General features: G+C 35.8%; 7 protein-coding genes and 2 non-coding genes across 10 annotated transcripts; 4 read left to right on the top strand and 5 right to left on the bottom strand.

Annotated features, from left to right (window-relative positions):
* Nucleotides 1–10,536: 10,536 nt before the first annotated feature.
* On the top strand, nucleotides 10,537–17,250 carry LOC113726957 (glucomannan 4-beta-mannosyltransferase 2-like). The gene is made up of 9 exons (XM_072076287.1): nucleotides 10,537–11,342; nucleotides 11,495–11,593; nucleotides 12,286–12,538; nucleotides 14,713–14,823; nucleotides 15,383–15,519; nucleotides 15,601–15,714; nucleotides 15,823–16,022; nucleotides 16,144–16,344; nucleotides 16,493–17,250. Exons 1-9 carry the CDS (start codon nucleotides 11,007–11,009, stop codon nucleotides 16,653–16,655), a joined length of 1,614 nt encoding a protein of 537 aa, XP_071932388.1. The 5' UTR covers nucleotides 10,537–11,006; the 3' UTR covers nucleotides 16,656–17,250.
* Nucleotides 17,251–23,669: 6,419 nt separating this feature from the next.
* On the top strand, nucleotides 23,670–23,741 carry TRNAG-UCC (transfer RNA glycine (anticodon UCC)). The gene has a single exon. It is a non-coding gene; the product is annotated as a tRNA-Gly (tRNA).
* A 59-nt stretch (nucleotides 23,742–23,800) lies between these two features.
* Nucleotides 23,801–23,883, bottom strand: TRNAL-UAA (transfer RNA leucine (anticodon UAA)). Its single transcript has one exon. It is a non-coding gene; the product is annotated as a tRNA-Leu (tRNA).
* Nucleotides 23,884–23,937: 54 nt separating this feature from the next.
* On the top strand, nucleotides 23,938–27,873 carry LOC113726947 (splicing factor U2af small subunit A-like). Of its 2 annotated transcripts, none has more exons than XM_072076283.1 (6): nucleotides 23,938–24,386; nucleotides 25,408–25,494; nucleotides 25,596–25,677; nucleotides 25,813–25,939; nucleotides 26,025–26,458; nucleotides 27,558–27,873. In XM_072076283.1, exons 1-5 carry the CDS (start codon nucleotides 24,150–24,152, stop codon nucleotides 26,446–26,448), a joined length of 957 nt encoding a protein of 318 aa, XP_071932384.1. In that variant the 5' UTR covers nucleotides 23,938–24,149; the 3' UTR covers nucleotides 26,449–26,458; nucleotides 27,558–27,873. The 2 variants fall into 2 exon arrangements, with proteins under 2 accessions (XP_071932384.1, XP_071932379.1); XM_072076278.1 differs by lacking the exon at nucleotides 27,558–27,873 and adding an exon at nucleotides 26,575–26,816.
* Nucleotides 27,874–29,178: 1,305 nt separating this feature from the next.
* Nucleotides 29,179–31,049, top strand: LOC113726938 (hyoscyamine 6-dioxygenase-like). Its single transcript, XM_027250862.2, has 4 exons — nucleotides 29,179–29,495; nucleotides 29,600–29,862; nucleotides 30,109–30,427; nucleotides 30,552–31,049. Exons 1-4 carry the CDS (start codon nucleotides 29,292–29,294, stop codon nucleotides 30,798–30,800), a joined length of 1,035 nt encoding a protein of 344 aa, XP_027106663.1. The 5' UTR covers nucleotides 29,179–29,291; the 3' UTR covers nucleotides 30,801–31,049.
* A 530-nt stretch (nucleotides 31,050–31,579) lies between these two features.
* On the bottom strand, nucleotides 31,580–35,253 carry LOC113726927 (histone deacetylase HDT2-like). The gene is made up of 10 exons (XM_072076273.1): nucleotides 35,110–35,253; nucleotides 34,569–34,639; nucleotides 34,223–34,442; nucleotides 34,016–34,030; nucleotides 33,865–33,927; nucleotides 33,511–33,731; nucleotides 32,861–32,908; nucleotides 32,683–32,779; nucleotides 32,044–32,107; nucleotides 31,580–31,961 (listed from the first exon to the last, which is right to left on the bottom strand). Exons 1-10 carry the CDS (start codon nucleotides 35,120–35,122, stop codon nucleotides 31,901–31,903), a joined length of 873 nt encoding a protein of 290 aa, XP_071932374.1. The 5' UTR covers nucleotides 35,123–35,253; the 3' UTR covers nucleotides 31,580–31,900.
* Nucleotides 35,254–39,437: 4,184 nt separating this feature from the next.
* LOC113726911 (uncharacterized) lies at nucleotides 39,438–40,753 on the bottom strand. The gene is made up of 2 exons (XM_027250832.2): nucleotides 40,045–40,753; nucleotides 39,438–39,888 (listed from the first exon to the last, which is right to left on the bottom strand). The coding sequence occupies exons 1-2, from the start codon at nucleotides 40,463–40,465 to the stop codon at nucleotides 39,701–39,703; spliced, it is 609 nt and encodes a 202-aa protein (XP_027106633.1). The 5' UTR covers nucleotides 40,466–40,753; the 3' UTR covers nucleotides 39,438–39,700.
* A 14,157-nt stretch (nucleotides 40,754–54,910) lies between these two features.
* LOC113742107 (protein TIC 100-like) lies at nucleotides 54,911–61,869 on the bottom strand. Its single transcript, XM_072076254.1, has 11 exons — nucleotides 61,199–61,869; nucleotides 59,939–60,010; nucleotides 59,722–59,811; nucleotides 59,430–59,603; nucleotides 59,152–59,242; nucleotides 58,724–58,786; nucleotides 58,573–58,639; nucleotides 58,090–58,193; nucleotides 57,881–58,007; nucleotides 55,893–56,635; nucleotides 54,911–55,439 (listed from the first exon to the last, which is right to left on the bottom strand). Exons 1-11 carry the CDS (start codon nucleotides 61,810–61,812, stop codon nucleotides 55,122–55,124), a joined length of 2,463 nt encoding a protein of 820 aa, XP_071932355.1. The 5' UTR covers nucleotides 61,813–61,869; the 3' UTR covers nucleotides 54,911–55,121.
* A 3,436-nt stretch (nucleotides 61,870–65,305) lies between these two features.
* LOC140005928 (protein RETICULATA, chloroplastic-like) lies at nucleotides 65,306–67,927 on the bottom strand. Its single transcript, XM_072047262.1, has 6 exons — nucleotides 67,689–67,927; nucleotides 67,452–67,547; nucleotides 67,038–67,107; nucleotides 66,693–66,772; nucleotides 66,096–66,160; nucleotides 65,306–65,701 (listed from the first exon to the last, which is right to left on the bottom strand). The coding sequence occupies exons 1-6, from the start codon at nucleotides 67,925–67,927 to the stop codon at nucleotides 65,496–65,498; spliced, it is 756 nt and encodes a 251-aa protein (XP_071903363.1). The 3' UTR covers nucleotides 65,306–65,495.
* Between the last annotated feature and the right edge of the window lie 977 nt (nucleotides 67,928–68,904).

Below are 68,904 nucleotides of genomic sequence, written 5' to 3'. Positions count from 1 at the left end.
TCATTGGTCATCTTGAATTATTTTTTTTTTCCTTTGATTAGCAAAAGAAGGAATGATATATAGTTGTGCTTGCTTCTTAATCAACGTGGTCCGATCCAAAGTTGGATGCAGCAGCAAGAAGTTTCAATTCAATGCTCTGAGTGAAACCATGAATTCTTACAGCTTCTGGGACCTGATCAACATGCACAAAACCAGGGTTCATGGCGCATTAGAAATTTAAAGTTTGTATCTCAATATTACTTTTTATAAATAATGGTTGTTTTGTATACTAGTAATGTAAGGTCGTGTTTGGATTGCATTAATTTTTTGTAGAAAAATTACCGTAACAATTTGATATATGTGATTGAAAAATGTGTTTACGAAAAACGAAACAATTTTTCTTCCAATTCTATACATAATTTACTAATAAAATGAGCCAGGTAACATAAAATTCCAACAAAAGTTAGTACTAGTGTATATATGCATCGTATGCCGTTATGTAAAGAGGGTTTTGTTAATCCAAAAGAAGAGAGAAATTGAGATGAGCAAATGGCTGAAGAAAATTCATATGACTTGCGCACTGTGGGTTTCTCTGAACTTGGGCACTGTTTGAAATTTACAATCGGTTACCATTTCTGAACCCCAAAAGTTGATGTTTAACCTTTTCCTTTTTCGAAAAGTTAATCATGGGGAGCCAAATGTGATCTGATTGATTGACATCGGATGGAGCGATAGGGAAATTAGTGAGTGAGAATAAGGTAAAGTAAATCAGCTACAGCCTACACCCTGAGCAAATCAATGCAACATGGTGTCGGCAGCGTGGAAATTTTATGCTGCCAGTTCTCGTTGACCAAAACTTGTAGCTCTGTTGTTATGATTCTCCATTACTGTGCAGTGTCTTTGGCTTTGAACAATACCACGTAGAAATTACCATAAATTGCATGATAACATCATGTATTAAAAAAATTTTATGTTTTCTGCGTGCATATTTTTTTAATTACTTTTTATTTTATATATATATATATATATATCAAATTTTTATAATATATTATTATTTTTTAAAATTTTTATAAAAAAATATATTATAATGATTTGATATGTATGAAATGAAAAATTTGCTCGTAGGAGGAGAACAAAAATGACAATCCAGGGTTCCAAAAAAGAAGGTTAGCTAAGTTGGACATCATGCATTAGAAATTCAGAACACTATGAACATTTTCTAATTGACTTAATCATAACTGGCCTGCGTCAACAAGAATTGCACTTAGACGTGACATCCTTATATGCGAATGACTTAATAAGTATAAGCGAAATTAGAAAAATTACTTCAAGGGCTAAACTTTGATAAATACCCCCTCTAAAACTTAAGTATACAATATATAATATTTTTAAGTGTTTGTGGGACGAAAGCGGAAATTTATTATTTTTTAAAAAAGAATCTTCTTGAAAATCTTTAATTCTCTAAGAAAGAAAAACTTATTAATTTTTTAGAACTTGAGGGTCCCAGCCTTCACACCTAACAAGCTTGCAATTTCAAATTAGATACAACCTAGCTATGACTGCAATAGGATATATTTAGTCAAGATTACTAGAATATGGGTTATTGTGAATGTGAAGATTTCTTTTATAATTCTCGATTTGAAAAAGAAATTCTAATTAAGGCGCTTATTTCCTGGCTTCAGTTTGCACTGCTAATCAAAAGTGAGCCACGGAAGTGAGACAAAAGGCAGCTGTGGTTTTCTTTGTAGAAATATTCCGCTGAAGAACTAACAAGATTTTGGTGCTACGACGTTAAATATGATTCTCGTTCGATTATCAACATAGAATAGCGATAAGATAAACTTGTTCGAAAAATTAAAGATTAATTGTTATCATGCTTGGCTCTATTGCAACCTTGCTTGATAACCCAATTTAGTACTTAAATTTAATGGACTCAGATCTTAGCGTATTCAGACGCGCTTGATGACCAAAAATTAAACATTTGAATTAATTAAGTGACACTAAATTTTGTAGATAAAACTTGCACCCAAAATTAAATGATAAGTGAGTTATTCACTTATCAATGAATGTGATATGCACTCAAATGTATTAGATTTAATACTTAATAATTCAATAATTTAATAAATTTAGATTTCATATTTCAAATTTATCGAACGCAGCTTAGTCTCCAATTATGCTCAAATGGAGAAGACAAATTTCTCTCTTGCTCTCATCATGAGTTCATGATATGTGACACGTGCAATGCGTTAGTACTTCCTTTTCACCATGCACACCGACATTTGACATGTGGTTAAAACAAAAAAAAAAAAAACCCTTTTTTTGGGGGGTAAATCTGTATTTTACAATTAAAAGAATAGTGAAAATGCTTTACAACCGTAAATTCTACTAAATAACGGTTTAGGACTGTGACTTGGAGAAGCTATGCTGGAAGATTCACACAGCAACTGACAGAGAAAAGAATACAATTATCCAAAAAAAAAAAAAAAAACTATATAATAAGGCACTTACTTCCAAAGTTGGGCGATTTATGTTGATTTGCGTTAACTAAAAGAACGTCACGGAAGATACAAGGAGAACAACAGAATCCGGTGATGGGAACCTTAGCCGTCCAAGAAAAAAGACGTGTACTTATCAGCTACTTGGGAAGTTTGACAATATCAACGACTGATCCTTCCAATGGCAATGGTTGAGGCCGCCTTGAAAAGGGTACTTTCGATTTGAATATGTTTGAATAGAAGATTATTCAAAATTTTTTACAACAATAATATAGCACTTGATAGTATATGTGAGATTAAAAGATATGGTCAAAAAGAAAAAGAAATAACTGAGAAACAAGAAATTTTCAAAAAAAAAAAATTCACCATCCAAACAATTTATATTTCCTCTTTTTCTATGTTTACTCCATTTAATTTTTTTTTTTTTTTAGCATTGTTAGGTTCATGATTGGTAAAGAAAAGTGACGGTTGTGAGTTGATCACAAGGAAAGAGTAAGCAACGATTGCAAATAATTGCAAGGTGGTACATATATATACAAACACGCACAAGAAACACCACTGTAAAGTGTTCTATGTTGTGCATAGGTATGTCAATGTGTCGGATGTTATTCAGATCTAATTCAGACTCATTACACTTGAGTAGAATTTGAGTTTAATTTTTTTAATTCACACCCTCTCAGGACCCAAATCCTATAAGAGAGTTATGGATTCGAGTAAAGTCTGATTTTTTTATGATTTGTACCTAAATCCAGATCCAAATCGTACCCGACCCAAACTCGTGTACAGATAATATATATACAAACACATACATATATATTTGAAAAATAATCCAACATTCTATTGCCTATTAATCCAACTTCATGACTGCTAGATTGAAGGATGCGCTTTTAGCCTTAGAAAAAAAATCACCTCTTGAATGTTAATTTTATTATTTCAAAACAAAAATTGAATGGTATTTATGTTACTTTTGAATTCTATGTATTTTTAAAATATTTTTACCTCAATTCTTCACTATATGTTCAAAAAAAAATAAATCCATGAATACCACTTAAATACCCAAACCCATAAGAGTTCGGATCTAGATTTACTATTTCAGACCCATAAGGCTTGGGTCTAACTAAATTTAATGCATTTGGATCTGGATCAAATGAATTCAATTCAGATCCTACCATTGACATGCTTATTTTTGCATGTGAAAAATGATTGTACTTTTCAAATAAAAATATGTGAAAATCTGTATTCACGAAATGAGTCATCCAAGAGCGACGGTCTTGATTTTGAGTCTCACAAGTGTTGGTTTAGGATTGGAGGCAAGAAAACTATGGGGATGTGGGAGGATAATATATATATATATATATAACAAACTTTATGTTACTCCCTCCGTCCCACTTTGATAGTCCTGTTTTTTTTTCACACAATTTAAGAAAAAGTAGTTAACTTTGTTGGAAAAGTAAATTTAGATTGCTATTTTTCTAAAATACCCTCACATTAAATAGAGTACAACTTTACGGGAACTTGAATTGATGGTAAAAAAAGAATCAACTCTCATTAAATGGGGTAGGTTTATAGCAACAACAACTTGTATTGAATAAGGGTATTTTAGGAAAATGAAAATACAACTACATTCTTCAATTGGAAAGTGGACTGCAATTTGGGACAGACAAAAAAGGAAAACAGGACTATCAAAGTGGGACGGAGGGAGTAGTATTTATCTCACCAAGACTGAGTTAGTCATAATTAACAATGAGTTATAAGTTGTTAGATTCATTCTCATTGTAGATTACATGTAATTTTATTTTAAAGCAAAAAAAAAAAAAAGGAAAAAGCAAATGAGTCAGAAATCATTTGGAACAGTTGCCTCCCGACACCCTACTTAGGCCAGGCATAAGCATGACATTTACCAGTTTGTACTTTATTAGACTGGGTATTGTGCATTACAATCAGGGGCAAAAAAGAAAAAAAGAGTAAAGGCAAAACAGATAAAGTAAAGCCACAACTCATAAAAGATAAAAACAATTACGAGAAGAACTCTAGTGGCCAGCATAGTGTTTGGATAGAGAGGTGAGAGGAGAACGTAGAAATCTCATTCAGCTTAACTTTCATTAACTCCCCCAAGCCTAGGTATTAGATCGTAGTTTCTTAGCCCACCCGACCAAAAGCCAAAAGGGGCTTGCCTCATTATTTCTCAAGCCTCATAATGAAGCGGCAGCAGAGTAATGGAACCAGGATCTTTGTCGAAGTTGATTTACTACCAAATGGGATAAAAAAAAAATTGACTGCCTTTGTCTGTTAAGGTTTAACCTTTGTAAACAACTTGAAACATCACTGGATCGGAAAGGACTCTCGAAAGCCGACATGTTGTCCTAATGAAGGGCAGTGTTACTTAAACACGCAATATTTATTTTGTGTTAATCTGGCATTTGCATTAGATCATGTTAAACTTTTCGACACAATTTTTTACTTTTGACAAAAGATCGCCTGATCATTTGTTAAATTAGATTAAACCATTGTCTCTATAGTGCTCAACATCCTAATTTGGTTGATAAAGATTGCTTGATCTAGTTTGTTTGGATAGCACATTGTTTGCAAAAAATTAGTTACTTCCATCATTAACACGTTTTTCAATCGACCACCTTATCTTTCTAATCACATTTGTATCTCACATGTATCACATGAAAATAATATCTCAAATAATTTCCTATCCAAACACACTTTTGATTTAAATATTTTAAACAGGTGATATAGATCTTTTTTAAAGTAATTGGGCTAACTCTAGTGCCGTTAATCGAGTCGAGTATTGGATTTTCAAACTTAACTCGTGCCTTTATCGAGTCAGCATTGAGGTGTGCTCAAGATCGGCTCGACGAATGCGACTTGTGACTCGAGTTCGACTCGTTTATCGCATACGAGCTCGAGTTCGAGATCGAAATCTCAAACAGTTTTTATTATCAATTTTGGTGATATTTATACAAATGCCATAATTCAATCACACAAGTTTTATGAAATAACATATATGTCCTTTCTTATCGAGTTCAAGCAAGTTGCTCGAATAATAAGTAATTCGAGCTGACTTGGCTCGTTAATTAATGGAACATGTTTCTAGCTCGAGGTCGACTCGTTTACCGAAATTAACGAACCGAGTTCAAGCCTTATCGAGCTAGGCCCATTCGAGCTACTTGTTTCGTTTAACGGCACCAGCTAGCTCTCATGGGCAGAAAACTTCTTCTGATTTGTTGGCAGTCATGAGCTTCCAATTTTACTTCCACTGCAAGAGGCAGAACAATTTAAATACTTCCGTTTTAATTTGTTATGCACAAACATGCATGGTGTAATTGAAATTTGAAATATCACCATGTTTATGATGAATGATTCCAATGGAAGATAAAAAAGGTTTACTACAGCATCATGTCTAGGAAATAGAAATACTACTAACATGGAACAATCTCTTTAGTGGTGGTTGTGGTGACGAATGGGCTCTTCTTATCGTCTTGGGACTGTGGAGTTTCTAAACTCAGAAACATTCTTGCAATAATCCCTCCACAAATTACACCAACAATTAAGGCAGTAATTCCGAAAATCCCTCATCCTTGAATTTCTTGTCTCTTGTCGAGCGTCGACAGAAAATGACTGCAGCAGAAGAAACGGAAAACGGGAGGCAGCAAATCTCGCATTGTTATGCGGCTTCTATACACTTTGAACTTTTTGACTAGGAAATTTTCGGTTGGTCTTCTTTTGTTCCTTTCATTTTTCAAGTAAAATACAAAAATTAGGAGGACGTTTTAGACGAACTTATAGTGATTCTTACAGATTATATGTAACAGCATTTCGAGTTCAATGTGTGCTATCCGTAACTGTGAGACTTTAGCAGAGTTACAAGAAAAGTTTTCGCTGAAACTGAGTGCTTTCAACCATAAGGCTACAACACCATGTTAGCATGTTAGAAGACTATGAAAAGAGAAAAAGAAATAATATAATTCTTTCCCAAAAATCTACCGAACATTTATCTTTGTCTAATAAGTCTAACATTGATCAACTAAATAAAAGATGCTTGACTTGACTGAACGTATATAAAAACAAAATCGAAACAAAAAAAAAAAAAGAGGAATGATGGAGATATGTGTTGAAAGAAATGCTGTTTTAATTAACTTTTTTTTTTGTATATCAATCTAATGCGAGAAAATGGAGGAGGAAGGATCCCATGAGTTGACTTGTTTTAAACTATATTTGTCTTTGTCCTCTTTTCTTGGTTACCTAAATCTTCAACGCTGATTATACTCATTAAGTTAGAACTCCAGTTGGAGCAGATTGAACCCCAAAACCGCTCTAACGAATCATTCCTGTCATGCTTAAGAGTTAGTATTATGTCAGATCTAATTAATTAATCAATCGCTTGTAAAAAGAAAATGAAAAGGAAATCTCAACTTAATTGGATGAATTTTTTCTTTTCTGGATGGAAGATTGGAGTAGATGGGAATGATTTTAAGCCATAAAGGCATAAACATGATGGGTTACCCAATACTTGACTTTCTGACAATTCTGTCACCCTTGCTTTTCGATCTTAATCCAAGATTAAGGGCTTACTATATATGAACGACGTATGAGGCAACGTTTGAGAAACTTACACGTTAACATGACCATTAACAGTTACTCCCTCCGTCCCACTTTGATAGTTCTGATTTTTTTTCACACACAGTTTAAAAAAAAGTAGTTAACTTTGTTTGGAACAATCAATTTAGGTAGTTAATTTCCTAAAATACCCTCATGTTAATTAGAGTACAACTTTACGGGAACTTGAATTGATGGTAAAAAAAGAATCAACTCTCATTAAATGGGGTAGATTTACAGTAACAACAACTTACATTGAATAAGGATATTTTAGGAAAATTAAAATACAACTATATTTTTCAATTGAAAAGTGGACAGTAATTTGGGACAGACGAAAAAAGAAAAACAGGATTATCAAAGTGGGGAGGAGGGAGTATATCATAGTAGTAACTAATTTCTTGTTAGATGATTAATTAGTTCATAAAGCAGTTAAAGCAATTCCACATTTTCTTTTTCCCTTTTTATCCTGTTTTGCTCTCCTTTCCTTGTCGTGGTCGTCGGTGCGTTTGCATTTCCTACGCCGCATTAGCCTGCACAAAGCTCCACGCTTAAAATATGGCCAAAATTCATTAAATCTGGTAAACAGATTCTGAGACAATAAAGTTGACCCAACTTCTTTTAGCACTCCTCATTCTATATGGCTTTGTTCTCAATTGCTTTAGATTTTGTAAAATGTGATTATAAAAATTGATTATATAGAATAATCAGAATTAGTAAAAGGTACTCTTTAGATGATTATGTATTTTAACTGTTTTTTTATCATTTAAAAAAAAAATCTATAATCAGAATACAAAAACAATTGAGAATATCACAATCAGTTAAAATAATTAAGCAAGAACTAGCGCTATAATTTTTTTTATCACTTTATTTATGTATTGTTTTTGAGAAAACAAAAAACCTACATATTTGCTGCAGGGAGGCTATGATCTAGCAATCTTGTCACAGTGCATTATATAGTTGTATCATCACTCACATTCTTGAGATGGTGGACCCTTGGTTGTTATGTTTGATCATAAGCTCTTAAGTATTAATTATAAACAGTTTCCCTTTGGCCTTTAATCGATGGTGTCTGATTCTGAGTTTTGACGATCAAGTTTGTAAGTTTTAAGAGGTATGGATTGATTTATGGCTGGTGTGAAAATAAGTAATTTGCAATTTATTCATTATCTTTTTTTTTTTTTTGTAAAAATATTAAGCTCTAGCTAATGAAAAATGTATCAAGCACTTCCTTGCAAAGAGACCATATGTTCAATAACTACAAAGATCACATCAGAAATTAATCCACAACTTCATGAACAATTTCAATTCTCACCCCAAAACTCTTGCTATGCATCCCTCTATATATATAAGAAAAAAGCCAAGTTACTTACTGTTGCAGCACATTTTTTTGACATATGTATTGCACATTTTTTTGACAAGTAGAATCTTGGTCATTTTAACTAAATTTTTCCTTCCCTTTTTGATTCAATTGGGCCACGAGGATTAAAATATTTTTTCTCCGTCAGAAAATCAACTCCGTCTCTTCTTCTTTTTCTTGCGACAATTGTTGTCATCTCTCACCTTTTTCATTTTTTATTTTTTAAAACTAAGCTAACTAAGATTGTTGCCATGTTCTTTTTTTTCGTTGAGATGATGAGCTATTTAACAAAGAGAAGTTTTTATTATTTTTAAATCGTTTTTTATCCCATTTTACATTTTTTTTCTTTCTTTTTTTTTTCTTCATCTCTAATCTCTCATGTTTGCTCTATTCTTCAATCATAATGTTATAGTCAATTGGCATTTGTTTGTTAATTTTATAGGATGACGTTGTTATTTGGTATTTCTTCATGGATAAAAGGTGAAATATTAAAATATGTAAAAACAAGAAAGATGATAAATAATCTACTATTACATTGTCCTCCTAGTCCACTAGTTAATAAATCTAAAATTTCAATTCTCACCCCAAAACTCTTGCTATGCATCCCTCTCTCTCTCTCTCTCTATATATATATATATGTGTGTGTGTGTGTGTGTGTGTGTGTGTGTGACAGGTGTGTGGAATTTATATATCTTAATTAAGTGTTGATTGGGCAACCATGAGGAAAATCCTAAAAAAAAAAAAAAGGAGAATTCCTGGGGCCCAGTAATATTTGTCTCCATCTCTGATATCCCAACACTTGTTTAAGCAATGCGAAATGAAATCATGCTTGAAATCTGGAGTCATGTGCAGTGGCTCGTGCTTAAGGCATCAAGGCTAGGACTCCCTCAATAGATTTCTCTAGTGGCTCAGCCTCACATGAATCTTGATCCTTTGGGACTTTTCTTTAGCTGTACGTTAACTTTTAGGTAATCGAATAAATGCCTTTTTAATTATCTCTGATTTTTGGAAAATATAATTAAATATGCATAACTTTCACTGGGCGGTTACAAAGTATGCAAAATAATTGTTTGGAAATATGGCCAAATACCGGATGTAGTGTGTTTTGGCCATCTAAATAGGTATGCAAATCAGGGAATAATCTAATCAATTCCCACATTTTGTCAAACAAATATTTCCAAACAATTCGATTGTTCTATTCTAAAATTTTACCATGCTTGAGATGTGTAATTTGAATTTTCAAATTTTCTATTCTTCTATCCAATGCTACAACGGCATTCTCCTAACTTACCAAAATGAACAATTACCATAAGCATTTATCAAGGATGCTAGTCTGAAAAACAAGAACTAAATATTTAACCAGTGCTTTAGGACACTCGTTGAGACACGTAATATTTACCTAACTTACCATATATATGCACACTAATAATTATTATTCTCTATTGAAAGACACGTAATATTCACCTAACTTACCATATATATACATACTAATAATTATTATCCTTCATTGAATTTAATCCTACCTATCCTTCCCTTGTATTTATTTACTTTTCCTAATTAATCTTATATTTTCAAAAAATATAACACCTAAAATATGTCTTAACAATTGCCCTGTGAGCACCCGTTAGATAGACTGATATTTCAATATCACATTTAGCAAAGATGCTAGTTTAAATATAACACTTGCTTTATAAACTTTATCTTGGCCCAAAAAAAAAAAAAAAGAAAAATCCAATTGTAGCTGCCGCTGTATTGACAATATGCAACAATTTAGAAGCTCTGCATCTGGTGACATGGCACTTACCATTATTTGTCGGTCGCCGGACCAAAGAGGCTGGCGGCCGGAGAAGGACCAATATGCAATTTTTTTCTGTTTTGCACAAAAAGACAACTTGTTCTAGTAGTTGGAACAGTTAACTAGTTAAGTCCTTCTCTTTTTATATAATTAAAGATTGACTGGGAAATATGACATTTTAGGGAGAATACATGGGACACAAACCATTGGTAAAAAAAATGGCCGGGTAAATACTTTGTAATGCTCATCAATCAATTAGACCAAAACTGACTATAAAATCTCCCTCTTCTCTCTCTGCATTACTTGCTCCACTCCTCAACGCTAGCACTGCTACTGCTGCTAGTTTTGCCTGCTTCTCTCCCACTCCTTCCAAGTCCCCTCATTTTCTCTGCAGAATGCCTCATTACTGCTCTTTCCCTCCTCGATTTTGAGATAACAGGAAGAAACAGCAGTATTGATTGGCTCAACCTGCAAAAGAAAGGGCTCCCAAAACACCCCAAAATACCAAAAACACAAAAACAGCAAAGAAAAGAGCAGAGATCTATATATAAGCTTTTTATCCTTACCCCTTTTTAGCTACAGTTCAACTGCTTCTCTTGATCTTCAACTAACCACATTGCTGATAATTCATCAGTGTGTGACTGTGTGTTTTCTTCCTTTGCGTGTATAAAAAGGGAAGGCAGATCTATTTAGAGTGAGAGTGAGATAAGGCTCCCCTGTTTCAGCTCCCCTGTTTTTCCTCTGTTTTTCTGAGGGAGGGTCGAAAGCTTAGAAAATGCCAGAAATTTCCGCAGCAAATTTGATACCGGAGTCCTTTGACTTTAGGGGGTCAACAGCGGATATTGCAGGGCAAATTGGGCTGATTTGGGAGTTGATTAGAGCACCATTGATTGTCCCATTATTGAGGCTTGCTGTGTATATTTGCTTGGCCATGTCCCTCATGCTTTTCATTGAGAGGCTTTACATGGGAATCGTGATCATTCTCGTGAAGATTTTCTGGAAGAAGCCTGAGAAGAGATACAAATGGGAGCCAATGCGGGATGATTTGGAGATTGGAAATGCAGCTTTTCCAATGGTTCTTGTTCAAATCCCCATGTTCAATGAGAAAGAGGTTTGTCTTGCACGACTAGCAGTATCATATTTCTTTCCATGATTTTTTTGCTGCATTGCTGGTGACTTTGCTCTTTGTTGGTATCTGGGATGCTCTGGAAAAAGCTGGGAATTTTATCGGTTGTTTATGAAAATGGTTTTATTTGGGTACAGGTCTACAAGATCTCCATTGGAGCTGCATGTAACCTTTCCTGGCCGTCCGACCGTATTGTGATTCAAGTTCTTGATGATTCAACTGACCCCATCATTAAGGTAGTCAAAAAATTTAATGACAACTCGGACAACATCCAAATTGGCCTCAAAATTTTGGTTATAATTTGGAAATGTCCGTTAAATCAAGTTTAAATTGCAGCTTGGGATCTTCTCATTGAATCTCCATAATTTCACAAATTCTTCCATTCAAAGTTTTTTTTTTTTAAATCCAATTTAACTTTTGAATATATAATAATCAATCATTTTGTGCCCTTTTAAAAATTCTTGCAATATTTTGTTTAGCTTCTTGAAATTTTGATGCACTGCACTAAGGATAAATAAATCTTCGCGGTCAAAAACAGCATTATTATTATTATTTTTTGGGTCTTCGTGTTATGTAATTCAATATTCCTTAGATCCAGGCTCATTTCCAGTTGTGGTCTCTGTTATTGCACAATCCCATATTACACTTTCTCCCATAAATTCCAAGGACACTACTATCTATCTTTTTGACGTTTTGCCTAGTTTTCATACTCACACACCAATTGGAATGAATGTGGCAAGTTTTTTGTCTTTCTTTTTAGCGACTAGTTCCAAAATCCAGTTAATCTTTCTGTTGGAATTAGTAAAATCTTTCTTGAATTTCCAATTTTGAGGCCTACTACTTTGTGGAACAGAATTATTGCATCTTCCACTACAAATTTCCATAATGTTGTCATTGATGGGCTCCCTACCCTCTATCAATGCCGCAGGATATGGTTGAAAAGGAATGCCAAAGATGGGCTAGCAAAGGCATTCATTGCAGGTACCAAATAAGAGAAACCAGAGGGGGGTACAAGGCCGGAGCTCTTAAAGAAGGGTTAAAGCATGATTATGTCAAAGATTGCGAATACGTGGTCATTTTCGACGCAGATTTCCGGCCGGAACCGGATTTTCTCCGGCGAGCCATCCCTTTTCTCATGCACAACTCTGACATTGCTCTTGTCCAAGCTCGTTGGAGGTTTGGTAAGCTCTCTTTCTTCTTCTTATTATTATTTGTAAACTTTTTGGCATTTTTGGCACATTAGCTAGTAGAAGCATGTTTTTCGAGTATAGTATTTTCTTCGGAATATTAGGTGAGACTCGATGAGTTAGATAGTTTACTCCTGGTATCTATTTGCTGCCCTGCCGACCCGCATTATTCATTAAAACACTTAATTAGGCTTCATTTAGTTGTAATTAATTAAACATATTGACCAAATTAAAGACCTTAATTTTGGAACACAAAAGTGTCGGTGATAGCGTAGCTACGCTACACTTCTGCGATACTAGCGACAACCATACCTTTCGTTCATTCAGTCAAATAGGCTAATGTGTTACGTGTATCCATGCTCCGCCTCCATCAATTCTCTATCTAATAGGGACCCTTCTCTTTTTTCTTTTTTCTTTTCTAGTATTTCTTGATGGATTTGTTTTGTTGTGGACTGCATGGTGTGACGAGGGTCCATGGCAATTCAATTAGTCTCCAGGTGGGACCAGCCAATTGCGAAGATGCGACCGTACATCACGGTGTTAGACCAACTAAATCCACGTCAAACTCATCTCCCATTCCTTTCCCCCAGACTAAACCCACCATTCTTACTTTTATTTTTATTTATATTTATACTCCTCCTCCCTTTATATCCTATTTTTATTGTCTCAACAACTAAATTTACAGAAAAAAAAAGAACTCACTAATAATAATATTCAGAGTCAGCGATACTAAATCCATGGACATGTCCTACCCGTTTCACTACTACAAACCCATTAATTAAACTTTTTGTCTTATAATATAATATTTTTTACACTTAGAGAATACATACAATTTAAGAAATTATGCATTGAAACTCGGAATCATTTGCATTCCAAACATTGCACCTGTTACAGAAAAATACAATGGAGGGTTGGGTTGAGTGGTAAGGCGAAAGGAATTATAAGTCGGGAGTTTTGAATTCAGGACCTTCCATTTACAAAAAAAAAAAAAAAAAATTATAGAAAATACTGGATTTCAACGTGTGACCACAATTACTTATGACTGACACACCAAAATCTCGATTAAATTTGAGAGACGCGGAGCAAATGCTTATTTTCGCGAAGATACATTTATTAAGTTTAATTAGTCATCAATAGTGCTGAGTGATTAGCCAAAATCTTTCGATTTTTTAATTTTCTATACTATCAAAGGGGCAGTAGATAGATTTGACAAAGAAGAGACACCTAGTAACCTTTTTCTTAACTGCAAGACACAGTTTAATTGGGTATTAAGGGGGTAAAGAAATGAGTGTTGTCTTGATTGTCCCTTCCAAAACTGGCCATCTTACTCAGCAACGTGAGACGTGTCAGTATAAGTCTCGTCTAAGAAAGCGAAGTATCGCTGTCACTAATTGTCCTCTAATTTGACTTAATTATCCCGACTTTCAGCTGATAGTAACAGTTCCTCCCCCGCATTAGCCGGCATAAAAGTGCTAAACTCTCGGGGTAGTTTTGTCATTTCATTATTAAGTAGGAAACAACCATTAGATTTGCTCTTCCATCCATGGGATTGAAAGCGCATCGCGCATGAAATCAAAAGCAAAAGTCCCAAATACGAGCAAAAGTAAATTGGTCAACAGGGAGGGCCACCGAAGGACAGATTTGTCATTTCATTGCCTCCACGTGCCCTTATTCTCTGCTCAGTGCCCCGAGTTTAGAGTTTCTGCAGTTGTACTGTGTGCACCGACGACGCCTGCACCTCAGGTGAAAATGGTAAATTCACAAAAAAGTTAAAAAAAAAAAACTGCTTCGTGGGACTACTAATGACGTGGCAACGCTTCTTAATAATTGTTTAGTCACGTGATGTCAGAAAAATAACGGTTCTTTAGTAGCATATAATTGGGAGTTGGGACCGGATCTGGTCCATCTGGACCGCCTTGTCCACATACAATTCTTTGCCCACGCCACATGATCTTCGGAATTTTTTTTTTCTTTACTCCACCAGAAATAGGATTGCTAATAAATAAATATCCATGTTAAATACTAGTAGTGTATGTTTCTAGGTTTAATTATAATTTTCTTTTTATAAAAAATTACTTTAAGAGTAAAAAAAAAAAAAAAGAAAAAGTCTCCAATTCAAGCCTTATTATTATTATTATTATTAATTGTTTGTATGATTGAATTTGCAGTTAATTCTGATGAGTGCTTGCTAACAAGGATGCAAGAGATGTCGCTGGATTACCATTTTACAGTGGAGCAAGAAGTGGGATCATCTACTCATGCATTCTTTGGCTTCAATGGTAAGTGAAGTATTATTGGTAGGCTGCAAATGTTGTTGGGACTCTTTTCCAGTCAATTTGTACTATTTATTTGCATGACTTTTTAGTTTTTGCTGGGAATCAAGCTGATTTGGACGTGCATTATGCATCATGATTAGAGTTACATTATTTTGTTGATCACGCCAAGCAATGGAGCTGGGCACTTTTGCCAATATGCCATCTTGTTCTGCTGCTGCTGCTGCCTGCTGCTTGGTCATTGCAAATTGTTGTTGACATAAGAATTATACGCTCGGTTACTCCAAAAATAATAATAAAGAAAAAGAAATATTTGAACAGTAAATATTCTCTGTTGGGTTTTTTTTATTATTATTTTTTTAAATTTTTTAATAGGAGAAGGGTGAGATTTACGGGAAGGAAAAAGAACTATTTTGATTTATTCATAGTAGTATGAACCATTTTCAGTACTAAATGACATAAGAAAGTGTCGAAAGGTTTTCTTGAACCAAGAAGTTTTATTTACTTATTTGCAGTCAGTTGAGTTGTATTGAACTTTCAATTTGGTAATGTTGTGAAATATCAGGTACTGGTGGTATATGGAGAATAGCTGCTATCAATGAGGCTGGCGGGTGGAAGGACCGGACGACAGTGGAGGATATGGATCTTGCTGTCCGAGCAGGTCTTAAAGGCTGGAAATTTGTGTACCTCGGGGACCTGCAGGTTTTGTCATTTTTTGTGTTGGGTAGCTGTGAATGTTGCCAATTGTTTAAGGGGTATGATTTTGTTTTTGTTTTGCAACAGGTCAAAAGTGAGCTTCCAAGTACATTCAAGGCCTTCCGTTTTCAGCAGCATCGTTGGTCCTGTGGTCCAGCAAATTTATTCAGGAAAATGGTGATGGAAATTGTCAGAAATAAGGTGAATTTTCTGATGAGGCCTAAGAATATTTATTTTTTAGACAGGAATGAGCTACGTTAATTGATTCTTAGGTAACATAATTAAGTCTCGTTTACTTTTCTTCTGCAGAAAATTGCAGTGTGGAAGAAGGTTTATGTGATCTACAGCTTCTTCTTTGTCCGAAAAGTCATTGCTCACATGGTCACCTTTTTCTTTTACTGTGTCGTACTTCCCTTGACAATTTTGGTCCCTGAAGTTGAAGTACCAAAGTGGGGAGCAATTTACATTCCTTGCATCATCACCGCTCTGAACTCAGTTGGAACACCAAGGTATGGAGGACCATAGACATGTGACAAACTGATTTGTTTGTGTGCCAGTACAACTTTTATCTGAGTGAAGAATCACAGTATGGGACTCTGCAAATCTGAAATGTACCCTGTAAATATGCAGGTCGATCCATCTATTATTTTATTGGATTCTGTTCGAGAATGTGATGTCCCTGCACAGAACCAAGGCCACATTCATTGGTTTGTTAGAGGCAAAGAGAGCTAACGAATGGGTTGTGACAGAAAAGTTGGGAGATGCTCTGAAGAACAAATCAAACGTCGTCAAAGCAAAACCAAAGAAAATTGGATTGAAGATTGGTGACAGGTGAAAATTCATTACTGTGACTTGTTTTGGGATGCAGCAATATTTGATAACTTCCAAAGGAAAAAGACGATCACTTGCACAGTTTCTCATTCTTTTTTGACTAATATAATGGCATCATGGATCCTAACTTGGATCATTGATCTTTCAGAATTCATCTAACGGAGCTGGGATTTGCGGTGTTCCTTTTCTTCTGTGGATGCTATGATTTCCTTTATGGGAAGAACAACTATTTCATATACCTCTTCCTCCAAGTCATAACCTTCACAATTGCAGGATTCGGCTACATTGGTACCATTGTGCCAACCTCTTAGTGACAGGCATATAGCAGCAGCAAGTAGCAATCATTATTGTTACTGTCATTTTCAAGCCTACACAAAAATGTGTATACAAAAGCCTTCTTTTAGTGAAGATTTGGTTGCATTTACTACCATTGAGATAAAACACAAGTATAGAAATGAAGAACTCGAGTCAACAAAACCAGAACTTCATTTCCAAAGGAAAAAAAAGCCCCGTGGCACCGTTAGGAAGACATCAAGAAGAAGATGTTGTTGTGAGCAATTCTATAGATCAGAAACAGCTGAAGCTGCAGAAACCTCAGATGGAGTAGAGCACACATAGATTATGTTTATTTTACCATAGTGATTGTAATTTGTGTGACATTGTGTTTAATCTTGTCAGGTCATTTGAATTTTCAATTTTTCAGCTTGAGAGGAAAATAATCTGGGGGCAACAGGATAAATGTATTACAAGTTTTGCTTATCCTTTTTTCTTTTTTTCCCTTTTCTTTATCAGGTTTTGTTCTTACATAATGTATCAGAACTATTTTACAGGAAACGAAGTGAAGAAGGCTCAATGCTCAACTCTTCTTCCTCTTTCCCACATTTTATCACCAAGTCATTCTCTAAATCATTCCTCCTAGCTATGAGAAAGGAAAATGCGGCATTGATTATTGAATTCTCCGTTTAGAGACGAAAGACAAAATCCTTTGTTATTGGGATATGCTCAATTATATAATTGGAAAAGTGCCCTTTGAAGCCGTTTTTCCATTGAAAAAGAAACACAAAATCCTTTTTGTTATTGGGAATTTGTTCAATTGCCAAAAAGTCTCTAAAGCGTTTGTTCTTTACAGCCGAAACAAAACAAAATAAAACACAAAAATAACGACTTCAAAATGGCCTTGTCTATTCATCACTTGTCGCTCTTCATCAGAACTCCATGTGAAATGAAAATGATGCACTTCTTAGACTGCTCTAATTTTGAGAATTGTTTATTTTAATGTCTACATTCAAGAACAAGATTGGAACATGACATGTCACTGTTTCTTGTTACAAGCATCAAAGAGCTTGTGGAAGCCTGCACATGCATTATAGGAGATTATTTGAGGTAATTTGTTGAAAAATATACTGTAATATTTTTTGGATGTGACGTATGTGAGATTAAAAAACGTGCATCAAATTATGCAAATAATTTACAATCCGAGCAAACAAAATGTTTTTAGGGCATTTTTTCTAGTTTTTATGAAGATATATTAAAAAGGGAAAAAATCCATAAAGAGTGAAATATCTTTGCTTTTTCCTCTTCTCCTTCCTTTTTTCCCCCTAATCCGAGAATATCGAAATTCATCTTGATGTTTCACTCTGAAAACTAAGACATCCTTTTCTTTGAGTCCTGAAAATATGGCACTCAGATTCTGAAGATCATGGAAAGATAAAGCATCAGTTTTTTCAAAATTTTCTATGCTTTTCATTTTGTCTTGGCAAGGAAAGTCATTACAACAATAATAATCATTGTCCCTTAGCAGCCTTTCCGCCATTACTGTTGGAGACAGGAGCCATGAATACGTTTTCATGGCCACTGTCCCCGTCTTGTCCAAGAATCTATATGGATTGTGACTTTGATAATGATTTGGATTTCATTACCACGCCTTTAAAACCACAAGTTATGCTGAATCCTTGTTACCATCATCTCTGATTTTGGTTACATGGGGTCATATCTGATTTGATACATCAATTGAACCATTAAATTGGGTTAAATGTCTCCTCCTCCAATTAAGCCGAAGATTGGTATATATATATATATATATATATATATATATATATATTAAAGATATGCATATTAATCCTTTTCGTGTAAGTCTAATTATGAAGCAACTATCCTCAAAAAGAGCAACATTAGATGGAACAGCAACAATCGTCACTACAAACCTGCAAAACTTAGCTCGAGCATGTACTAACTCTTATAAAAAATTTACTTTTGCTGGAGGAATTCCAGCAATTGGCTACAGTTTGATATGTAAAGAGGCCATTGAAACCTAAAGTTGGCTTGCGTGCTGGAGTGGTGATTCAGTGATTCTCTCCTTTTCTTCTCCTCACACGGGTGACCCCCCGCAACCCATTTCATGCATGTAATTAATTGCCATCGTATTTGGAAGGAGAAGGAAGGTTTCATCTCATTAATGTTTATGGATGAATTTTCTTTTTCAGCCATCTTAAACATAACTAGAATTAAGTTATCACCTTGTACATGTAATAGCCAGTTGCAGAAGTGTCAATGATGTCTCTTTAGTTCCTGCGAAAAAGATAAAACATTTATTGGGACCAAAGTTTGATGGACCCATATATATTTTAGTTCTGAACTGATTCTGATTTTCTGAAAAACTAGTTTTTTTGAGAAGTCAAGATCAGAATCCAAAAGCAAGTATCTTGTAGTTTCTCCAAAAAAAAAAAAAAAAGGCCAAAGTTAGAAAGGAAAAGCAGTTGAGATTGAGTACAGGGCAGAGCCATTTTCAATGTCAATTATGGCTGTTTAATTAGGTCTTATGAACATCATAAATGCCAAAGGTTTGTTAGGTCTTATGGCTGTTTAATTTTCAGTGTCAATTATGGCTGTTTAATTAGGTCTTATGAACATCATAAATACCAAAGGTTTGTTTGGCACCAAAATCATAAACCATATTTAAACAGTCATTTTTAATTGTCAATTACGTCTGTTCTGGTATCATGAAGGACATAAAATACCAAAGGCACATTTGGACAAATGTTCGAACCATATTTTAACATTCATCCTCAAGAATGGCACGTATTGAAGTGTAAGGAACACACATGTAGATGTAGGTCAAGACGCCCATGTCACAGTGAGAAATCTTGGACCCTTGATAACAGATTCTCTATGAAGCTTAGGAAAAACAGAAGAAAACTTCACGTACTTAACTGATAAACTAAAGTCAGATTTGCTAGTGTGTTTAGACTCGTATCACCTGCAGCAAAGCTCTACAATCTTCATCAATGTTACAAAAATTATGTTAAACATGAAATTAGTACTTCACATAATCTATCTGTCTGCCTGGTAGTGTGTGTACTGTGTGTGTCAACGAATGACTAATTCCGAGAAACAATCAGAATGTGTCAATCTGGCTAAAGCACAAGGAGCAGCTGCTTTAAGCTATGCCCTTTTCCCACTACATATATATATAATTTTGTATAATTGTGTGTCGGTGCATGATACATATCTGGAAGCTAGACTTGGGAGCGGACATTGATAATTATTGAAGGGATCTATCTAGATACTTGCTCTGAAAAGTTCGTAGTGCACTTCTTGATAATCATCTACCAGCCAATATCTATGCTCCTGGTAGGACTTGATATATGCATTAAAAACAGGCTGGATGAGTGGAAATTTTAGTCTGGGCTTTCCATGTTTAATTAGCTTTTAATAGAGCTCTCCAACATTAGTCTCTCAACCAAGTTTCTTGTTCTGTAAACTGTTTCAATTCAAACTAAAGGCACATTTGTAGGTAGCAAGACCCAATGACAAGAATGAATGGCTTAAATACCACCCATGAAGAAGTTTTAGTGTTCATGTGGTCCATTTTAATCATGGAGGAGTAAAAGAAACTTGAATGCAATATCAAAATTTATCCAGTTCTTTTTATAGCTCAATACCGAACTCATCTCTTGTAGTACTGTACAGTTGTATTTTGCTCTTATAGAAGAACCCAATTCATCCTATCAATTGTATTTGCTATTGCAGGAAAAGTGGAATTTCTATCCATTGTGCAAGTGACACTTAGCAGAAGAACTTTAAAGGACTTTCATCAGATAACCTGCCCAGCACTTTAATACAAGAACTTTTAAGGACTTTCATCAGATAACCTACCCAACGGCAAACAAGATTGATGACTTCCCTCCACGAGAAAAGATAAAGAGTGGGGTAGAGAAAGACGAAAAGGATAAAACATGTGTTTTAGGGATTGGTAGATTACACCTTCTGTAGCAGAAGGCCAGCACGGCGGCAGCACCGGCATTGGATCTTCAGTTTCCATTTTCCAGGCCTGCATGTGCAGTTATATATAAACATAAAAATGGCCACTACAGCCTTGGCAAACCTGTCCCACTGGCTCTTAAAGATTGCCTGTCCTCCTGACAAGGACATAGATAGATTGTAAAATTGAACCATGCCCTTAGATAGCTCTTGTTTAATTGAATGGAGTCTATAGCAAGTGTTTCTTTGGATGCATGTGGCGGTGTGCAAAATTTCAATTTTCAACTACCAAATTTCCAAGATATAAAGAATTGACACCAAAATGTGATTACATTAATATACAAGATCTTTCTACACATCTTTTCCAAAGTGCAAAATCAATTTGAGTAATGCAGACGCAACTATAATTTGCCCCATCAACATTTCGAACAATTTAAGCCCCAAATTCCGTTTGGTCCAATTTTACTTCCAGATTAACATGGAAAACCAGAGCTGTGGGTGTATAAATGTTTTTCCCATCAGACACCAGAAAAATCTGTAGCGCACGCAGCAATAGACAAAAAACACACAACAAGGGTCTGCAATAGATAAATGAGTGGAAAAAGGGATAACAATCAGAGGCATAGTGTAAATTTTCTTGAACATGTTTAGAATAGGACCAACCATTCTTTTTTTGGTGGTCCAAAGTCAAATAAGTATAAACCTTAGGACTGTTTGGTGAGGAGTCTTCTCATTCTGCTGGATCTGTTTTTGCGTTTGTCAGTGGAAACTAGTCTTGTCCCCCTCTTATAGGTTGGCAAACTGGCTCCGTTACTCCCCACACCCTTCAACTTTGGGAACTACCAGAGTCCTTAAGACCCCATTCCGCCAGTACAATGGGGTCGTTCTTCGCTGTGATGTACGGCACCCAAACAAAGGAATATTCGGGCTGTTTACTTAGAAAAATATCTCACTTCCCCACTTATGATTTATGAAGTAGCAGAAGTAAATCTTTACCGATGTACACAACAGCCACAGTTCACGAACCAAGTTATCTGTGAACTTTTTTTTCTCCTTTTATTAAAAGAAAATCAACAGTGATTCCTCGCTTAATCTCTTGATGACTCGAACCAGTGACATATCGTCGGGTACAAGTACAGCATGCTTTGTTATCGAGTTATTTGTGAACTTAACTTGCCACATTTTGTTGAAAAAAAAACCAAAGCACTAATGCTGTTAAATTCAAACCTCTAGGAATTGATCAATTGTCGGCAGGCTACTTAGGATGCTCAGCATATCATTTCCTAAAGTTTACAGGGTCCTCAGAAGGGCCAATTTGCATGTTTCCGAGGGCTTTAATTGTTTAGGATATTTCCAACTATTAGCTATCAGCGATTAAAATTTGGGCAATATATACATGAATTAACAAAGCAGAGTAATTTTAAGAAAATCATATGAATCCTGGAAGAACCCACACCACATCAAGAGCTAGCTATTGTCCGAGGTGATGAAAGTGGTGTTAGCTCTTCGACTTCGAGACGAGACGGCCTTCTCAATTTGGATAAAACGGTATAAATTCAATCCCATGCTTACTACTATGTCGGATTAGTTTGCAATTAGGACATAACATATAAATTCTTGGACTGACACAGAAGCCGGCTTGAGCAACAACTTGATTTTGATGCCAAGAGACTTTCAACACGAGGAGCTTATGTAGATTGAATGAACCTATTGTCCCTATTCCCTTGCAAGCTTCAAATTACCATCTTAATCAACCTACCAAACTTCAAAGTTGGTTTCCAGACATGGGGTTCATTCCTTTTGATCAAAAGTGTTGGAAACAAAATCTGCCTAGTGGGCTTAGATCAAGTTACAACCTATAGTTTCTAAAGGCCAAAAACCAAAAACGAAGCTTGATGATCATCCAATTTACGGTCCTATCAAGGCCTTGGTTGGATTTCTTTTTTCCAAAAAATAATTTACATTTTTTATAAACACATTTTCTGATCACTTTTTTCGCCTCATACACGTCAAACCACCAACTCGAGAAAATAATAATTCAAACGGGCTCTAAGTTTTGTGACGAGCTCAAACACTAGTTTTGTTGAACAATCGTGGCGAGAGGCTGTAGCTTGGGACTAGGAATGGGTTTCAAGTTTCAACATCGAACAACTTTCGAGGCCACAGACTGGAATAGTATTTTATATGCAACGGCAGCGGAGAATACTCATACCCAAGGGCCGCTTGGAGAAGCCTTATCATAGCAACGAAGCCCTCAAGGGCTGTTGCTCTCGTTGCCAATTCAACTCGAATCGGTAATACTGTCGTTCATTTTGGGCTTCCTTAGGCATCATTATCTATTTCATTTTTTTTGGGTTCAATGATTTTTTTTTTTTTTGGTCTAAGTGAGAGGTATAGAATTTAAAATCTATAATCTCTCTAATCTTATCATCTAATCCAACCTTCCTCTGAGCTCCAATGAACTTGATTAGCTTAATGATGCCAGCAGCGCGTGTATTTGATTTTATTTTTTATTAATTATTTTTTAACTCTTTTCACTAATTGCTCTTATATTTCCCTTTTGGTGTGGAAATATCACCCAGGCAAAACCATTTTAGCTTAAAAAGAAAATGCGTGTGTATACACACACACACACACACACATATATATACACTCATATTTTTTAAGTAAATTATTATTTCTTCTTTGGACAAAAAAGAAAAAATCCCTTAAATTTCTTAGTGCACTATATTTATTTGATTCCAAGTTTACTTGTTAGGCAATATGATCGTTATAAACCTTCTAAAATGGTTAATGTGTAAAACCAGTTTTTCTAATATGAAAATGCAAGTCTTTTGTTTTTGTTCTTTCTTTTTAAATGTGGTTTGATTGTTATTGATTAAGTGAAAAAAAAAGAAAATTGAAAATCATAATTCTTTGTGATATCCTTTTACATATGTAGAAACTGCTTTTATTTTATGAGTTTGGTACACATTTATTTATGATAATTTTTCTTGCCATGAAATCTTAATTCTTTTCCATTGAAGTTAGCTTATATAACACCAAGATTTGTATTATTAACAAAAGCGTTTGTAGTCCAACGGTTAGGATAATTGCCTTCCAAGCAATAGACCCGGGTTCGACTCCCGGCAAACGCAACAAATTTTCTCATTTCGGTTTTTCTGTTCCCTTTTTTCGCAAAATGAAATTCCAATAATGGTGGCTGTGGGGTTCGAACCCACGCGCACTTATGTGCAGAAGATCTTAAGTCTTCCCCCTTAACCTCTCGGGCAAACCACCCCGGTGATCCTCATTATAAAATTATCGTCTCATATTATAATCCCATCGAAGGACATCCTTGCGCCAGTCGAATCATCCAGAAGGTGAAAATTTTCCTCCTCATATAAAATAATAAAAACTACACCGTACCATTATCGAAACAGAGAGAAGTAGGGGAAAAGCAAGAAGTTACCAAACCCTAGAACTTCAATTGTCTCGATCCTTTTATCATATTGAGCTGTAAATTCATCAATTGCAGCTGCGGGAGGAGGAGGACGTGGTGGAGAATGGCGGAACACTTGGCCTCGATTTTTGGGACCGAGAAAGACAGAGTGAACTGCCCTTTTTACTTCAAGATCGGAGCTTGCCGTCACGGCGACCGCTGTTCTCGCCTCCATACCAAGCCTAGCATCAGTCCGACTCTGCTTCTCTCCAACATGTATCAACGGCCTGATATGATTACTCCTGGCGTCGACGCCCAGGGCCAGCCGATCGACCCTCACAAAATGCAAGAGCACTTCGAGGTTTGCAATTTTTCAAGAAGATTGTTGCAATTTTTTAAGAAGATTGTATTGAATTTCTCAACTGCATTACAGATTTCATGTTAGGGGATCGATTGAGCTATGGATTTTTGTTGTTGTTTTCAGCTATAATTGATTTGTGACACATTGGTTGAATTTTTAGGTAGTTTCAATTAAATTTGACCACATGTTTTCATATGCGTGCTTTCGTGTGTGCTTTATTGTGAGTGGATGTTTGTCTTGTCGTGTGAACGTTTATAATTTTTTTTCGGAAAAAGGATGTCAGGTTCAGCTAAATTCTGTCTGTTTTGTAGGAATTCTGTTAAATTCTAACTGGATTTTTTTCTGTCCCTATTATTGGTTATAGGATTCTTTGATGAATATGACATGAGTCTTAGGCACGGAATTTTCTTGAATATTAGGGTATGAACTATAACTGCAAGGTATAATGCATACTGGCGCATCCTAGGTTTTGCGGACAGGAATTGGAGTCGGAATTTGTGTTCAATTGTATGTAGCTTTGTACTAGAGGAACATCTGCTCCCGCTCCCGTTTACCTTGGAAAGGAACAGTCTATTAGATGATTAGTTCCTTATGGACTCTCTGTGTTGTTTGATTGTGTACTGTGTGCCTTCTTTTGTTAATTGCTAAAAGGTATTCATGCTTTCTTATAACTTGTAAATTTGTGTGCATGTCCAGACGTGCTGCAGCTGGTTGATAGCATGTGAAGATTTCTAGTTTTTTTTCATGTTGTGCATAGATGCTGTATTCACATAGGCACGTGAATATTCTAATTCTGTCCTCGTTTACAAAGTTTTCTTATGATGAAGATTGGTGCCTCTAATTGCCTTTACAATTTCTTGAGCATGTGGTGCCATTAAGGAACATTATAAAGTATTACAAACCATGTATGTCAGGATTCAGTTACATTATGTTTGATTTTGTGTTGGATAGTGGCCGTTTGTTCCCTCTTTGCTTAGAGTTTAATGTGCTTCAGTGGTGGACGTTTCTGTTGAATTTGCAGGATTTCTATGAAGATCTTTTTGAGGAGCTAAGCAAGTATGGTGTGATTGAGAGCTTGAATATTTGTGACAATTTGGCTGACCACATGGTAATTTTCTGACAACTAAATTCAGATTCCTCTTTCCCTAGTTTTTCCCTAGTTGAGTTGCGAATTGACAGGTCAAATGTCTATGACGGTGTGTTTGCCAGGTTGGAAATGTCTATGTCCAGTTTAGAGAGGAAGAGCAAGCAGCAAATGCATTGAAAAATCTCACTGGGCGGTACTATGCAGGTAACGTTTTTGATTTTCCTCCTCATGTTTTCCCGTTAGTTTTTTCTTCTATTTGATGATACAAGTTGTGCGATTTAGAGTTCTGGGCTTTGCAAATTATTATGAGGGTAATACTTGATTGTGGCACCTCTGCAGGACGGCCCATTATTGTTGATTTTTCGCCTGTGACTGATTTTCGTGAAGCTACTTGTAGACAGTATGAAGAAAATACATGCAATCGTGGTGGCTACTGTAACTTCATGCATCTCAAAAGGATTAGCAGGTAATGTTCTGTTGTGGTTGAAAAAAAAATCAATAAATTTAGATTAAGTGTTTCATTTGGTAACAAATTTAACTTGTGAAATTAGGGAATTGCGACGTCAGTTATTTGGGAGGTATCGCCGAAGGCGCAGCCGGAGCAGGAGCCGAAGCAGAAGCCCTTACAGGCATCGCAGCCATGAAGAGCGTTCCCATCGTCACAGTAGAAGGTATGAAGACAGAGATTATCACCATGAGAGTCGAAGCAGGAGGCATAGGAGCACCAGTCCTGACCGTAGGAGGGGAAGAAGTAGGAGCAGGAGTCCAGGTGGCAGGAGAGATAGAAGTCCTGTTAGGGATGGTAGTGAAGAGAGACGTGCTAGGATTGAAATGTGGAACAGAGAAAGAGAAGAAGCAGAACTAGCGAATAAGATCAATGATAATAGCAGCAACAGGAAAAACGAAAGCGAGGACAATGGGTATGCACAAAATGGAGATCAGTATTATCGACAGGAGCCACCATATGGATATTGAACTGACAGTGGTTCGTTTTCTTCTCTCATCATTTTCATTTATCTTTGCTCCTTAGTTGAATTTCTTTTCAAAGGAGGAGCCACCTGTTGTCTAAATGTAGCTTACTGCGCATTTTCCACTGTGCAGGTGGTGTGCAGGTTTACAGTTCTGTGATATGGCTTGTGAAAAAAATATGCACCCTTTTTTGGCTTTCTGATTTCATCATCTTGTGTCTGTGCTTGAATGCATTGCATGATCTTAGTTTGATTGTAGCCAGCCACAGTGTAAAAACTAATCTGTGTTGTCTGTGCATCTATAGCTCATACTGTCTTACATCATCATTCATGTCTTTTCTGTCATAACAATAGTAGAGATGAGTTGATGGTAAATCTTTTTATGGTTCTTTAAAAATTTTTGAAGGCAATCCATGAGTTAGATTTTTTTTTTCTTCATCCCTGTAATGGGAACAATTACTTGAGGAGTTTCATTGCTTAATTATTTAAGGTAATTTCCGGTGTAAATTTTGCGTTGGGCGAGTTTTTCAAGCCTGACATCTTTTAAACACGCTTGAGGGAGCCCTTCACTTTGATATTTTGATTGCATAGACTTGGTGTTTTCGGTTCTGTGTTAGTTGTGATGTTGTTGCTTGTTGATCAACTTTACCATGTCTGTCTCAATGTCATTTTTAGCTCATGGGCAGATCTTGTCATGATTGTCGTATGTTTTCCTGAGCTTTGTTCCTTTTTTCTTCTTTTATGTAGAAGCAGAATGCTTCTAGTAAATTTATACATGACTCATGGGTAGGGTCTTGTGCAATTAGTTGTGGTCTTGGTTTATGACATCATTGGGAAGCCGTGTTGTAGTAGGAATACAAGCTGTAATAATGCATGCAGTGTGCATTTTTCGTTTATTATGTGTGTGCAGTGCATGTTTCTGAATTCTATGTGCAGTCAGGTATTCTGTCACCGCAACAAAACCAGGCTAGTGACCTTGAACTTGTATTTCTCTGCTCTGAAATTTACTTTAAAAAGTATTATCTTACAGCATCTCGAGTTTTGCAGGTCCAGGTTTCCCTGCTTAAAAGGACCAAGAATATATTTTAACTAAGGCTTACCATGGAATGTGTACAGGTTCTGCCAAGTCAGAGAATATGATCCAACAGGTTTGATGTGACAGGGATGTGCAGGATTTCAAGGGCATAGAAGACTAATGGATGCTAGAGTGCCTTTGGCTCCTGAGCTGAATTGTTATGATGAGCATAATCTGTTGTAAACTTTTTCAGGTGGTTGTGTAGGTTGGCTGATGGGAATTGCTGTTTTTCCTTCGTTGGGTATACGCTCTAGCTATTCGTAGACTGAACAGTTTCTATGAAGTTTTTCATTTTGTACTGGTTTGTAATCATATAAGACGAGCGCAATGCAATCTTGGGAGTTTCTCCTTGGTTTACTGATGAGTTTTGCGAGCATCTCTGCATTTTTGTTATGGAGCGCAAATAAATGAATGGGATCCCTATGTCAGTTCTGCCTCAAGTACGGTAAGGATAAAATTCCCATTAACATTAAATTCACACCATCTGAACTCATTAGAAAACAATAATAATATGTTCAGCTTTTGAAGCATGCTTGGTGGTGGTTTTAAACAGAACATGTTTTAACAATAAACAAGAAGCCAACGATTATCTTTTCTGTCTTTTGTTTTTTTTCTGTTTTTTGTTTTAATATAACAAGAAGCCAACTCTAGGCTCTGAAGTTCTGAACGAAACCCCAGTAATGGGATAGACACCGACAACATATGCCAAGAATAAACTCATGCGAGGTGAGTCTATATGAGTTTATTTAAAGAGAGTATTAATATTTATGGTCATTTTGGAAGTTTATAGAAAGCCTATCAGTATCAAAACACATATTTTTAAAGAAGGAAAACTTAATGTTTTCACTTATAAACAAAATGGTTCAATAAATAGCTCATTGATTACTCGAACTAGTAATGTATTAGTTACGAGTAAGGATTTTGCTATATGAGCTGTGTTCGTTGTGCTGATATTAGTTACAAGCAAGCATTTTACTACCTGAGTTATGTTTCATTGTGTCGAACATTTTATTTCTGCTTGAGAGCATTAATTTAATTAGCAATCTATAATTTTTCAAGAAAATTAAATTTATAATCTAGACACTAAAATCAACAACCTAGAATTTGATTTATTTCTGCTATTTGATTATGCATAAATTAATACTAAGACAATTTGACAAATAGAAAATTAACACTGAAATTGGGATGTGCATTTTATCTGTCTATCTGAAAATAAAATACTCTGTTCTTTCATATTCTTGTGTGGAAAGGCACTTATCAAAATTGTAAAAGTTAAGAAGATTACTACCTACCTAATATATGTCCAGGATAAAATACGAAGGGTGTCCACCAGTGTTTTAACACCTCCCCAAAATTATACGTGCGATAGCGGGTGTCCAGTGGTTTTAAAACGTCCAAATACGTTTTGTCATCCAAATTGGTACAACTGCCCTGCAAAATCATTTACACTATACATGTGGTAAAGATTTTATTTATTTATTTACGTAATCCCTCTCAATCCCAACAGCCAAGAACAACATCTGGATCAGCTAACAAACTTTCTGTAAATATATGCTTCCTTATCGTATCAATCATATTTCCCTCAGAGCTTCTATCTACCAATTTGTCAAAAGTTTCTTTGATAAGCAACGGAGGGCACAAGGTATTTTCGTCCGAAATCGATCATATGATAGTTGGCCAGCACCAGTTCAGAGGCGGCATTATTATAAGAAGGGGTTTTTTCCCTTCATCCAATGGCTACACCTGAGCTTTTTGTTCTTTGAGAAATAATCCAAATGGCATCCCTCGTCTCGAGTTGGTCTTCCGACTTGAAATGCTTGCCTGATAACTATGTGTTACCTGAGGGAAAAAGGCCAGGAATGCCTGTTCCAGTAAGCAATGATATACCAGTGATTGATCTCGGAGACGGACTAGATTACAGCAGAGCTGACATGGTCCAGCAAATCGCGAAAGCTGGTCAGGATTTTGGACTATTTCAGGTTAATCTGTGATTAATTGACTTAGCGCCAAATTCACAAATGTTGTAGCCAGTTTTATTTTTTAGATATCAGGTAATTTGGATTGTATGTAATATGTGAAACAGGTGATCAACCATGGAGTATCAAAGGAGTTGATGGCTGATGCTATGAATGTGAGCAAAGAGTTCTTTGGCATGTCCCCTGAGGAGAAAGCAAAGTACTATATTGACTCCGTTGCATTGGAAGAAAAGGCCGGATGCAGACTCTATACAAGTTCTGGGTATTTTTTGGCTCAAGGTTTCGATTTCTGGAAGGATACTTTGCAACACCCTTGTCATCCTCTGCAAAACCACATCAATTCTTGGCCCGACAAACCTAAGAACTACAGGTAACCATAATTTTTGCCGCATCACATTGGGTTTCAGGATACCTGCTCATTTCTGTCATCTTTACATGGAACTGTTTTTTTTTTTTTTGGGACGGGAAAACTGATAGGATGATGATAGGTATTTGATCAAACTAAGGGGGAGGTCTGAAAAAAAGTAATGAAAAGCTCCCCGGATGCTCGAAAAACTAACATAATCAATTGATTAATTCTATTTTGACTGATGACATGATTAACTTTCCTGTTCAGAGAGGTTATGGGACCATACACAACTCAAGTGAGGAAAGTGGCCATGAAAATTATGGACATGATCTATCAAGGCTTAGGGCTTGAAGCGGACGACACTGAGAAAGAATTCGACAACTATAATTTAGCTCTCTCCATCAACCATTATCCAGCATGCCCAGACCCTGCATTAGCCTTGGGTTGCTGCAGACACTGTGATCCTGCAATCCTAACTCTTCTTCAGCAAGAGGTGTATGGGCTCCAACTAGAAAAAGATGGCCATTGGATTGGCGTTAAGCCCCTTCCTGATGCATTTGTGGTGAACATAGGTTTGTTACTGGAGGTATAGACTTTTATCTTCTCCACAATCAGTTAAAACTTGCCTTTCTCAAAATATGTATGTTCCATATATGATACTTCTCCAAACTTCAGGACTATTTGGGCTCTTCTGCTGCATTTTTGTACAGGTCATTAGCAATGGAAAGCTAAAAGGTGCTGTGCATCGAGCGGTTACAAATTCAGCTTGTTCCAGGAACTCACTTGTGACCTTCGTAGGTTGCCCAACTGATGTCACTATTAAACCTGCAGCAGCGCTTATTTCTCCCACCAATCCACCGCTTTATCGAGCATTCAACAACAAAGACTTTCATGAGTTTGTGTTTGCCAATAACGCTGAATTTGAGGCTGTTATTGCATACTTAAAACTCAAAACCTAAGCCAGAAATTAGCTGTGCTACATTTGTGGAGAAGCCAGAATCAATCTATAATTCCAAGTACTACTGTTTTGGTTGGCCTAAAAAAAAAAAAAAGAAATCTATAATTTCAGGTGGTATGGAACGCCGCCTTAAATAATCGAGCAGCCACTTTCTTTTCAGCACAATGTTCCGTACTAAAAGGAGTTGCTTTTGTATTAAAATAAGACATTCGCATTTTTAAGAGGATTAATAGTGATTTTCGACATAGTATCTCATGTTTTTGCAAACTATTTTGACCTTGATCATTAATTTCAGAGTTTCGGTTTTGTTTTTTTTTTTTTTTTTGTAATATAATGCAAACCCTTGAAGCAACAAGGTAACAAGTATTTTTTTTTGGTAAGATTTTCGCAAATAAAATACAAGTATTTGCAAATAAAAGTACAAGAATACTAAAATGTAAACCCCTTTAGATGAATAAATATTCTGAAGCATATAGCCGTTGCAAAAATTGTAGTATACCAATACAAGGATACGAGCTACACAAAGCTTTATTAATCTATCCCTATGCAAAATTGTAGAACTATAATAAGTATTACTAAATCGACAATGCATCTTCGCGTGTGTAGTACCAAAATCGTGCTATTCAAAGTAGAGATCAAATGACTGTAACCTTGAAGATTAAATGCAGAGTTTCAGTTTTTGCTGGTTCTTGTTTGATGTGATACAACAGTAAACGTTTACATAATTCAACCCTCTCAATTTTTAAGCAAAAGAACCCGAAGATTAACAATATTTCCTACTGAAATTTCGAAACATCTCTTGAAGGCCTTTTACTACTCGAAAAATTCACCTCAATATACCATGACCAAACAAGTACATTGGCAGGTAACAGCACAACAATATTGTAAATAAATCCCTTGAGATAAATAAAAATCCTGAAGCACATAGCAGTTGCAGAAACTACAGTATAACACTATAACTAAGGATCCCAAGATCTCTTAGTATATCACTATGCAAAATTGTAGACCTATAATAATGAGAAGTATTGCTAAATCCCCAATGCATCCGTATGTCTGCAGTACCAAAATCGTGACAATCAAAAGCAGAGATCTAACCACATTTTATTTACCACCATGCTTAGCCTTGGCACGAGACTGTACAGCATTCTTAGAATTGAATGTCCTGGAAAAAAAATTAGAATAAATGTCAATGTCATAGGGACAGAGATGAGGGACAAAGAAAAGGCCTTTAGATGGGGACAAACTTGCTACAGGATTTGCCAGATACTTGACTGCCAGACTTTCCATTTGCAGATGGACTTTTCCCACCTGCATGAATGTAGCAGAATATATGAGAATGAATAATAGTTACGAAAAAGCACCACAATATCAGCTATTCTTTGCTGCCACATCTTTTTGTCCCGAAACAAAAAGTTACTCAGATATATGTGGTTTTAAGCAAATTATGGCTGGAAAATATGAGATGCTGCTTGTGGTCATCCTAAACACAGAGCCTCTACGCAACAAAATCTTTCTTGCTTCGACATGAAAACTATCATTAAAGGAATCTAAAATTTTTTGTACATTAAAAAAAACAAAGGGAAAAAAAACTTGAAACAAGAAATTTATTAAAGATATAGGGCAATCCCCTCGCTTTGCCAGCATAATGAAGCAGCAAAACGGCCATGGAGGCCCCAAAGAAAGCATCAATATGCGCCCATCACACAGAAGTGTGCCACATTTAATGAACCTCTCTCTGTGGAATACCACGCCGCCACTTGTTTTATGTGGTCAGCGCTCGGCCTAAGGCGCTAGATAATGAACGCTAGGTTGATGGTTATTTGACACCTAAAATTTTAGGAGCTTGATTAATTGTTTAATCAAATACCAAAAAAAAAATTTACCCAATATTTGAGGTGCAGCTGATTTTGTTTTCTTTGCTGCCACTGGAACAAGCATCTCCGTAGCAGTTTCAGGTGGTCTTTTCTTCCCAGACTTGGTCTTCAAAAGTTAAAAATAATTCGTGAAGTCAGACATTTATTAGTACTGCAATAATTGAATGTATACTTCAGGTGACACTACCTTTTGAGATACCATATCTTGATTCTCATCGTCGCTGTCTTCTGAGTCCTGAAAAGGATACCAAAGAGCTAATGAATATAAATAAGAAACAAGAAGGTGAAGGGGAACAAAAAGTCAGCAAGCAGATTCTAGAAGAAGAGGATATGTTGACAAGAATTTCTTTCAAGAAACCAAGAGAAAAGACCAAACTGAAGCTAAATAGGAATTCTCAGATGCTTCATAAGCCCTAAGACTACTGCTTCAACAATTTATCAATAAATAACGCACAGAAAACACAAACATGCCACAAGCAGTCAATTCTTCAATCATTACTGCTCTAAAGAAAAGATATGTCAAGACCCACGTAATGACTAGTTGACTACATTCCAGTCTAACTATGGAACTTGAACAAGAATGCATATAAGATGAACATTGTTTCTCTTTTCCTCTTCATTTCCTTCCATTCTTAGAGATGAAAACCATAGTACACAATTCCTCTCATATGGTAAATGGCTCTATGATATCAACTTATTCAGGTCACTCAAATTTCTTTGTCTATTCAGGCACAAAAACATTAGGATTTATAAACACAATATAACAATGGTAACCCAAAAGATTAAGAAATCAATTTTAAGAGAGTTCATAGTGATTTTTTAGGACAAAGTTCATACTGTATCTGCTGAGGCATCACTTGAATCCTCTTCCATCTCACTAATTTCCTCTCCTTCATCATCATCTTCACTAACATCACTGTCATCATCATCTTCATTTGATTCTGTCTTGTCTTTCTTTAGCTCCACCTTCTTCAATATTGACTTTTCCAAGGGCTTGGGCTCAGCAGGAAGAGCCTTATTCGTAGCAGACTTCGGGCCAACATTAGGCTCAAGTTTGGCTGACAAGTTTAATGAGGAATCAATTAATTTGGACCGCAAGAAAAATCATGGTAAAAGTTATCAACAAGCGCTAAAGAGAGCAAAAGCACTGCTAAGTACTAGCTACACCAAAAGCAGAGACAAAATGACTACCATTTTGAAGTTCATCAACTTGATTTTCCTCCTCTTCATCTTCATCGGAGAAATCTTCACCATCTTGTGAGATAAGAAGTAAGATTAGAAACATCATAAGAAAAGAGATGACGTCAATAACCCTATAATGGATAAAAATGGCAAAACTCACCTCTATGGCTTTCGAGTTCAGTGAAGACAGAAAAGATATTGTCAAGGAAATTATACATTTAAGCGAGACAGAAAGCATGCCATGATACCTTTAAATGCAAGATGACTTTTTATTAAAAAATTTCATTGCTTTGAATGCATTAGCATATTCTAAGGACAGATTAGGAGCTTGTAATCAGCGTGAACATGTCATAAACCAAAGTAAAAGGATATCTACTGTCATCATCAGCAATGTATCCAGCGAAGTAGATGCTTCCATCTTTCCAGTCATGTGAGAGCTCAAATTCTCTCTCAAAAACCAAGTCAAACATCAACTGTGGTCTATCCTCTGCTGAAAGAGTCCCCATAACATATTTTTTGTCGCCAACCTTCAAATGAATCGGAACACACTTTGGCCCTTTTCCATCCTTTACCTCACCCAAAGCTGCCTGCAAAAGTTAAAGATACATTTTTTGTCATGAAAGCATGCGTAACTTCCTGTAAAACTAATTAAGTATTCTTCAGACCATTAAACCTATACTCTAGTAAAATGGGTCTATGTAAAAACTTACGACCTGGGAGATGTGAATAAGCCTGAACACTTCAGGTTTGACCTTCAGAGGTTCTCCAGGCTTGACTTCAACACCTGAAAATAGAAGGTAGATATTAAGTACAAAGCAGGCATTTTTTCAAGCAAAATAAGAAAGATTGAATTGTTTTCACAATGAGTAGAAAAAGAAAAACTTTGAATTGTAAGATAAATCATCGGAATGAGAAATAACAATTGCTAGCTCTTAGAATAACCTTATGAAAGTTATTAACATCAGATGAGTTAGCATTAATATCAAAAACAACTTGGTTATACTATACAACTCAGGCACCAAAAAATTTACGGGAATAAAGACTCAATTTCTACCCTGCAAAGGGTCTATAAAAAGGCTGCTCTTCTGTACAATTGAATAAATATCGTGCAACTATCTCATAAGGCACTCAATGGCAACTTTTTTTCCACAAAGACAGCTGATTGAATGATAATTAGAAGTATCCAGGGTTGAAAAAGAACAGCTATCCTGACCTTAAAGCCTGAAAACTAGTCCAACAGAAAGCGAAGCTTACCCCAAAACTCCATTTGCAGAATATGATGGACGGCCAATGGGAGTACGAAGATGAAAAGGGGGATGGAGAGAAGATGAGTCTTCTTCTTTGGTCTGAAGAGTCTAAAGAGGCGGAAAGAAGTGCAGGGTTTAAGCAGGGTTTTAAAGAAGTATACTCAATACCGTATTATAGGGAAACAGGTTTAGTCGCCCCAAATAGCTACGGCCCAATATACAAACCCTAGGGCCTTCTGAGCATTTTTTGGTGTAAGCGTCCATGAACAATAAAAAGTTCCTGGATCACAATTTTTTGGTGTAAGAGTCTCTAAAAAGTTCCTGGAGCACAATTTGTAAACATGGAATAATTATTTTCCTTTCCAGATTCTATTGCAAATTTTTTTGAAGATGCTGTATATTTCTGTAGTAATTTCCCTTTCTAGATGCTCCTAGTAATTATTCCATGTCATTTAAGGTGGTGTATATTTCTTTTTGTTTTCTTCGGTCAACAAGGTAAGTCTTAGATAGGTATTAACTTGCTATAATTCGAGAGGAAGTCATAGAAAAGTGCACTACATATTTTAAGGGGAAAAAATTATGATTTGATTATTTTTTTTAGCATCGAACTTGGAAAATGAATAATATCTCAGGATGCCACCCTAAAATGCACGAATAATATTACTAATTAGATTTATATGTTGATTTTATGTATTTAAGAAGAGGGCTTTTGAAGCAAATGCATCGGTTTCAACTTCGTACATGTATGTTGAACTAGGTACTTAAATTTGTAATTTGGCATATCAAATACGAAAATTAAAATCAAACCATCAATTTAAAGGTGTATGTAGTTTAACCTTAAACAAATGCTTCTTAGCATAATAGACAAAATTACAACAAGTCAAATATGTAATGCTAATGTCCCCGCAAGTAGTCTGATTGGTTCCGTAATTTGATAGTTATCAGGTCTCGTGATCGATCCCCGTGTACTACCTCGCTATGTATCCTTATGGCAAGACTCTACATTGTTTTAGAGGATTAATCCAACTGAAAGACTGGAATATCCCTGAATGAGGGAAAAAACTGTAATGCTAATGCTGTTAATAACAAGTTGAACTTTATGCATTAATAAACGGCTGAGAAAGGTGAAAAATGGTTGTAGATGAGTAAAATGGTTATAGCTTTCATGAAGCACAAGCTATGCAGAAGCATAGTTGTTAGGATCCTGATCTAGATCAAGGCTAACGATCCAAATTGTAAGTAGGATCGAAAATTAGCCTTAAATTAACAAGATCAATGGGGTCATGATCCGGATAGTAGGATCGTACATAGGATCGTACGATCTTACAATCCCGATATGATCCTACTATTTTTAATAAATTAAGTAACAATTTTAGTATTTTGACCATATCTTTGTATAGAAAAATCGAAATTGAGTGCCGTTTGTTGCGTTGTAAACTATATTCAAAGTGCTTTAAATCCATGTAAATAACTAACCCCAATTCCAAACCTAGAAAATTTGACTCATCTTTAAATTTGACTCATATATGCACTAAAATGAATAGATGATCTTTGTTATAGGGTATCATATGGAGCTAGTGTTTGTGTCTTTATTATAATAAATTAATATGGTTTAGAGTCTTTAGAAATGAATTAATACTTTTGCTAATTCTAAGTGGATAAGTGGTGGGTTATAAATTTGAACCCAAAATACACATTTTTTTAGCACAAAATTCTATTCTCAAAATTTTCTTTAATTATTTGTTTATTGTATACCAATTTTTCTATCAATTATTATATAAAAAATGATGTAGCAATCAATCACAAAATCATAGTTAACTAAATGTATTGTGTTTAACTATTTTATTAATAAGATGATTATACACGTATAAAGTCAAATTTTCCATGTATATTGTTCCATAATTGAATTTGGATTTACAACAAGAAAGAACAAGTTGTTTAGTTTAATCAAAATACAATTTGAATATATTATAAGTAGTCCCAAATTTCTCTATGTTTTTTAAATTGTCCGAAATACTTTATATAGCACAATTTTATCCTTAATTAACAATATAATTATATTGATTGCACATGAATTACATTATTTGTCACTATATTTATGAATTGCAAACTTAAAAATTATAAATATAATAATTTATTACATTTTTTGTAGGATCTACTGATGTTACGATCCGATCCTGCCAACCAAAAAAAGGATCCTAGTAGGATCCCGACTTTAAAAACCTTGCGCAGAGAGCAATACAATTTTATCAAAATCCAGATAGAATAAGAGAATTTTCGATAAAAAATTTTAAATATTTCCTAGGCACTAACAAAAAAATTTCAAAACTTGGGAGCCCACTGCGACTTGGGCCCCCTACTAGCATTACCCTTAGGTTTACTAACAAAATTTGGGCTTTAAAGATGTCAAACTTCCCGGCGGCCTGCTGCCTGCCTCGGAATCCAGCGGAAGAAATTCAGGGCGGAGAGTATTCTTAGAATTGAAGTACCAAAAACTAGGCATCAAATGACTGGCATCATTTTCCCTTGGTCCAACTTGAAAGTCAGCAATTGGCCAACTCAAAGTTGGGTTGAAGATTAGGTTTAAAAATTTCTTCCTCTCTATTGTTGAAAAAAAAAAAAATGACTGGCATCATTTACATGTGATTTTTTTTGCTAGTATATATCAAATGAATCGTTGCTACTTGCTACCATTCAACTTTGCAGAAAATACGAGGAAAATCCATTTTTTTCCCAAGTACTAATTTTTTGCTTTTGCATTCATGCATGAATAACTATTTCTCCAATCTTGGAAAGAGTGTTCATTTGTTTAGCACTTTCGCAACTTAGTAACTTAGAACTTGATCGTTTTGTTTAATTCACGAACACAGTAAAAATTAGAAGCTGTCGTCCGTCGGTCTATAAAATTGTTGGACCAGATTGTAATTTTGTAAATGAGTAAAGTAGAAAGAAGGATAAGGACTCAATACAGTTGTGTTTTGTGCGATTTTATTTCGTCATTGTACATGTTTAAATTTTGGGCAAATTCCACTTTACCCCCCTGTGGTTTAGCATTTTTTTCACATAACCCCCCTATGGTTTCAAAAACTATACATAACCCCCTTATGGTTTGGATTAAAGTGTCAAAGTAACGGAAATAGTCACTTGTAACGGCGTCACCTAAAATGTCAAAAATACCCTTATGTAATGTTGAAATTTATGTATTAACCAAGGGGGGTTATGTGTATGTTTTGAAAATCATAAGGGGGTTATATGGTAAAGTATTAAACCATAGGAGGGTTATATGGTAAAATATAAAAATCATAGGGGGTTAATGTGTCATGTATTTATAAGGGTAATTTTGACATTTTTAGAAGTTCCGTTACGAGTGGCTATTTCCGTTACTTTGACACTTTAATCCAAACCATGAGGGGGTTATGTATAACTTTTGAAACCATAGGGGGTTATGTAAAAAAACGCTAAACCACAGGGGGGTAAAATGTAATTTACCCTTAAATTTTTTATGTATAAATACATCATAACATTGCATTAAATATATGTCAAATATTTTTATTTATATGGATTAATCTTATATACACTATTAGTGTATACACTATTATGATTGGATAAATGACACATGAGCAAAATTCGAATTAGGATCACGTGGGACGCTGTACTCTTTTGCCACGTGATCGAAGGCCACTAGCCGCTCGTACACGTGTCTCTAGTTTGAATGACAAGGATAGCGATGAGCACTAGGTCCAATCCATTATTGTCGAAAATATTATCAACTTATTTCAAATTTTTGGCCAGCTAAGCGGACCCTTTATCCCCTCACGTGCCGACAATGATATTGTATACACTGACAATATATATAAAATTTACTCTATTTACTCAGAATACAATAATGTAATATAACTATGCACTAAATAATGTAAAAAGCACAACAATTGAATTGAACCGTCTCAATCGACCCCTCTCTCTTTCCGGGAAGAAGAGGATTATCTTATAGACTAATAACAAGTTCATGTACGCAAATCACCTCTTTGAATGGCTCCATCCGCGTATAACTTATTGGGATGTATCCCAAGTACACCTAGTGCAAAAGCAATTTAAGAGGTAGTTTAACTTATTTGGTACTTCCGCGTGGCATAAGCTGTGAACCCCGCTGTGCTAGGCTGCTAGCACAAAGCGTGGTAGCTTCTTAGCAATTGATACTGGAAAAAGCATGAATGAAGAAATGACCAGGCAAGTGAGTTGTCCAAGGAATAGGGTCTTGTCCTCTCCATTGCGTAACTTATTTTAGTTTCATATTGTAACTTGTAAGAATCTATATATGACTTGTTAATTGCAACGTTTAGAGAAGCTACACGCTATTTGAATAACTTGAAAAAGATCAAGAGAAGATATATTTACACAATAATTTTGTTGCCCGTTTCTTGAGGCTGGAAAATCAATGCTAATTGCCGAGGACCTCATCTATTAAAGACTGCCTTCTTCCCAATTCAGCTATAAATTTACACACAAATTTTAGGCCTAAATTTTCAAATTGGAACAGCAACACAAAGCTAGAGGGCCCTAACTAACTACTAAAAAATAAGGCTCTGTGACATTTGATTTCACAGCATAAATTCCATAAACTTGAGCCAAGGCAGCCCGAACTTGGGAGTAGCCCGTTCAGCTTGCCCCTTACAGCTCGAAGACGACGCCGTTACTGCACCATCACTTTCCGTGCCGCCGCACTTTTTGGGGCACAGAAAGAAATTCCTTGACCCCAATGCCATCAGCTTCTCGTCCCTATTCAAACCTGCGGGACACCGAAGGAATGTCAGTACACCCGGCCAATAATTACCTGACACGTGTATGCTCTGGAAAACGCCCCTCCGTCGTAAATTAAATGGTGAGTATTTAGTTGGGTTAAAAAAAAAAAAAAAAAAATCGACGGCTGGGATTTTTCGCTTACTTTCTAAGCTAAACTGAGAGTAATGAAGATCGAATCCGGAAGGTTCATTGGCTGCCAGAATCGGACGTCGGCCTTCCTTGGAGTACTGCCGGAGAGCCGCCGCAATGAGCTCCTCCACCGTTGATTCCGGCGACATCACCACCTGAACGGGTCCCAGGCTCCTCTGAATCGTCACGTTGAGGAGAAGCTTCGTGAGCTTCAGAGGCCGGGACACTTCCTCATACGAAGAGCTCTTCTGGACAACTTCCTTACCGGACAGCAAGTCCGGCACCGTTCTTGGCCTCTGCAACAACGACATCTGTCCAACTTTTCCAGCTGAAACACTCCCGGCGTGAAACGATTGCGCTTTCTCGGCCAATTTTCCCTTCCTATTCTTCTCCCCGGTTCCTTTCCGATGATTACTCTTCGCCGGAGAAGGCATCTCAACAGGATATTCGAACTCGGAATAGATACGTGTATATGTATGTATAATTATTTAATATATGTACACTATAAAGCTGGTGTATTGGTCGGAAAGTTGGGTTACCTCAGGCGGCGGTAGCGGAAGAAACGGACGCGGGGGAAGCCGAGAGCTGGAGACGAGAAGACGCTCTCAGATTCCCGGATTCCGGCGGCTATCATAACCGGGAGTGGCAGACCTGTAATTAGCAAAGAAAGCAAAGGCCTAAGAGAAACGACGATTTCTGTTGAGGGCTGAATTGAAGGGAGTGAATGGCCAGCCAGAGGCCTATAAATATATGGAAATTGCTGGAGGAAGATAAGAAGGAAGGTGGTTCATTGATTTTTCATTTTTTTAATCATTGATTAACCTGGGACGGGATTGACCGGTTCGACAAAAGAGCTAGTCAATAATGGGATGCCAGGATGGGCCAAGTTTCTCTCGTTTGGAAAAAAAAAAATAATAATAATAATAATAATGGGATGAGCCATGGGGTGATTAGCTGCACCCGGTCAGGAAATAGATTAATTACATTCACCGGCTATTGCCCGTAATCTTTTGAGTTGATCAGTGACAGATTTTCTGAAATATTGAACTAATCAATTGCTGTTTTTTTTGCTCTAATTCAGATTACGACAGGTGACAATATTGATAAACTTTAACAGGTGAAGGTTGGTTTAAAAAAAAATGTATAAGATTTAATGTTGTATTAACGTTTGAATACGGTCTAAATATTAATAAGCGATCACATTTAAGAGAAGATATTGTTAAATGATAAGTTAAATTTACTGCATCCAATTCGCTGCTAGCATGCTTTAGGCAATAATTTTTATATGTCTTGTCCAAAGCTAAGGCATCAAGTTTGATTGCGAAAATTTTCACTTTATGCCTATGGAAAACGCAATTTACTTGAGCACCATAAAAACAATATTGAAAATTGCTGAAAACTTTATAGTTTAAAATATTTTGAAAATAGTTTAGCACAATTATTTTGAAAATTATAGTTTAGTCTTTTAAAATATTTTAAAAGTAATACTGTTGAAGAGTTTTTAGATAATACAATAATATATTTTTTTCGTTACAATAGGTACTTGCAAAAGATTTTTTTTTTTTTTTTTAAAAAAAAGCGAAATAGCAATACAACGCATACAATCATGATACACTCCACCACAGATAAGTCTAAAACTCGAATACATGCATAAGTGCATAAATTTTAGGATTAGTGCACTTAACCACTATCATGTGAGGGGAAGGGATGGCTCGAATGATTTTGAGGGAGACATGATAAGTAAGAGATTTCGGATTCGATTCCTCCCATTTACATTAAAAAAAAAAAAGTTGAAATAACCACTATCAAACGGGGCAAAGCTAACAACAGTCTGTCCGGGTTGAGTGAGGACTCTTTAGGTCTTAGTAGCAGTTCGCTTGCTTAAGGTTGTTATCCCACATCGAATGTTGGGGGGGGGGGGGTTGGGGTAGTTTATAAGTCTCCTCAGGAACCACAAGAGTTACCGGCTTTTGTGGTTTCCTGTGGAATTAAGTTTGTAAAATGCCAAAAAGTCACTTCTGGCTTTGGAAAAAAAGACAACAGCCTGTCCGGGTTGAGTGAGGTCTCTTTAGATCTTAGTAGCAACTCGCCTGCTTAAGGTTGTTATCCCACATCGAATGTTGGGGGGGGGTTTGGGGTAGTTTATAAGTCTCCTCAGGAACCACAAGAGTTGCTGGCTTTTGTGGTTTTCTGTGGAATTACGTTTGTCAAATGCCAAAAAATCACTTCTGGCTTTGGAAAAAAGCAGGGCAAAGCTAAAGACAACCATATGATGTCGATTTGAAAAATGCATCTACGTTTTGGTTACTTCACACAACCGGATATTTACATGCTTTGTCATGTCGTTTGTCATATTTTTATGTTTACACATGCTTAGATTGTGTTTGGATTGCATTTTCCGTCATTTTTCATGGAAAAAATACTGTAGCGATTTGATATATGTGAGGGGAAAAGGTGATAAGGAAATGTGATCACGTAAAACGACAATATTTTTCGATGGAAACAAGCAATCCAAGCATGGCCTTAAATTCGGCTGCACGACGTATAATATTGATTCAATTTTGAGATTTTCATTATGCATAGCTGTCGCTGTCCTGCATTCAACATCTCTAAGAAAAACAAAACATCTTTTTTTAAAAAAAAAAATTCTGAGCCATTCACTAAATTTGCAAATTTAGATGTAGAATAGAATCCACTAATGCAACCACAAAAATAGAAAAAAGATCTTCGAATGCGATGGTGATGCAAACCTAATCGACTCATGCTTGTGGACACGAGGCACGCTTTTATGTGGAGGAAGGCTATTTGGAGACAGTGAAAGAAGGCTGCGTTGTTCGAACTTCGAAGGAAGGGATAATCGGATTTCATTTTGCCCTTCCTGCGAAAATACTAGTCACTGTTGACTGACTGGGGAGTGATAACAAGTGGCTACGCTCCACGTGTGACTGACTGGAGTGGTGGTATATAACGTCACGTATTATTGGTCTGCTAAACGCCTCTTGGCATCATTATTAGCAAGCAAAAGCAAACAGATTCCATACATACTCTACCGCCCGCGCCAGCCGCGTAGAATTGACACGGTCCTCACGTGTCCGTCACGCGGTCATTGTGTTAAATAGGGATTTTAGTCAACTCGTGACAAGAATAATTGGTTTGAGTGATGGAATTGAATGAACGGTGATGCTTCTACTCCTTTTCTCTCGTGGAATGTATGCAAATTAAATACTCCCTCCGTCCCGTTTTGTTAGTTTTGATTTTTTTTTCACACAAATTAAAAAAGTGTAATTAATTTGGTTGGAAACATAAATTTAGATTAATAATTTCCTAAAATACCCTTATGCTAATTACGATGCCAATTAATATCAGCTACAACTAATGGGTTGGTATTGGAAAAGCTCAATATATTTAATGTAGTGGGTTAGTATTTAATAACAATGTATTAATAACAAGATATTTAATAAGGGTATTTTAGACAATTTGAAAGATTTCTACATTTCTTAATGGGAAAGTGGATTACAATTTGGGACAGACGAAAAAGGAAAACAAGACTATCAAAGTGGGACGGAGGGAGTATAATAGTATATGCTTTTCTTGCTTAATTAAAGCCAAAATTCTCTTAATTGTGGCTTTTAAGTACTACAGGTGATCCTTCAAAACATTTGTGGATATGAAGACAATTTGTTGGATACTCACGTGCCGATGTTAAGTAATGAAACGGACTACTCAGATTTAGGATTCAGGGCACGGAGACCACTTTTCATTTCGGTGCCAACGTTCACGTCACTATTTGCATTAATCCCCTTGTCTGGTTGAGGACAATTTGAGACTAAAAGCCAATTCAATTCAGCAATCAAACAAAAATGGGGGGAAAAAAAACACCAAAAACAATCAACAAACGCGCGACAAGGCACTAATAAGCAATACATGAGGTTATTAATTCAGTAGAATAAGCAAAATCAAAGATGCTTCTTCGTGTTTGAGAGAGACATTTGTTAATAGGCAAGTCCCGTCGTAGTTGCCTTCTGTCTTGAATTCACGAAAGCTGTGCTGGGACCTCAACTGGTGGCAGCTGCCCAGCTTGGCCAATCCATCCAATCTAAAACGCTCTCAGGAGTGGAAGGAGGCAAAATTTAATGCAGCATTTTACTTTTCAGTAGAATATTTGCTTAGATTGAAAGTTTTGACTAGTAAAACGTAAATTAGTTGGGAACTTGAATTTTGAGTGATCTAAGATTGCCGTCTCCAACTTCGCCTTTGACACGCTGTACCACCGCCAACTACGGCTGCAAACGAATCGAGGTTGACTCGCGAGCGGCTCGAGTCGAGCTCGAAGTCGAGCTTAAAATATTAAACTCGTTAGCTCGCGGCTCGCAGCTCGAGTATATATATATATATATATAATATTTTTTATTTTAAGTATATATATATTTTTTATTTTCTTATTTTAATAGTAAAATTACATATATATTCTTAATATTTTATTATTTATTAAGAAAAAGTATTATTTTATTTATTTTTTAAAAAATAAAATAATTATTTTTTATTTTTTTTCGAGCTCGAGCTCGAGTTTGAGTTTGATAAAATTTAGTCGAGACTCGGTTCGATTAGCCTAAAATTCGATTCGACTCGGTTCGTTTACAACCCTACCGCCAACAACGTCGTACTCCTATTATTTTTGTCGTCGTCAAGGATCAAGGGTCAAGGGCCAAGGCTGGAATTTCCGGGACCTTTTCTACTTCAAATAATGCACATAGCTCAGACGTACCCGGGAGAAGCCACAAACCAACTAGGATGGATGTTTCTTTTTTTACAATGAAAATGGAAAAAAAGAAAAGGGATTGGTCAAATTCACACCCCTGATGTATAAAGTAGTTGTAATCAGAACGGACATAAAAAAAAAAAAGGGGGAAAGAAACTAGTAGCCAAGTTATCCTATTTAATTGCTTCATCCCTTTAATTGGCCGCCACAATTTTTGTAATGTTGCTATTGTCCAATGTTTCTCCATTAACACCATTGTGATTACAGTTAAATTTCAAAGGACCCACAGTTTAGCAGAATTGTTGTGACAGATGGTGGGATGCCATTGGACGGATAGCCACATGTAAATTAATTTGATGGTAAAGCCTAAATTTCGCCATTGGACACAAAAATATCTTCTCGCCATGAGCATTGTCATATGCTAATTGACAAATTTGAAAGATTATTTTGCGGTAAGACGACTCAATTATTATTATTATTATTGTTATTATATATATGTGTATATATGTACACACACATACATATACATGCATGTATACATGCATACATACATACACACACATATATATTATATTATATACACGCATGCGCACACGGATGGATCAGATTACTATATTTTTCAATATTACTTTGAATACGACTTACTATATTTATCAGGATTACGTTGAAGACAAATATTGTGACATGAACCTTAGCATGCAACTCTTTAAAAATTAAACCAGTCAAGAACAAAAAGTTGTACACCCTCGTCTTTAAGCGATTAGTTTTATCATTCCCTCTTTCTTTTTCTCCTTCCAAATACTGATAAAAGAGAATTTGTAAGAAATTTTTTTTTTTATTTGGGGTAAGCTAAGATTGTGAGAAAACATGGGTGATCTAATCTGATTGGATCAGTTGAGGAAGGTCAAACAAACAGGATAAGCTTGAGATAGTAGTATCTTAGTTTCAGAAAAGCGAATTTTTTCTCGTATTGGATTCAGAAAAAGGGGGAAAAAAGGAAATAAGAAAGAAATAAGTCCAATTCTATTATGTTGCTTGCTAAGATGAGAGTGTACATTTTACTAGTAGCGAAAGTGATGGATGCTCTAGCATCTAGATAAGCATGCTTGTTTAAAACAGTCTGTTGTTAGCAATTGTTATGTCATCTATGAAAACGATCTCCTAGATCAATACTAGCTAGCTAGAAGCTGTACAAATTTTTTTTTTTTTTTTTTTTTGGGGAAGCTAGGAAAACAGTGTCTTTCAGTTGGATTTGATGGCAAAGTTGATAGTGATAAATAGACTGAGAATAGCAACTGAACTCAATTAATTAAGAAGAAGAAAAAATGTGTGAAGATGGGAAAGGAAACCTAATTACCACTCAACGGTTTAGAGTGGGCTTCTTGATAAATTTACTTGGCTCATTAGAGATTTTGAAGAAGATAATAACAATTGGATAGGAGTTTATTTGAGATAATTACTATAGCACTTTTTGTGATGTGATGTATATATATGAGATAAAAAGGTAATTGAAAATTGTGAAACAAATTATTTTATTTCAAAACATTTCAATCCAAACACACTCATTAATGAAACACGACAATAACTTCACTAATATAAGTGCCTTCCCTTACAGAATTATTTTTTTTTTAAAGTGCTTTAATCTGATCATATTATAAATCACAGAATATGGTAGACCAAACTATTTATCAGGAAGTCCTTAATGGGAACCTAACCCTAATAATCTTCAATATATATATATATAAATATCTTTTTGTTGTCAATTTTCTTTGATATGATTACAGAAAATCCATGTTGGTAGGATCACTACATGCGGATTATAACCAAACAACTATTATTATAACGAATAACTCACAAATAGTGAGAGAAAGATTAATTAACACATAGCTATAGTTAGGATAAACTCACATTTCGTAAGACTTGAATTCATAATTTTTAATTTTTAGAGTTTCAATTTTAGCTAGCTACTAAATTAAGGCCTAATCAGCTTGCGCATTAGTAATATGATTCTCATCCTTTCCTTTGTAATTGTTCATGGAAACACTAGGTAGGAGATGAGGAGATGTGAGATAATAAACTGTTTTTTTTTTTTTTTTTAAACTAAGGCGGGACCTAAGAAGGATAAATTAGTGTCGATCACATATTGCTAGACATAAACAGTAAAACCAGATATTTTCTGAGGATGCATCATCTGCAACATAAATTATGTTGAGGTAAAAAAAAGTTGTCCACTATAATAAGTGACATAGTTCGAATTATGGCCCTTAACTCCTTTTCAAACACATAATTCAATTGTAATGGTGACGCTAGCATGGAATTGGAAGTCCATTGCATTCAATAGCGATACCGTTCCGGGACGATTTCATAGTTCCGGTTCCATCATCGCCTGTTTCAATAGTTTAACTTGAAAAAAATGACAGGCCCACAAAAATTTCCCTTTAACTAAGCATTTTTTTCCGAGAAAACTATGGATAATATCAAAATAATGATGTTATATGTGTGCATCTGGGCAGGTCAAGACAAATGTAGAATACTTTCTTTCAAAAGAAACCAAAAAAAAAAAAATGCTTGTAGAATATTACAGATAATTGATCAGTAATTGATAAAATAAAGAAATCAGTGGATATGATAAGTTGATGACACTGCCACTTGGTAATATAAGTATGCCTAAATACAGACACCTTGTAAGATGATGATAACTATCCCTTTGAAGTATATCATAGCAGGATAAATATAAGTATCAAGAGAATGATTGCGGACGTAATAATTTATTGGTTTTCCTGGTCTAGAAATTAACCCAGCAGTTAAGTTTTTTTTTTTTTTTTTCATTCATTGTTTTTGCCCTTTTCCCTTTGAAATGCAAATAAAGAGATCTCAGACACAGGGAGATCAATGCCAGCCTGAAAATAGACGATGACTTTGTACTTTTGTAGCATAGCGGTACAGACTACAGAATTCTTGAAGGTTGAATTGGGTGGAATTAGGAATTAGAGATCAATTTGGGCTTCTCTTTTTTGCATGGTTTGGTAGAATTAGGAATTTCGATATCAATTGTGGCTTGCTTTGTCTGATGCAAGTCTATTTTCTGTGAGCTTGCTTTCATGTTCTCATTCCTAGCAACCTAATTATGTCAAGCAGTTATTAGCAAACCTACACTATGTCATCCCACCTGTGTTATCATGTAATGAGAACAAATATGGTTATTCTGTGCTTGAATGAGAACCTAACATTATTGTTTTTGACCCTTCATTTTTATCTTACCTAGCAAGGGAGCTCAAAATTACTCCCGTGATCATATGAAGGAAATGGTAAGTATTTATAGTCAAATAACACCTGAGTTATACTTGAGGGTAAGATAGGAGAGATTGTAAATAGGAGGATGTGAGTTCAAAATCTTCCATTTACCAAAAAAAAAATTTTTTTTTTGAGTTATACCGAGTAGCTGCATCACTTTATTTTTCAGTTTCAAATTCTATTAAAACTTTATTATATAACATCATTTTATTTTTCAGTTTCAAATTCCATGTAAAACTTTATTATGTAACATAATTAGACGTTAAAGAATATATAATACCACTAATTGCTTAACATGCACCAATAACCAATAAGTCCCAATAACACACGCAAAGAATATTTATGGTGGGAGATCGAAATCAAGAATGACTAAATGGGAAGAATTATCCTTTTCAAGGTAGCTTGTACATCCTCATAAGAGGAATATAAACAAAAACAAAAAAACAAAAATCTTCCGTCCCTTCTTGAATTACATAAATGTCTTGAAGAATCGAGCAGAAAATTAAAGGCTAACTACAGACCATTTGAGTAGTACACGCAAGAATTAAAAAGTTGATTAGACGTGCGTTTGTATTAAGGGTCATAAGATTATATGATTAATGTCTTACATGTTATTAATCGTACTACTAATTAATTAGCACTTGGCATCATTAATTTGTACTAAGAATGTTGTGTATGGTGCAGGTACTGTGTATTAGTTCGTACTTAAGAGGCAATTAATATCAGGGGAAAGTATTAGACTATTAGGAATAACCAGAGGGCCATGGAGTGCATGCCCAGTGAAGGTTGGAAATCCTTAAACATGTGAAGATTATAAATCTATAATGGGACAGGAGTCCTCCCCCCGCCGGGTCCCCTTTAGCCAACTTGGGTTCATAATCCAATTATATGAACTTTCCAAGCAGTTGCATATTTTGTCTATCTGCCAGTTACTTACAACCCTTGATAGAATTAGAATGTGACCTGTCTGGATATATACTTGGCTGTGCTTTGGCTTGAGATATTACCTAACTATTTTTGTTGAATGATTTTTCGATCAGCACTTTATTTAAGCTTGTCCAGGTAGAACAGGAGGAGGAAATGCCAGTTTTTGCGCATGTATGATGCGAATATGAACTCATTTCGTGGTTGATAATGGTTGGGTGCATATGCTTGTTTAATTGAGTAAATCTGTCGGAGTAACCCATGAAGTAAGGAGGATGGCATGCCAAATTTCAAGGAATAGACCTCAAAATGAGCTAATGTAGAATAATATGCAGTCATTAATTAAGGCTAAACTTCTATTGAAAATGAAAGCATATCTATACTTATATTTAGACTGGAACCTGCAAAAGTAGCATCCAACTAATGTGCAGATTTGCTTGGCGAAAGAGAACTGAATTTCAAACTAGACATCCAGTGCCTAATCTTTTAGCTAGGCTAGTTTTTCTTGATCAGGAATTGGAAATGAAATCTCTAGCATCCAATATTCATATGTTGATTTGTTCATTAGTATGGTGCTATCTAAATCTCTTCAATTATGAAGTTGAAAAAAGTCATATGTATAGATTCCAATTCTATCATTATGCAAGCTATGTACTATTGTTGCCTAACAAAGACAAAAAAAAAAAAAAAAAAAAGAAGGAAATGTCAAGCTACTCTCAATGTTTTGGATAGACTAGGTACGTATTTCAAAAGCGAATGAAAGGTTGGAGGAAAACGGACGGTTTGGCAATCTCACCAACTTGAGTTTCTTGAATATTCATCTTCACTGCAAAATTTCTAATTGCAGTCGGGAAAGCTGCCAAATTTTGAGGACTGAATAATTCATGTTCTAGACATGACTTTAGTTCTTGGTACCGTATTTTAGTAGAACAAGTTTAAGTTAAGAGTGTGGTTAATTAGTGATTTCATAGCTGTCAAGGAATCGTTAAAACTTGTTGAGTGCCGCAATTTAGATGCTAGATAATGAATTGTAAGATGATTAATAAAGTGTATTGATGATTATTCAACAACGATAATGGGTTTTAATTAGTCAACTTTGCTTTTATTTAATTAGAATTAGAGTTCAGATTTATCTGTGATCAAACGAACTTTTATTTACCTGAGGCTAAAATTATTGTGAATTTTTCTAACAGGTGCCCTGCCTCGTTAACACACCTAACATTCATCTACCTTCTTTTATATTTATTTACTTTTTTTCTAATTAATCCTATATATTTAAAAATACAATACCTAAAATATATCTTAACGGGTGCCTTGAACGGACCGAATTATTATTAATATAAACTTCCAACCTAGAAATCTAAGTATATTTTAAGACACCCAACTATGGTAGCATGATACTGCCATATGCCACGGCTAGGTAGTTCTATACCATGCATAAAACAGAAATAAACATGATTTCATCATTTTTGGATTTTTTTGGCCTCATTTCGGATGAATCATTGAGCATTAAATATGAAAATTATGAAAGTTTGCTGAGAAAAGTGCCCCTTTTTTTTTCTGTGTATTTGTTTGTCAACTGCCACCACCTTTAGGAAAAAGTTGGAGGATTATTTCATGACCAGTCTCTTAAAAAATAGAGAAGTGAACTTTGGACTTTTGTGATCAAGAAAAAGTAGGCAGCTGTGTAAATCTGATTAGACATGCAAACACAGAACATGAAATGCTTTGCTTTACCATTACAGTTTACAACGCAACCTTTGAGCCTCAGAAGCAAACAAATACAGGAATCATCTGCAAAAAAGACAATAACAATTGACAAACATACGCTGGGTTTAAACAATGTAAAATTCAAAAAAAAAAAAAAAAAAAAAAAAAAAAAGGACTGCAGGCTTTGGTGTTTAGGATTTTTTGAAGCAACCCAAAAATGAGGTGGGTACCTAAGATATCTACGTTACATCCAAGACCCACCAGCAAAATAGTAAGCTTATTGTTCTCAAATAGATGACTTCTTCTTTATTTTGTCGATGGAGCAAGTGGAATATACATGGAGCCCGGGGATCCTATCTAGAATTAATGATGGTGGTATGCCACTTGGAGTTGGCCTATATACATATATCTGATATAATTTGCAGTAAATAATTATTTGTTATTAGGAATAAATTGTATATTTTTTATGCGTCTGTCTAATGGGTACCTATTGAGTACTCGTTAAGATATATTTCGAATGTCATATTTTTGAAAATATAAGATTAATTAGAGAAAATAAATACAATGGAAGGTATGCAAGATTAAATAGGAAAAATATAGAAATGCAAGAGAAGGCAATAATTGTCAGTATGTGTATATACATGGTAGCTTAATTATGTGTATTTTTTTTTTAGGATGTGTTAACTAGTATTCAATGAGAAGTCGTTAGAGAGACGCATTGTTATTGCTTATTATTTCTAGTTATCTTCATAAGTGATTGTTAATGAGTTAGTTGTTCCCTCAATAGAAATAGGGATGTCGTAGGATGTCATAATTCTTTATGGTATAGGACCCCAAAAAAAAATAAAATAAAAAAAAATAAAAAAGAGAGAAAAGGAGAGAGATTAGTTGAAAATTCAAATTTATCAAGAACCAACCAATCAAGCTACAAGTTTCCATCCAAATTTCATTTTCCAGCTGCAGCCTGGTTTTCTTTAATGCTGCTTGGATGTCCCATATAAGTATGTGACCAGACGTGATTTTGAAGAATCCCTCAATCATTGTGAGATAACCACAGCACAATACAAGTCTCAGGTTTCTCTCCCGTCAAGTCTTAGCATTTTACGACTGAATCAATTAAGGCAAGTCTAGTGATAGATAGATATATGCATTGAAATTGACTTAGCCCTTCTTTTATCTTGGCCAGAAAGACCACAAAAAACTTTGATCATCCCTAATTTCCAAAACATAGTTAATATTAGGTAGATTGATTGTTACAATTTACATATTAATTTTTTACATTATGATGTTTCTTCTTCTTCTTCTTCTTCTTTTTCCTCCTTTAACTCTAATAATTGTTGTAGACCAATTGATGGGTGAAGTTGAATGCTAATTTTTGAATGCAGTGGCGGATTTAAGGTAGGGGCACTGGGGCCACGGGCCCCACTATCCCCCTTAAATTCCTATAATACCTATATAATTTTGATACAATTTCAAGTGTACTCCCAGAGGTTTTTTTACGAAGGAAATGAAAGAATTACGTGATTCTCTAAGTTAGTTCATGATTCATGAACTAATATTTTAAAAGGATATATAGGCCACAAAGTTCCATTTGAAATAAGCTAAAAAAAAAAATTTTCATTTCAACTTGTTGGTGAATATTTTTTTTTACTTGAAAAACTAAAAAAAGAGTAGGTAAAAAATTTTCAGTGTGTTGTTTTTACCCCCACTGAAAATTTTTTCTGGCTCCGCCGCTGTTTGAATGTGTGTAAGTTGAAACTTTACTGCTGCAGTTGAATGCTGAATTGCTAATTCCAGCGTATGGTACACCATGTTGGTTTTACTTAAAAGATTGATATGGTAACCAAGAATTGGAAGTTAAATGCTACATTTCAGTAGTCTCACCAGAATTTGTCAAAGTGAAAAAGCACTGAAACGTTGCAAATCAACAAAACATTTTCTAAACCCAACACTTCGAGGAATTATTAGGCTCCATTTGGGATTATGGTGCGTTTGTATATATATATATATAGACGCTTTTAAGTACTAATAAAGACTTGTTAACAGATGATGTGAATCATCCTAATAGATAGATCGATAATGGATTGCAACATTGACCGAGCTCGAATTTGAGAGTCGTGCGTGTCAATACAAGTCGATAAATGGTCAATCATCCCGAAAAAGATTCCTTTCCTTTTACTGTAGATAGCAAGTGGATGAATAAATATGTAGCCCTAGGGACCATGTTAAAGCTCTGGAAAATGATCGTCCTTGGACCAAGTTAGTTTTTTCCAACTCTCCATTCAAATCTGAGTTTTCAGCAGCATGATCAAAAACATGAGCCAATGAGGAACCGATGTTCGATTTTTCGAGATAACCCCTACATAAACTAATGTAAGAGTACTGGAAATCCTCAAAAATTTTCCTCTCATTTCCAGCAGAAGTGTTAATAATTTAGACTCGGTCAGTTTTTAAAACTTCAAAGGTTGAGAATTTACTAGCTCAATTTATTCATATTTTAGCTTCATTGTCAGCAATATGAACAAGCCAAATGGCTATTCTTTTATCCGGAAAGAAAGGATTCTGATAAAATGTGTTGCTTTCATGAACAAAAAATAGTGTATATTCGAAACGTAGTCAGGATCTGGATCGACATTGTTGTTCTGATAAGATTTGGAGTGACAAAGTTGTTCCAATTCCTATAGGATTATAAGTACTAAACCTTTCCATCTTTTACGATGAATGTAGCAACTGTCAAAATTTTAGCGCCCCAATGTGACAAAACTCATGCCCGATACACACAAGAAGAGACCAATACAATGGTAATGGCCAAGGGCCGTTGTTCATAATACAAGCAACAATTGAGATTTTCTTCCGCACATCACTTCTTTAAATTTCGATCTTCCTAAACTTGAGGAGCTGAAGATTCAGAAACTTCTCCACAAATTTTCACGTTAGTTTAAAAGGGGTGACAGCACTTTCTTCCCTTCACCAATCACCTCGATGGTTGCATGAGCAACAATGAATGACCACCATTGGACCAACTTCTCATCGTAACCTAGTGTTTTATTTCTGTGAAGGAAGTATTTTCAATTATTTGGTCGCTGTGAAGTCGGTCAAGATTGGAAGGAGGAACATGTGCAAATAGACAAAGCATGCTTTGAGTCCCAATCCACATCCCCATCACCTTATGCAATTCTCCATCAGCATGGTAATAATTTTGGCGTGGATTCATGAACTATGAGCAGCAATGGCCCCTAATAATGCTGAACATTTACTGCATCCTTTGCCAAGTTGCATCACTGCTGGTACAGGGAACACGACGTTCTGTCATCATTTCATTGGTCCCATATGTCTTGGACCTAACCACGATCATGTCAACTTCACTGATTTACCATTTCAAGTGCCATGGTGAATTTGCAGAAAGGACTGCTCAAGTCTTGAAGGTTAGAAGACCATGTATGTTATCCATGATTGAACAAATCTACTAAGAAATTGTAAACCTGCCATCTGCAGGGTGGAGCTGCAGAAATTGTGGGAATTTAGCTGCTGCTGCAAACAGCAAGAGGTTCCATCCATACTGACTTGGTTCCAGAGTGAATGAATGTCTTGTCTCTTATGTCTAGACTGTTTAGGCGCTTATGATTCGCGTGCAATCTTGAATTATTCACATGTTTTTGCTTCTTAATATTTACAAGAAAGTTATTAAGCCTTCGTCTAAGTTCCAAGAACTCTATGGTATTTTCATTGTGTGGAAAAGAGATAATAATTGAGCGTTCGACAAGCCATACCTCCCAACAAGACAGGAACTGTATTCTGTCTTTGCTGATACCAAGCAAAATATCACATCATGTAAATATTGGGCCAATTACTTTACTACTTTTGCCATGTAACGAACCGAAAATGACAATCACTAGGGATAAGAAAAAAATTTTTCTCAAGGTAGTGCTTTTGGTTTGTACTACAAACGATATGCATCCAATTGAGGGACCCCAGAAAGAGATTATTGTGCCATTTGCTGCTGCCTCGACTAGGAAAAAGCATTACACATTAAACAACACCTAAAAGTCGAGCAAATAAAATTGCCATGGAAACCGGTGGACAACCCCAAAGGCACGAGTTTCAACAGCCTTCGCCTGTATACTTTCATGAAAGTAAGCTGTGAGCTAAAAGAAATAATAACTACAACAGCAATCAATGAAAAGAATGAGAATTCAAGAATGTTTCTGATTGCCTTACTTCGAAGTGAGGAGCTACAAAAGTACAAAGTTGAGTGAAACAGAAGTTCTCAATGAGCGACTGGCTCTACTCAAAATATTGGCCGCAGACATTACAAAATTGATTGTGTTTGTACAAAATGTCAAGAGTGAAAGGGATCAAGTTTCTACCAAAAAATAAAAAAGGCAGAGAGGGAATATCACGTTCTAAATTTGTATTGGTGTGTGGAAGGATAATATATTGTAGCATTGCTCTCCATAGTTTATCTCCTTAGCTAAGCCTTTTTGTTTGGGACAGTTTCTCCGGTGCGATCTAGTGACTGGAGTGCCTTGGCGATGTTTTTGTGCCACAACTCTCAAACTCGATTTTTTACCAACAGCTGGTGAAAAACGAACTACATTTGAAGTCTGTCCCTTTAACGGCAGCTCACGAAAGGGCAGCACAGGGGAAAAAGGAGTAGGTGTTTTCATCTCCAACTTCCCCTGCTTCCAAATTGAAAGTGACTGCTGCAGCTTGGACGGAGCCTGAGAAACACATAACACGGTCAGTGATCTGGATCAATTCTGTCCGTGATGAACAACAACATTGAAATAAGCTTAAAGCGGTATTCGAGAATATCAACAATGACATGAAAACTGATTTCCGTATCTCCCAATTGAAGTAACAAAACTGTTCGACTATGACTGATACCTGCTCGAGCTCGTACATCCAATCATTTGCAAATTCATGTAATTTTAGATCACCGAATTGTAGTTGACATAAATCGTTGGATCACCAAAAAAATTCAAAACTTGGGGAAAAAATAGAAATGCAAATGCAATGTGTTCAAATGGAAGAGGAACAGGGAATTTTTTGTTTCTGTATTTCACAAGCTTCAGGAACATGCTAAGCAATGTATGAATAAACCCTACTTTGAGCATGAATATTACTCGATTCAAAGTAATCCAAGAATGTGATGCAAGGGTTATTAAACTCACAGCAGAAAGAAGCCCAGAAACACCAAATGACAGGGAAGCAGCAGCAAATGGAGATTTTCCAGCTCCTTTTCCTTTCTGGTCATTTTCTTGTGAATCCTGATCCCCAACTGTACCAAAACTGGAAGAAGTTATATCTTCTTCGTTGTCCACCTCCTCCTCATCTTCCTCGTCCTCTTCCTCTTGTTTGGGTTTAATTGTCTCAACTTCTGTTGGTTCAGATGGTAAAATATCATCATCATCTTGCAACCCTAATTCAACTTTTTTCTCCTCCTCTTTCTGCATCCGCTTCAATTCCTCATCCATATCTTCAATGGCTTCTTTCAGACATATCTCAGCTTCTTTTAATTCAATCTCTTGTTGTAGTAGCTCAATTTTAGCTTCACTAGCTTTCTTCTGCTCCTCAGTCCATTTCTCCAGTTTGTCAAAAATTGGTTTACATGCATTCTCTATGGAGGTAATAAGACGCATAAAAAAGGATTCCTTTTTGACATTGACTTCTCGTCCATAGAACTCGTCAAATCCAAGGGGTAGGAATTCAGCCTTTTCTGGGTCAACATCTTCTCCTTCTTTGAGAGGAGGTTGCCAAAACAGTCGAATACCATGTTCCTCATCATCAATATAGTTGATAATCCTCCCAGTTGGTGTATGCAGGATAAGGGGATCTTCAGTATATATGAGTTTTGACGGATCCTCAGGATCAGGCTCAGGTTCTTTGTTAATCAAAATAAATTCTGGCTTCTCATCTAAGTGAAAGAAAACATACATTAACTAGCAAACCAGATGGACGGTTAACTCAGTAAGGAGACAAACTAGTGAACTGAACATAATCTGTATAGAAGAAAAACTAATATCCGTGCAGTGAAAAATATTCATTCGCCTCGATTAATTCAACAAGTATTTCCAAACTCCAAATCCAACAATACCTTTCCAATTCCTCCAACAAAAAATCAGCTATATTATTTTATAGCAAAAACCAAGCCTCGCATTAAAATAATGCAGAAAGCAAAACTTATAACTTGCTAGTTTTCCACATTTTGTTACTTAGCTTATTTTCCTAACTAACATCATAAATGAAAAGACAATTTCATTCTTATATCATAAGAAAGTTACACAGACGCTAATTGGGCTGATCAAAAATTATCTACCAGACAAATCTAGAACAGCTTAGAGAGTATCGAACTGCTAGCCAGTCCCAGAACATTAGGTAAATTCCAGTTATCTTCGCATCTCCTCTCCATTTCTCAAGTAACTGATGGGGAACCTTACTTGAATTTAGATAATTACATCGTGTTATCCAAATTCTATGCTTGACAACTTCTCCCCATTTTGTTACTCTGCTTGTTTTTCATCCTTACTGCTATAGCAAGACTTAATTAGATAAGTAAATGACAACTTTGTGACATCAGGGATCTATTCTGCTCCAAGTGCAACTGATTCACTGGTAAACTAGTGACCTGAGATGAATCAGTTTTCTGGTTCTATGAACAACCATGTTGAAAATATTAAGTACCGGATTCACCTTTCAGGCAAGTCCACACATATCCACACATGGTTCTTCAACATTCTCAGAAACAAAAATAGGGCTAAAACAAAGAACTCACCACCAATCAATCCACTAAGATAAAAATGTAAATATGGAATCAACACATTGTAGACCAGATAATAAATGTTTATCTGTTTTCAGAAACAAGCTCAGAGAATGAAATTGGAAACTGAAATAGTCAATGATTTTGCACAGTTAGAGCCTGTGCAGCATCATACTCATTTACCAGAAGAAAACAGTGAATGTGTTTAAATATGAGATTATTTCAAAAAAATTATTTGGAATAATAATGCGGTACTTTTTGTGACATGATGCATGTGAGATAAAAGAAATGGTTGAAAGTTGTATTTATGATGCAAGCAGCATAAGATTTGCAAAATTTTTCCCCAAATTATGCTATCTAAATGGACCCAATCTACTCAAAAGGGGATTGGAAAAGTCATACCCTTGGACCACCAATATTCAAGTTCAGCAGGCATAGGCAACCTCAGTGGCGCTTTATAGAATGAGTTCAGCCACATTTCCCTCTCTTCATCCACCTCATGCACATACATTTTCCAATAATCAGGAACCTGCCATCCAAAGGCAAATTTTAATTTTCTGGAAAGCTCTAGTACTGAATATTTGACTACTGATATGCATCATCCAGCTCACTTCATAAAACTGATTGATGAAGCCTGGTGCCATCCACACATCATCTTCTTCATATAAATAGGGATGTTGAGGATCACTATATGGACCTCTCTCTTCTCTAACCACTACAAAGGCAAAGCGAAGCATAAACTGTATAAGTAAAAAGCAAAAAGAAAAAATGAAGGTCAATGATGATATATTAAAATGGTTATCAGTAAACAAATGTATATAAGGTCAAAGCAGCTTTAAGAGAAAATAAAGGCAATTCACAAAATTTCCACTGTGTTGAATATTTATACTAGTATTGCTCATGATGGGTTAGTTAGCATTCAATTAGACGGGTTGGTTAGCATTTCATATCCGATCAACACCACTTCTCCTCTAGAACATTTCAAGCACAAAAAGTAATCTTCCAAAATTAGCCATATCACCTCCATACTGCAAAAAAAAAAAAAAAAAAAAAAAGGAGGACCAATAATGAAGGAAGCAAGAAGTACAACATACTTCCGTCAGGTTTATTGACAAACATCCTCGCTTTAGCCGCTGCTACTTCTGCTATGGCTGCATGCATCTGAAATATCATGGTGTAAGCAACATACAAACACCTGGAGTTAATATGTCGAGCAGATATGCATGTATATACATAAAAACTCACAGCTGATATATTGGTGTCACAACCATAAGTACCCTCCAATAGTTCTCCAAAATAAAAACGGCCCTGAAGTGAAGTTCACTGTCTATCAATAGATAATAACAGGTAAGATATGACAGTAGACACGAACATTCATAGTACACTGTCTTTACATGTTTACTACAATGATCAGAGAACTCAATACTTGAATATCAAGCACAATTACGTGCTGAAATATGCCTATTTGCATATGCAATTCAAAGAGAGAAACTCATAATTTATTGCGCACGCACAGACAGACACCCTCAGACAAACACAAAGATAATAACTTTCATGTAATTTTTCTAAGAATGCAATTGCTTAGTTTAAGAGATGCAAGAGATTAAGTGCCATGAAAAAAAAAGGAATAGAAGAACAGTCAAGTTCACGAAGAACCACATTCATGTACTTACAAATATTGTACGCTCATTAACTTCATATACACCGCAACCATGCATTCTACCATGTTTCCATTGACCAGCATAGCGGTACCGACCTTTCTCCCTGGGATCAAGATGAATCAATGTGATAACTTCCTCAGACACGAGAAGCCAACTCATACTACGTAAAAAATTAAACTTTGGCTGCCAGGTTGTATTTTTTTCTGCTCTATGGAAAAGAAAGAGTTACATTACCATAAACTGACTCTTTATTGAAATTGCACAACCAAACCAAAGAAAGAAAAACTCACGGTTTTGCTCCAAATTGTTTAACCCAATCATCTCTCTCATAAAAAGGGATTTCATAATTTCCACCAATTAATTTCATAGTATCCTCAACATCCATTTCAAACCATTTTTTGTCTTCTGGAGACATATAATCTCTTTTTATTATTTTCCCTTGTGCTCGCATCTTTGCTTCAAGCCTGCGAAACAGACAAGGCAGAACTGAAGACGGAATAAATGGCTACTTGCGCTCTGGTCGCAGCTTATAATAGAACTAGATAGGACTGAATTAGGAGCTTTAGAGAAACATGAGCATACCTGGACCCTGGCACAGGTTCTATACCAGGTATCTCAACTTCAACAACACCATGACCTTCCATGTTGTTCTGAAGCCATTCACCTTCATACCTGTAAGCAGAAACAGAAAATGTCTAAAAGATTTTCAAAGCATTACCCCATCCATCAAGCAAAGTGGACCATAAGAAGCAGAGTTACTATGGGATAAAGGTGTTACAATTACAACTAACAACAAAACCTGACTAGCTCATCCTCAGCAATGTAAACACCTTTGCCATGTGCTAAGTCATCCCATACAGTGCCTTCATACCTTGAATTAACAAAGAGGTCAGCATGGGCGAAATTTTTGGAGGAAATTAATTTAAAATAACAAACTGGCTTATAAACATTTTCGTCAAATTGTCTCTGGTCTCTGCATGTCAAAGCTTCTATGTCACTTCAAGTACAAAAGAAGAGACAAGAAAGAATAATTTCTAATCTTCCACATAGCATTACTTGATGTAATCTCCGCTTCACAAAGAAATATCACTCTCCAAGCTATATTCAAGCTAAAAGCCCAGAGCTTGTGGTCAATACTTAGGGTTAATAATAATTTGTCGTACAATTATTAAATAGTTCAGTTCGGTAAATCTTTAGATTGAGCACTGCTTGTGATGAGGAATTTTATAGTCTATTATCAAGGTTTTCCGCAAATTTTCATCAAACTCAGCTTTTTTCCTTTTTTTTATTTTTTAATTTTTAACGTGGTACTAAGCAGTAAGGAAAAAAAGGCAGGAAACTCTATAACACAAGTGATTTGGACCACCAGTAATTAATTAAGCGACGATTTCATTGAAGCTCACATGTTCTGAGCTCTGAATGCTGTAAAAGTTGCATCACCCTAGCATATGAACATAAAGCTTGGGGACAAGATAAATGCTTAAGCATATGAGGTGGTACTCAGTACTCAAGACCACACTCAGTTCAGTAGTTCCAACTTTCTTTAGTTCCCTGAACTACATGTAAACAAGCAATGGAAAACATGTTGCTTCAGCACTCCGTGATATCAAAATTCCAATAGATCCATCTTCTACCTTCTACCATAATGTACCAAATTAGCAGAAGTGATGGTGAACATAAAATCAAATGAAGAGTATGATCGATAAGTACTAAAATGCTGCCCAGCTGCCCATTCCAATTTCATGTCCTACTCTACTCACACGTCCTATACGTTAGGCCTATCACCATGAAGCCAAAAAACCATGATCGTCTCAGGTAAAGAATACACAACTAATGGCTTTACAAAGCCCAACTATATTCAACAATCAGAAAATACCCAAAGGAAACTTTACTTTCTTATGGAAATATCCAACACAATCCAATATCAAGAACATTTATAAAAATCAAACTTTCTATTACTAAGTTAATCAAAAACCAAGAAACGAAACAAGCAAGATATTACTAAAAGACTTCAAAAACCTTTTATCATTACTTAACGACTGCTACTAGTACTACTTACGAGCTGCCATCGGGGAAAATGTAGCTAACCCAAGTCAAGAACTCCTCAATTCTATCAAGCTCTTCAATAGCGGCCTTGGGATTGGAAATATCATAATGGTCATCAGGTATCACAGGAAAATGCTTCCTATAAGGCACGTAAAAGGGCGCAATTGGCGGGTCTCTTCCCTCGCTCACCATGTCCTTAATAGTTTCAATCTCATCTTCATCAGCCCAATTGGGGTCCCACCCCGGTTTGGTCATTTCCACAGGAGCATCAGCCCAAAGCTCCTTCAAGTCTTCCTCAGTCCAATTTTCTTTATCCTTGGGAAAATCGAAGAGGTCTTCGTGGTACACTATGTCTTCTTCCTCCTCTTTTTGCTGTCTTCTTAACCTCTTCGAATTCAAGACTTTCATGAACCTCTTAATGTTAGCTTCCGGAGTGTTGTTTTCTTCATCGTCTAAGTCTAAGTCGGCCTCCCCCGGGCGGGTGTATATTTCGGGTTCGGACTCGGAGTCCGAGTCAGAGGAGGATTCTTCCTCGGGTTCTTCTTCCTCTTCTGGCTCTTCTTCTGGGAATACGTCATCTGGGTTCGTGTCATTTCCGGGCTCTTGTGCTGAGTTTGGGTCGGGCATTGCTGCTGCTGCTGCTGCAAGAACTGAAGAAGATAAGGTGCAGACTGCAGAGTGAACAAACAATACGGCGTATTATATACAGGCGGGATAATGGGAATGCGAAGGTTGTGGAGGGTGATTTAGTAATTTTATAATGCGGATTTGAAAAAGAAACATGGAAATAAAAAGATGGCAATAATATGTTTTCCTATTATTCGAGAGAACTTTTGAGATTTTTTGGTCTATTCTTTTTTAGCTGACATAAGTCAATTTCAAAAAATTGTTCTAGTATTATAATATTTTAAAGTGCTTCTAAAGATGCAATTCAAATAAAGCAATGTTTTCCTCTTTTAATCATAGAGAATTAACCTTCTTCTTAATTCATATAAATAAATTAAATTAAGATTTTTTTGTTTGCGTATGTTAAGTGTTTGTACAAGTTTAATTAAGTAATTTCTTTTTAAATTAATCTTTTATACACTGACAATATATACACTTTTACCATTGCATGCATGATACATAATCTAAATTTAAATTTGAAATCTAAATTTTGCACATGTGTCGTGCATCCAATCGTGTGATAGTGTATATATTGTCAGTGTATATAAGATTTACTCTTTCTTTTTTTTTTTGATATGTATCCTTCATATTTGAATTTGACACGCTTTAATTAGACTGAAATTTTCTTTCTTTTTTTATTTTCTTGGAAATTATTAAATTAAAAACTATCTATGTACTAAATCTGACCCTTTTCGCTTGTTAAATAAATTCCATGCTTCTCTTGCTAAAATAATAATAACAATAATAATGGATCATGGACGAAGCATCTAACCAAACTTCCAAAGAAATGTATTTGGTGCTTTCTTGGTTCAAGATTCCTCATCTTTATTATCAGTTTTATGCGTGTCTGCATGCAAGTATTCATTCATTCGTGTTCTATTAAGAGAAGTCGTCCTGTCATAAGTAACAGAAAAACATTTTTTTTTAGGGTTAAAAAACAACATAAAAATACATGTGCAGAAAAAAGAATGATACGGATCCTGTTCTCCAAGCAGTCCTTATTGACAAGAATCTACAACAACCAATTGAATCGATTAGATCAAAAAAAGGACCTTCCGTTGTCAATAAACTTTGCTCCGGTCATAATTCTAGTCCAGTTACGCTTTTTTAATCAGTTTGTGAATCAAATTACTTTACATCGTACAAAGTTATCTTCAATCACTGGAGTCGGTTCAATGGTCAGGAGAGAGTTTTTAAAGTCTTTATCACTATCAAATTTAAAGATTTGAATTCTATGTCTAACAGTTGAACGTGGAAGAATAGGGGAAAAAAAAAAAGAGAGTACATTGGTACTTATGCATCCATCATTCGAGTGTGTCGTTGTCACAAAATTATTCTTCTCCTCTTAATTGTTGTTAAGACATGTTAACGGTACAACAGTGTCGCAAAACAAATCTACTTTAAGAGTTGAAAAGTTTCTCTAGGAAATCCCGTAAATGTAAGCTATTAATTACCGAAAACATTGGGCAATTTTATGAGTCAAATTAAAAAGAAGCATCAACGACATAAATAGGGATAAAAGCTGGGATTTTCGCACATTGGCTCTGAGTGAAATTTCTGATTTTTAAAAAAATAAATTTATCATGTTAAAAATCTACACATTTCTCTTCTTCGTTCCATTGCTAACCTTTACTTCTAAATCCAAATGCTCTCCTGGTTCTGTCTGATTCTTGAAAACAAATTCTACGATTACAAGATGTTACGACAACGACACAAAATAGAGACCCCGCATAAATCTGGTCACCTGAAACTGCCATAAATGCCAAGTTCTCTAGTCGTCTCTGCAAGAATTTCAGTACGATGACAAGAAAATCACACATGCTTATAGGACCTTGAAGAACATATATATATATATATATAGATTTCTAATAGTCTAAAATCACCATGCCAAAGCCCAGCTATATGGTATATGATTTCTTGAAAGTTTAATCCTTCCTTCAGTTTATATGGTTGGTGAATAACGTGATATATGCTCCTTCAAGACTTGTGATTTGCAATTCTGAGAGGACAGATGATCCACAGATGGACATATTTAACATTTATTACCTGGTAAAGGTCGGTGGGCAACCAGTTGCTGTGATCCTGGATTTCCACCTTCAAAAACACTACTGCCACGAAAACATTCTCAAATAAACAACTGCAGCAGCAAGTAAAAAGCACATATTGTAGTGAATCGATCAGTAAACTCAACAGGTGTGAGAAGCGGAAAGTGTAGAGCATAGAGGTTTTTCTTGGGACGCGCAGGTCGACTGATGAAAGACTGAATTGGTTAACCATGAAAACCTGTTCAAAGAATCAAAGTTGGATCGGTGTCGGTTAAACATATGTTCAGCTAATGCTATCCAATCCATGGGAAGGCAAAAATGAGGTTAATCCAAAAGGTAAGACTCCTCTAATCCTTGCAATTTAATTTACTCAAACCTGTATCCTGCAAGCTGGTGATCAAGACTACAAGTCCTAATTGTGCAATGCAAAAACTGGATGTACTTCTTGTAATCGCGCATTCATCACTGCCAAGTGCCAACAACATCATTCTCCAGGTTTTGACCTACAAGTTTGTGACAAAACCTACAAGTTAGCTACGACAAAACTATTACCTCCATAATTATACTTGTGCTGACAAATGTTTGGTGAAGATATGATGCTCATCATTGCATCGTACATGCATTTCCTTGGGTTTACCCTCCTAAGATGGACCTCCAGACTGCAACACATGGAACAATATTGTTATATATATTCAGATCTTTTACGCCTGAGGTTACGCTCCAGTTTCGTGTGCATGAAACTCTAATAAGCTTTTCAATTGCAATAACTGATGCAAAATTTTATCATCAATCGTTTATTCCCAACAACACTTTTGGGTTTTCAACTGCCTCTGTATCGATCATTTGTCCCGCTGCAAGTCAACAGAGGTGCAGTAATTAACATCAACTTCGACAAGACAATGGCATACAAGCGAACAGTAATGTCAATACATTTCTCATAAAAATGGTTAAAAGTTCCATCGAGATCAAGGAGTTCATAAGATTGCGGAATCGGGGAGAAATCTGATAAAACATAGTATTAAAACGAAGTGGCTCGCTAGCGGCATAAGGGCTCCTCGTTTTTGTAGCTTTTAATCGGGAGTTTATCCTATTAAGTTATTATACCTGCGGGGTACAGAAGCAAAGGCACGTTAGAGGTGCCCCAAGAAACCACTGGACGCAGATTGCATCGCCCCCATACTAGCAAAAGTTGCCAGTAAAAACTTCAGGAAAGTTTGAATTAGGCTGACCTATTTAGATGGCATCGCTCCCTAGACCCAAATCAACCAAATCCATTTGGGTTGCAGTAGTCATGACTCATGAGTCCTAAGCGTTAATAATTTTGGTTAATCTTGGTGAAAGTTTGAATTAGGCTAAACCATGCCAAACAAGCCAAAAAAAGGTTAAAAAAGAAGGACTTGCACGCATAATTCTCAAACTCATCACAGAGTTTCATCCTGATCCAGATTGCCAATCTTCATTATTGCATCCGAATGTTCTCGTGGTTATGTCAAGTTCTCGTTTTGAAACCAAATGGTACAACATGCTATAGCAACTCATCAAAATGAAAAAGGAGAGAGATGGAGAGTACAACAAAGATACAAGATCCAAAGGGAGGAGTCATGATCCACGCTTCATCATCCCACTCCAATTAGCCCAGTGCACAAACAGCAGCCCGCCATATATATTGCTGGCAAATCGCATGCCCACTGCAAAAGCCAGTGCAGCAAGTGGAACCTGCTTTGCTAGGGGTGATGCTTGAACCAATCGATCCAATCCCTTGACAATCTGAGAGCGGGAACCAGAAGAAAGTGGAAGGAGAACACCTGGTGACCAATGAGAATACTGAATTAAAGCATACGAATGCAGAGCAGCAACTCTTTGCAGGAGCAATTCAGAATGTGTCCTTTTCGGCTCGGAGTTTTATTCACAATGGTAGTCAATTGTGTGACATCACATGGTTGGTTGGATTAAACCAGAAAATCACATTTACCAAGCACCTAAAAAGTTCGATTTTTCATGCATCTAGATGGCCATCAATGAAAAATTTAGGAAAGGGAAACCGTTAACTAACAAGAAACACTGACAAGTAATAGAGAAGAATCACAGATATATGGGAGATTGAACTGCTCTGTTTGGGTTATAAATGACTAAATCATCATCAGAGATAAATATGCAGAGAAATGAATTTCTTAGGTTGAGTAGTAAGAGGTACCCTACCCCAGAGGGCAGCATTTTTAACTACGTAGGAAACAGGAATGCCCTCTTCTGACTTCTTGGTGTTCCTGCAACATCAAAGTAGAAATACCGCATAAATCTGTTGCAATTTGGAACAGCCATAATGCCCAAATTTCTAGTCATCTCACAGTCAGTTATATAACTTCTTAACAACTCAATTCTTCAGTTTGCCAGCTGCTTAAAGGGAAAGCATGGAGGTGGATATGAAGGTATTCTTTTAATAAATTCCTGACTGAGGAAAATGTGATTACATTGTAACAGCTTATTGGGTCCTCAAAACTTTGCTCCTTTAAGTTTATCGTTCAAAATCCAGATTCTAAGAGCAAGATGAATTATTTAGGTTCATTTAGGTTCTGCTAATGGCACTGAACAAGCTGAATTATTTGCGACATGAACCAAGTTCTTACTGTTTAGATTTTGAGTAAGAACCTCAGAATGAGTTCCAACGATGATGATAGTTTCTTTAACTCAGTATCCCCATACATAACAGTATAACAAGACCATCAAAAGCTTAAAACCACTTTGTTTCTTAGTGTAATATTAAGTGGTAAGAAGAGGTTGTCCAATTAGAATCTTTACCTATTACCAGTCATGACAAAATTAATTATGTTGTGACAAGTAAGCCCACAACCAAGTCCAACAGCGCCAAACAAGATACCCTGTATTAAGCATGAGAATTATGTAGTCAATGAAACAGAAATAGTAAACAAGAATCACACCCTGAGACTCCCATTAGGTATCACACAAGAACTAGGAGTGCAAGAATGCAATACAGAGAAATCTCCAACAACCAAGCTCGGCAAATATGAAGGGAAACAGTTTATATACAAAGATTTATGTAATAGGGGATGTGATCCTTTACTTCTTCTATTCTGCAATTCCTGAAAGTACTGACAGTCAATAGATACATGTAACATTTATTACCTTGTAAAAATAGGCAGCAACCTGTTGCTCCAAAGAAAAGTTGAATCCTGGACCTCCACCTTCAAATATACTATCATAAAAACATTCACAATTAAGGCCTTTAAATACTCCGTTGGAACAGCAAGCAACATGCACAGATTACACAAACTTAGCAAACTCAAAATGTCCAATAAGAGAAGAGGTTATGAACAAAGAGTTTTTTCTTGTGAGATTCAGGACAGATGCAACCTTATTGGAGTGAAATGGTCAGTAAATTTTAGTTGAAAACCTAATTAAAGAATCAATATTAGGGTCCATAAAAATTAAGATGTATTCAGTTAAATAGTTTCCACTGCTTCGGGGTGGCTTGGGGAAATATGAGGTTATGTATTTCTGTCATTGAATTGGAAAGGGAAAACTCCCTAATTCTGGTACTTGGATGTACTCTGCCATTTACTCATAAATGTATCCTGCAAACTGATAACTAAGCCTATAAATCCTGATTGTCCAATGCAGAAACTGGATTTACTTCTGCAGGACATCACCCAATCATCACTACCTAAGGCAACAACCTGCGGGATTTGACCTACAAGCTATGACAATAAATATTACCTCCATAACTACGTTAGTCATGACAAATATAAATCAATAATGCTCCTTCATATGTCATACATATAAGATGGACTCCAAACTGGAACATATGGAACACAATTATTCACATCTTTTATGCCTGCCAGTACATTCAAGTTTGTAAACATGAAACACTGAGCTTTTGAATCACTATAACTATGTTTCAATTCATTGATCACTGTTATCATCAGCAGTTCATCCCAACAATACTCTTGGTTCTCAACTACCCATTTACAGATTAAAAACGATGTTTCCATACAAGGCAACATGTACGTGATCATTATTACTGAGACAAGATAATAGAATCAAACAGTAGTAATGTCAATGTATATTGTTGGAATGTATGCCCTAAAACAATGTATTTGTTTTTATTTTATACATTCCTTATTATATGTTTTGTATTTTAATAACTTCTTATTTATCTGTTAAATATTAGATACAACCGATAAAGTCCTTATAATATTACTAATGTGATGATAGTCACAAGAGTTGGTGACTATGAGATATCAATCACATTTATAGTAATATTATTAAAATTTCCTAGTTTTTGTACTAATGAAATAGGACATCTTTAGTACGGTAAAACTAGTACACAGTTAGCCTCTAATTAATGTAATTAGTGGTTGTTCTCATCAACTATGGTATAAAGATACTTAGGCTAATGTGTAGATGATTTGAAAAGTACAAATGCATTGGAGTGATCCGTTTAGAGATCCCGTTAGGATATCTATCTAGTGCCAATGGTGTATCTCTAGTGAAAAATTGTGTAAGTGATCCTGCGACTTGAGATCACCATAGTATCTTGAGTGTGAATCGCTACATTTTGACTCTATTTACTTGTTACTCTTCGTGAGTACCTTAAGGTGTAGAAGTTGGATGTAGTGTGAAGCACGTAAAGAAAATGGGTGATCAAGATAGGATTTACCACTCTGATAGAAGGAGTTGATATCCGGATGGCCACTAGTGAGAAATTAACCCTAAAGTCGACTATTAGGTAAATTGAAGAATGTCTTCAATTTAACCTAATTAAGGGTAAATTTCGGGAACTGGAAAATTTAATTAGTCATCAAGGAATTGGCACTTATTCCTCATTCCTGACTGATTGGATATCTTTGGTGAAAGGATAATAATTACACGGTAATTTTTCACGGAAAGGTTAGGTCAAATTCCCTTGACTAATTCCGAATAATTGGGCAGTCGCGATGTGTTGCTAGACACCGCTCGTGATTTATAATTATGGGTTAATTATTTATTATAA

This window comes from Coffea arabica, chromosome 1c, assembly GCF_036785885.1.
Source record: "Coffea arabica cultivar ET-39 chromosome 1c, Coffea Arabica ET-39 HiFi, whole genome shotgun sequence".
Classification (NCBI taxonomy): Eukaryota; Viridiplantae; Streptophyta; class Magnoliopsida; order Gentianales; family Rubiaceae; genus Coffea; species Coffea arabica.
This window is presented reverse-complemented; position numbering and strand designations above follow the sequence as displayed.

Bases quoted from the DNA above. Each gene is read 5' to 3' on its own strand.
- LOC113726957 (XM_072076287.1), top strand. From the start codon at position 11,007: ATGCCAGAAATTTCCGCAGCAAATTTGATACCGGAGTCCTTTGACTTT. The intron at 15,520-15,600 runs GTTTTGTCATTT...GTTTTGCAACAG, and splicing joins TGTACCTCGGGGACCTGCAG to GTCAAAAGTGAGCTTCCAAG. The intron at 16,023-16,143 runs GTATGGAGGACC...GTAAATATGCAG, and splicing joins AACTCAGTTGGAACACCAAG to GTCGATCCATCTATTATTTT.
- LOC113726947 (XM_072076283.1), top strand. From the start codon at position 24,150: ATGGCGGAACACTTGGCCTCGATTTTTGGGACCGAGAAAGACAGAGTG. The intron at 25,495-25,595 runs GTAATTTTCTGA...TGTGTTTGCCAG, and splicing joins ACAATTTGGCTGACCACATG to GTTGGAAATGTCTATGTCCA. The intron at 25,940-26,024 runs GTAATGTTCTGT...TTGTGAAATTAG, and splicing joins CATCTCAAAAGGATTAGCAG to GGAATTGCGACGTCAGTTAT.
- LOC113726938 (XM_027250862.2), top strand. From the start codon at position 29,292: ATGGCATCCCTCGTCTCGAGTTGGTCTTCCGACTTGAAATGCTTGCCT. The intron at 29,863-30,108 runs GTAACCATAATT...TTTCCTGTTCAG, and splicing joins GACAAACCTAAGAACTACAG to AGAGGTTATGGGACCATACA. The intron at 30,428-30,551 runs GTATAGACTTTT...ATTTTTGTACAG, and splicing joins ACATAGGTTTGTTACTGGAG to GTCATTAGCAATGGAAAGCT.
- LOC113726927 (XM_072076273.1), bottom strand. The intron at 32,780-32,860 runs GTAGTGTCACCT...TAACTTTTGAAG, and splicing joins AAGATATGGTATCTCAAAAG to ACCAAGTCTGGGAAGAAAAG. The intron at 32,108-32,682 runs GTAAATTTTTTT...ACATTCATGCAG, and splicing joins AGCTGCACCTCAAATATTGG to GTGGGAAAAGTCCATCTGCA.
- LOC113726911 (XM_027250832.2), bottom strand. From the start codon at position 40,465: ATGCCTTCTCCGGCGAAGAGTAATCATCGGAAAGGAACCGGGGAGAAG. The intron at 39,889-40,044 runs GTAAGCGAAAAA...GGTGTCCCGCAG, and splicing joins CTCTCAGTTTAGCTTAGAAA to GTTTGAATAGGGACGAGAAG.
- LOC113742107 (XM_072076254.1), bottom strand. From the start codon at position 61,812: ATGCCCGACCCAAACTCAGCACAAGAGCCCGGAAATGACACGAACCCA. The intron at 59,243-59,429 runs GTGAGTTTTTCT...TCTTGATCCCAG, and splicing joins AAACAATTTGGAGCAAAACC to GGAGAAAGGTCGGTACCGCT. The intron at 58,787-59,151 runs GTAAGTACATGA...ACTTCACTTCAG, and splicing joins TTAATGAGCGTACAATATTT to GGCCGTTTTTATTTTGGAGA.
- LOC140005928 (XM_072047262.1), bottom strand. From the start codon at position 67,927: ATGATCACGTACATGTTGCCTTGTATGGAAACATCGTTTTTAATCTGT. The intron at 67,108-67,451 runs GTACCAGAATTA...TTTTTATGATAG, and splicing joins AAATGGCAGAGTACATCCAA to TATATTTGAAGGTGGAGGTC. The intron at 66,773-67,037 runs GTAATAAATGTT...TGCTTAATACAG, and splicing joins TTGCTGCCTATTTTTACAAG to GGTATCTTGTTTGGCGCTGT.